This window comes from Malania oleifera, chromosome 9, assembly GCF_029873635.1.
Source record: "Malania oleifera isolate guangnan ecotype guangnan chromosome 9, ASM2987363v1, whole genome shotgun sequence".
Taxonomy (NCBI): Eukaryota; Viridiplantae; Streptophyta; class Magnoliopsida; order Santalales; family Ximeniaceae; genus Malania; species Malania oleifera.
In genome coordinates, this window is record NC_080425.1 from 38671271 (window position 1) to 38743359 (window position 72089).

General features: G+C 35.0%; 1 protein-coding gene across 4 annotated transcripts; it reads left to right on the forward strand.

The window, feature by feature from the left end:
* Positions 1–23836: 23836 nt before the first annotated feature.
* LOC131164353 (potassium channel AKT2/3) lies at positions 23837–57661 on the forward strand. Of its 4 annotated transcripts, none has more exons than XM_058121480.1 (12): positions 23837–24128; positions 24231–24512; positions 25883–26101; positions 34433–34591; positions 34683–34740; positions 34948–35265; positions 35385–35624; positions 36091–36408; positions 36822–37016; positions 38168–38243; positions 38348–38887; positions 39941–40191. In XM_058121480.1, exons 2-12 carry the CDS (start codon positions 24238–24240, stop codon positions 40069–40071), a joined length of 2529 nt encoding a protein of 842 aa, XP_057977463.1. In that variant the 5' UTR covers positions 23837–24128; positions 24231–24237; the 3' UTR covers positions 40072–40191. The 4 variants fall into 4 exon arrangements, with proteins under 4 accessions (XP_057977463.1, XP_057977464.1, XP_057977461.1 ...); XM_058121478.1 differs by adding an exon at positions 57308–57661 and having other exon boundaries at positions 23934–24512; positions 39941–40073; XM_058121479.1 differs by adding an exon at positions 56432–56518 and having other exon boundaries at positions 23934–24512; positions 39941–40073.
* The last annotated feature ends 14428 nt before the right edge of the window (positions 57662–72089 follow it).

The following is a 72089-nucleotide window of genomic DNA, read 5'->3' on the forward strand; positions in this document are numbered from 1 at the left end:
TGTGAAGAATATAAAAAACACACAGTAACTAAAACAAACTAAAGAATCATAATCATTGCCTATTTTAGAATATTGTCAAATAAATGAGTTTGTAAGTAATTCGAAGTTACATAAGTATTGTTGCAATGAAATCTAAAAATTTATTATTTTTATTTCAATTAGATATGGATGCAAAATTGAAAACTGATTTCCATTTGATAGAGATGCCTCTTTTGTTTTGAAGGAAGACAATGTGAAATGAGCTTAACAAGAGTAAAGAAGGGGGAAAATTCAAAAGCAAATGAATCATGTAGCATGTAATTAAGGGAAAATAAGAAAAAATATATATTTTCAAAGGCAAATTGTACCATGTTGGTAGCATAAAAAATTAATTTTAAAAATATTATGTAAATAATGGCAAAAAGGAAAAAACAAAATTCAACCACATCACATGTAGGAAGCTAGCAAGTCTTTAAGGGTGTTGGCTTTGGTGCAATCCCAAAAGGAGGGGTGAATTGGGTTTAAAAACTTTTTTAGCTAATTTAAATGTTTCGCCGATTCACCACATATCATATCTCATTTTCACGTGTGTAAGTAAATTAATAAAATAATAAAAGCAGACATACACATAAAACATATCTCATTTAAAATAGAGGTGAGCATGCAAATAATTATAATGACAAATAAAAGCATACACATGCGAAAATTAAAGTGCAGTAATTTAAATGAGATAAGGAGAGAGAGACACACGATATTTGTTATCGAGATTCGGCCAAACCAACCTACATCCCCATCTTGGGCTTACTCCCCAAGGAATACACCATACATATTCACTTAAACAGACGGAGCAGAAACCGTCTACATTTTCTCTTTACGGAGCGAGGAAAACCCCAACTCAATTTCTAGGCTGAATCGAACCAATCTCACTTACGGGGCTGAGACTCTCCAGTTCAATTTTGGGTTGAACTGAACCGGTCTCACTTACGGGGTTGAGACTCCCCAGTTCAATTAACGAGATGAACCCAACCATACAATAAAATATTTTTGTACATATAATAATGCATCTAAAATACAAGCAAAAATGTACACAATAAACCTCTAAAATGTATGCACTTTCTTATGATATGATTTGAGTTCAGTAGAGTAAAGGGTGCGTTTCTAAATCATCAATGCACAAATATATGTATGAAAATATGAGTACTATGTTCTCCTATAACTATTTTTGCAAATAAAGAACATTTGGAGAATCTAGGAATTTAAACTCTATAAAATATTTGTATTGTAAATAATTTCTCCCAAAATATTTATCAAATAAATAACCAAGAGAAATGCAAGCAATACTCTCAAAAGTTGATTTTCAAAATATAAATATATAACAAGTGGGAGTATATGCATGTAAATACAAATAAAATGCCCAAAATAAAATACTCTCTTTAAAAATGATTTTGAGATAAAACAAGTGAAAGAGAGTTTGAGAGATTTGTTTAAAATATTTTGTCCCAAAAGAATGATTTAAATAATAAAAAACATTTTGAGAGAACTTTGATTAACAATGAATTAGAGAGAAGATTTGAGTTAATCAAAGTTGCTAATTTAGAGTTATAAGGGGGTATTTATAGATTTTCTGAAAATTTTGACCGCTGGGGACACGCTCGGTATTTTGCAAAAGATTAATTAAATTTTAATGATGTTTTAACACTTTAAAAAAATTCAAATTCGAGAGCTTCGGTAGACCACTTTTGTGGTTCGATCGATCGTGGAGCCAAGTTCGCTCGACCAGGGAATTTTCGAACTATAGGTTCGGTTGACTAGACTTGAGGCGATTTCCAAAACTCCGAGGTTCAGTCAACCAGATCATTTTGAACTACGAGGTTCGGTCGACCGGGAGGTTGGCATTTCCCACATGGAGGTTCGGTCGACTGGGAGGTTGACATTTCCCACGTGGGGGTTCAATCAACTAGGGCGTTGTCCATATAATTTTGGTCGGTCAACCGGGAGGTTAACTTGTTGACAGAAGGAGGTTCGATCGACCAGGTCTTGCTTGTATATATCTGGTCGGTCAATCGAGAGGTCAACCTATTGACCCGGTGGGAGTTCGGTCGACCGAGGAACTCAATGTAACTGAGTTCCATCCTTGGGCATTTCGATCCTATTCCACCTATAATGTTGTCCCTATATATATATATGATGATTAATTTTAAGTCAATAAGGAACATTTTCATGCATAATAGTGTCCTATAGTCAATTTAAGGTCTTTGAGAACCGACTGAAAAAATACGGTGTCGGTCAACCTTTGTAAACTTCGTTTAGCCTCGATTTTGACCTTAAAGCTATTCCAAAAACTTTGTATTATTTTAGTCTTTTTAGAAAAAGGTTTTTGGGGAAATGTGTTGGTCCCTAGGGTCTATCTATGGTCATTCTGAGCATTCAAATACATCATGCAGATGCATGCATTATTACAGACCAGAGATATAGAAAAATTAAATGCAATTGCATAAAATAAACGTCTTTTTCGTCTTTTTGCTCTTCTGACTTCATGGAAAGCATTTGATCGTATAATCTTTAAGTCCTACAAACTTCCATCGCTATTTCCTTATGTGTGTGTTAAATTAATGAACGTTTTCACATGCTAAATACACACATAAGAAACATGTGCTTTGTCAGCATCAAAATGGGGATCAGACTCAAAAATTCAACAATCTCCCCCTTTTTGATGATGACAAACGCACCAGAGCAAAATGGGTATAGCCTGAAAAGGCTCCCCCTGAGAATGAGCATAATATAAAATTCAAACAATGAAGCTCAAGCATATTCACAAAAGAATACATTACAAATGATTATGCATTTAAATTTTTGTGTTAAAGCACTTGTTCAGAAATTTTACCCTTATATTTCTGTCATTATTATTTTACTCAAAAACATTCTCCCCCTTTTGGCATCAACAAAAAAGGCTAAGTTAAGTAGAAAAGTTTGATCATTTAAAGCAAACTTAGCAAAGAGAATTCCCCCCTTTTAAAATAATTTTTATTTTTCTTATAAAAAACTCTCTTTTTGGTATAAGATGTGGGTATAGGAAATCATGCTTATATTTTCCAAAAAAATATGGTAATAAAGCACACAACAGTATAATTGGTCAATAAGAGATTTAAAAGGCACATGACAAACAAGATCAGACCAAGATTATCCATAAACCATGGCAATTTAAACATGTTATAAGACCTGTGAAAGATTTGAGTTCAATACACACGACATATGATAGCAAATGTAGGTTTGAGTATAAAAGCGGTCTAACTAGTTTATATACATTTCATATATAATCCATAAACCAGTTATACAGCACCCTTAAAAAAATTATAAGCAATACAATTTCATGATATAAAATTTCAACACATAATAGTACAAGTCATGAAGCATTTAATCACACAAGCAAGACGTAAAATATATTCTATATAAGTTCAATTCTTGCTTTCATAAATGTATATATATATATATATATATATGTATAAAAATATATCCCCTTAAAATTTTGGATAAATACTCGGGGCTTATGCTTGTAGAAAATGAAACTGTAATTCAAACTCAAGCAAGCATTATTTTTCTAATTTATCATTTAAGCACAAATCACAAAGTACTAGGAAAATACAACCATACAGATCCAAGGATATTAAATAAATTTAAGAATAGGGATCATATGGAAAAACCTAAGACACTTATGGCTAGGTAGTATATTTTAAATCAAAATTTTCAATAAGATCATTTCATTTAAGCACACGCCACAATGAATTCAAAACCTAAATCTAAGCTAGAAATGTTGTAAGCATAACAAGATAGAAAAATAATGTTTAGGTGCTCCCCCTATCAATTTGAATATATACTTAGATTTTGTTAACTACATTTTATTCTAAGTAGATTTTAATGGATATATATTAAAGAAATTTGTATTTAACCAGTACAAAGTCCTTAAACACACATGCGTTAAAAAATCAAACACTAAGTCATGCATGGTGCTCATGTGTACCCGGAACAATCCATATCAAAGATATTCAGTAGAGACATGATATAATGTTCAAGGTGCCTAGAAGACCTTCGAACTCAAAAAGTAGAAACAATGAGTATATGAGTCCATAGGCCAAGTGAGTTATGATCATTTTTCTTATGGATGGGGCTTATGCTCCTCGGTATAGTCTCAAGCATACAAAAGTGCATTAAAGTTCAAGGATGGATTTCATTTAAGCACACTTAACACATGTTCATCCTTATAAATATTACTTAGCATGCAAGAGATTATAGACATTAAATTCATTTTTCTTAAAAGTGGGGCTTAAACTCCCCCTATATATTTGCATGCATACATACTTGCATTAAGTTTAGGATGATAGTCATTTAAGAGCATTCCTAAAAAATTCATCCTTTCAAAAGATTTTTAGCATGCAGCAAATATAGGCATTTAGCACATACTAGCATAACATATTGCATTTCATCTTAATACACGATAGCCAATCAAGGCTATACTCCAAAGGTAATGCAATACGAATTCAAAAGGATGACACAACTCAAAATACTCAATGAGTGTGTGCAGTATAAATGCTCCCCCTCAGTCATGCAAAAATTCCTAGTCACATGGACTTTGAATATTATAACATGATGATTGACCATTTGGGTCCTTCGTGATGTTCATATCCCAAGGTTAGGACTAGATGGTGTCCATGCACTAAGTTTCTCCTAGGTCCATAAAATGTATACATGTTTTCAGTTCAGCACAAAACAATAGGATTTAACATGTACTAATCTATTTAATTTTCAGCAACCTAGTAAATGACATAAAGATTGTATACGTTTTTCTGTTAAGCACATCCCATTTATAATTCAACATGCACCAGCTAACTAATTAATTATTTTGCATGCATTAAAACAATAACCAAAAAGTTCACCTAGCATGCATTTTATCATCATTTATTCTAGTATATGGCTTCATTTTTATTTTATTTTTTTAGAAAATTTCTACCAAAATTTCAGCAGCATTTGGTCTATAATTTGAATATTTTCCATTTTTCCATGTACCAAAAACCTGATAGATTCAAGTAAGCAATATAAAATAATCTGCATCAAGAAGATACCATTTAGTTAAAGGCATGCGAGAACCTATATCTACTACCAGCATGCAATTCATATCACTGCATCTGCCGTATAGGAGGCATTCAATACAGGCATGCATTTCAATAGACAATCAAAATAAACTATCCTTTAGATAATATATTCATTTTGCAAGAAATGGATAGTGGCATTTAGCAGTTCAAAATTTAAAAAAAATATCCATCCATCCAAAAATATATTCATTTAGGACAAATGGATATTTGCATTTCAGCTCAACAACAAATCATCTGGAAAAAAAAAGATATAAGCACAATACAATAAAAATGCATATTGGATGAATTTTGAAAAACATGGCTGCTCCCCCTCAATTATGTAGCCAATTGAAGATGATTAAATTGTTAAGCTTCAAAAAGAGTTTAGGGTTATAAAATATAGAATATAAATTTAGAAGATGATTAAATTGTTAAGCTTCAAAAAGAGTTTAGGGTTATAAAATGTATAGAATATAAATTTCCTATACCCCTAAATTTGTGTGATAGACAAATCATGCCATATTCAAGATTTTTAAATTAAGAATACATAACATCAAATTTCTTATAACAATTAAAACATTTTGTCCATTTGAATGAGATTTATTTAAACATGCTTATGAGGTTTAATTCAAAAACTGATAATGATATAAGCATGCACTAGCCCAAATTATCATATATTAACCAATCATAGTTATATGTATATATATTAAGCTTATATTGGATAAGATCATTAAAAGTCACATGTTGGCTAGATTTTCTTAGGGTTCTTAGTATAACAATAGTGTATATTAAGGTTTAGAATTTTAAGCATTATACACTATTTAGGCATTTAAAGTATTCTAACCCTATGTATAACAATTTATAAAATCTTATGAGTATATGAAATTTCCTTCAAGTATTTCTCATAAGATGAAATGCTAGCAATATCCATTATATCATGATTCATAAAAATTTAACACAACACAAGTCATACAAATCATGACATAGAATTTTCAATAAAGTTGAAGGAGAAAGATATACCTTTACAATTTACTCCTCCATAATAGTTCATGCTCAGAGTGGTGTCTTTTTCTCTCTCAATTTTTCAAAATCCTTATGATTCCCAAAATCCTTAGCACATAGAAAGATATAAACTTGCAAAAGCATTAAGTGACTAAGGCACATAAAAAGTATGCATGACACATAGATGATATGCATTAAAATGCACGTCATGCAAATTTAATTCATTTTCAATTTTTGGGCAATTATGCATTTTTAAAATCATTTTTCAATGGGATATGATAACTTTGAAAAATACTTTCCAAATCCACCAATCATTTGATTTTATAAAAATATTTTCAAATTTAACACCGTAAAAACTATGCAATAAAACAATGGAGGATTTGCAAAGGAATGACCATCAAAACAAGGATACACCGAAAAATGAGCCGCTGCAATCTTTATACAAATAGTGGTTAAGTTTATTGCAACCAGGCTTTGATACCAATTGTTAGCTTTGGGGCAATCCCAAGAGCAAGGGTGAATTGGATTTTAAAACTTTTCGGCTAATTTAAATGTTTCACCGATTCGCCACATATCATATCCCATTTTCACATGTGTAAATAAATTAATAAAACAATAAAAGTAGACATACACATGAAACATATCTCATTTAAAATAAAGATGAGCATGCAAATAATTATAATGAAAAATGAAAGCACACATACGGAAATTAAGTGCAGCAATTTAAATAAGATAGGGAGAGAGAGACGCACCATATTTGTTATCGAGGTTTTGCCAAACCAGTCTACATCCCCGCCTTGGGCATACCCCCCAAGGATTACACAATACCTGCTAACTTAAACGGGCGAAGCAGAAGTCATTTACATCCTCTCCTTATGGGGCGAGGAAAACCCTAGTTCAATTTCCGGGCTGAACCAAATCGGTCTCACTTATGGGGCTGAGACTCTCCAGTTCAATTTCGGGCTGAACCGAACTGGTCTCACTTACGGAGCTGAGACTCCCTAGTTCAATTAATGGGATGAACCCAACCATACAATAAAACATTTTTGTACATATAATAATGCTTCTAAAATACAAGTAGAAATGTACACAATAAAGCTCTAAAATGTATACACTTTCTTATGATATGATTTGAGCTCAGTAGAGTAAAGGGTGCGTTTCTAAATAATCAATGCACAAATATATGTATGAAAATATGAGAATTATGTTTTCATATAACTATTTTTGCAAATAAAGAATATTTGGAGCATCTAGGAATTTAAACTCAATAAAATATTTGTGTTGTAAATAATTTCTATCAAAATATTTATCAAATAAATAACCGGGAGAAATGCAAGCAATACTCTCAAAAATTGATTTTTAAAAGATAAATATATCACAAGTGAGCATATATGCATGTAAATACAAATAAAATGCCCAAAATAAAATACTCTCTTTAAAAATGATTTTGAGATAAAACAAGTGAAAGAGAGTTGGAGAAATTTGTTCAAAATATTTTGTCCCAAAAGAATAATTTAAACAATTAAAAACATTTTGGGGGAACTTTAATTAACAATGGATTAGAGAGAAGATTTGGGTTAATCAAAGTTGCTAATCTGGAGTTATGAGGGGGTATTTATAGATTTTCTGAAAATTTTGACCGTTGGGGACACGCTCGGTATTTTGGAAAAGATTAATTAAATTTTAATGACATTTTAACGCTTTAAAAAAATTCAAACCTAAGAGCTTCGGTCGACCACTTTTGTGGTTCGGTCAACTGTGGAGCCAAGTTTGGTCAACCAAGGAATTTTTGAACTATAGGTTCGATCGAATAGACTTGAGGCGATTCCAATTCTTCGAGGTTCGGTCGACCAGATCATTTTGAACTACGAGGTTCGGTCGACCGGGAGATTGCCATTTCCCACGTGGGGGTTCGGTCGACCAGGGCGTTGCCCATATAATTCTAGTCGGTCGACCGGGAGGTCAACTTGTTGACCGGAGGAGGTTCGGTCAACTAGGTCTTGCCTGTATATATCTGGTCAGTCGACCGAACATGCCATGCTTGGGAATTTCAATCCTATTCCACTTATAATGTTGTCCCTATATATATGATGATTAATTTTAAATCAATAGGGAACCTTTTCATGCATAATAGTGTCCTATGACCAGTTTAGTCTTTCAAGTTTTGAATGCATTTATTTTATGGTAAACAAAAATTTTCAACATGTTAGAAATTGGGAAATTACTAAAAGGATAATAAGAATTAAAAAGGTCAAGCTCAACAATTTTTTATTTTTTTGGATATGCTAACATTTTCAAATAAAGTTTTGGTCCATTGCAAATAGAAGCTCCAAATACAATTTTAAGGCTTTGAAAAATTTGTGAAATTTTCAAAAAAAAAATTTTAAAGAATTCAAGAATCCATCTTCAACCAAGGAGTTTAACCATAAAGCATCAATTAGACAATATGGCAAAAATTAAGTTTGGGTTCAACTTAAATAAGGAATCCTAATAAAATAACTATTGTACTCAAGAATGAAAAGTCTTATGAAATTTTCACAAAAGTTTGAACTTGGAAACATTAAAATGATGAAATTAGATTTGAACTTTAAGGAAAAGTTGAATATGCCTCCAACCATGGGCTTATGCAAGCAAATGAGTAATGGAGAGGACTTGGCTACCTACTACCTATGGCAGTCGTACATCATCAAGCATGAAGACGACCTAGATAGGAACTGTTAGACAGCCAGAGAGGTAGTCACAAAGATAAGAAAGGTAGATCGACCATGAATCCTATAGCTGAGGGACAACCATTCAGAATATGATCCTTATGGATTTCCTTGTTCCTCCTCTCTCTCTCTCTCTCTCTCTCTCTCTCTCTCTCTCTCCCTTAAAATTTTTTAAATAGCTCCAAAGTTTGTTTATTTGAACATAGACCCCATACATAAGTTAAGTGAGTGCAAGTACAAAACTTCTTAATGTTTTTTTAGCCTAGCTAGTTATAAATACAAGCTACATAGGTTTTTCGTCAATGGAGTGGGGGGTATGCCACACTCACTTCTACATAGAGCCACCCGCATTTAAAAAACATCAAAGAAAATTTTCAAATCAAAATTTACTTAATTTAATATTAAATATTTGATAACAAATATTATTGTTGTTCTACGATAAGTGATGATGTATAAATTTAAATTTTATAACTTGGATGGGTTTCTAGATCAAAGTTAAGTTCATATCTTGGTTGACAAACTACAAAATAAAACATACTGATGTTAGGTTTTGATGATTGACAAAGTGATTGATGATGAATGTGTTTACCTTTCACAGACTCTATCAAAGACTCATAAACGAACTCTATCACAGACTCATAAATAGAATATTCCATAGACTCTCTTACAAACTCTGACATATACTCACAAGTAGACTCTTTCATAGACTTACACGCTCTATCATAGAATCTTTTGCAAGATATACTATAATTTTATCATCTAGTTCAATGTGCATTCTTGGTCGATTTTATAAGTAATATGCTTGAATTATTTCCTATTTCATTTACTGATATTGTAGTCATATTGCTAGTCCTCCATGTTAAAGCTTTAATTTTAAAAAGGAGTTTCTTTATTTAGTTATATTGTACAATTCTCACTGCATGTGTAATGATCCTCCAACTCGATCAGGCATTAACTACAAAACCTAGAAAAAGCAAGCCAGAACTCAACCAATCCTCTATACATGGTTATATTATACTGAAAAAGAAGGTGAAAAACACAAAGAGATTAGAGTTGCACACACTTGACTTTCATGCTGCTATGTGTTCAATCTGGTTGTATTGTTGGTGTAGTTTTTTGAACTCATTTTTTTATTGTACCTAATAGGTTAAGTCCTTACGAAGGCTTTCGAGACTCGTAGATATTGAATAGTCATACTACATGTGTGAGTTAGAAAAAAATCTCGAACATTTCTTATTATGTTGTTATTATTTTGAATTTGATGACATCGTCTTGTGGCATATGCAGTTAGGGCATATGGGTGAGCATGAAATGAAAGAAGTTCACAAAAGGAAAATCTTGAAGGGTATGAAAACATGCAAGATGAACTTTTGCAAGTGTTGTGTCCTTGGGAAGCAAAACATGGTGCAGTTTAAAATAGATTTACATGATACAGAAGGTATTTTTGATTACATACATTGATGTTTGGGGGCCAGTGAGAGTAGCATCGCAAGGAGTTAGTATGTCTCTCTAGTTGAGAGAGCTCGGTGTCTCAAGTTAAATGTAGAGCTAGCAAAAAACTTATGGGCTAAGGTAGTTAGTATGTATTGTTTCTTAGTAAACCGATCACCACAGACATCACTAGAGGGGAAAGTGGCAGAGGAGGTATGGACGGGAAATGTGGTAGACTACTCCAATTTGAAGGTATTCGGTTGTCTAGCCTATGTACATGTATCTATTAAGGAGAGATTGAAGCTTGATGCAAAGTCTAGATGCTGCATTTTTTGTGGGGTATTAGAAAGGTGTGAAGGGGTACAAGTTGTGGGATCCAATGACAAACAAGGTGGTGATCAGTAAAGATACAGTTTTCGATGAGAAAGTTATGGTGAAGCATACTTAAGAAGATGATGAAGAGAAATAGGAGTCAGAAAACTAGAGCAGAGATGAGCATGTTGTGCAGGAGGAGTTAGAAACTTAGGACAATAATCTTGGTCCCCTGATTGCAGGGAGTTCTAGCTTAGGAAACCAAAAAGTTGATAGTGTTCCTATATGGAGATTCAAACATGCTATCAAACCACCGCTCAAGTATGGATTTGATGATCTCGTATCTTATGCTTTCATTACCATTTGCAAGGATTTGGCTACTTTTCAAGAGGCAGTGCACGACCAGGAGAAAAGTAAGTGGATGGGTGCTATGATTGAGGAAATGAAATCACTGCATAAGAGTCAGACTTGGGATTTGGTGGAACTTCCAGATGGGAAGAGGGCAATAGGATGCAAATGGGTATATAGGAAGTAGGAAGCAATTTTAGAAAGGAAGGAAAGAAATTGAAGGCGTGGTTAGTGGAAAAAGGGTACTCATAGAAGAAGGGAGTAGATTATGAGAAATCTTCTCACCTGTGGTCTGATACACTTCCATCAGGGTAGTATTGGGATTAGTGACTCATTATGACTTACATTTGGAAAAAATGGATGTGAAGACAACATTTCTCCATTGTGACTTAGAGGAGCAGATCTATATGGTATAGCTAAAGGGATTCAATCAACCCAGGCAAGAGCATTTAGTTTGCAAGCTGAAAAAGTCTCTTTATGGACTGAAACAGTCTTTGAGGCAATGGTACAAACGGTTTGATTCCTATATGATTCAAATAGCACCACAAAAAAATAAGGTTATGAGTGACGGTTTTGAACCGTCACCATAATCAAAAAACTGTTAGTAATACTATCAATGAATGTTTGATAAGTATTAGTGACAATTTGAAATTAGTTGCCATATATGCAGTTACTACTACTTATTAGTGATGAATTTATAAACCGTCACTAATAATATCATATTAGTAACAGTAAACCGTCACTCATAATCAAAAAACTGTTAGTAATACTATCAGTGAATGTTTGATAAGTATTAGTGACGATTTGAAATTAGTTGCCATATATGCAGTTACTACTACTTATTAGTGATGAATATATAAACAGTCACTAATAATATCATATTAGTAACAGTACCCTATCCAGGGATCACGAGAACACCCCGTACATGAACCATAGCCTAGTCCGTATAAGTGACGGAATCCCTAACTATGTTATCCTTTACCCTAGGGTCTCATTACAATCAAAGATGTAAACTTGCATGGGAATTAAAGACAAGGCATTTAAAGTGCATGTATTTAAATGAAAGAAGAGTAAAGAAAGGATGTAAAAATGGCTTTAATTACAACTCAATATCCTGTCACTAGCGATCAAGAATACAATCAAAGGTCCAGTTATCTACGCGGTAGCACGAGGAACTCGAAGGTTGTCATATGCCTTCGAAGACTCCAAGCATAAAACCAGTACAGGGAATTGAAATCAAAGCATTAAATCCTACTCCAAATGGCACTCAAAGGCTCTCTAGGTTTGTCACTAACCAAAGAGTGACCAAAAGGGAAACCTAAACACATATACGAAACTAGCTTTTATACCCCAAAAGGGTTTACAATGGTTTGAATTCAAAATAGGAAACTTTGGCAGAAAATATCACAAAGCAGTTCACTGAAATCGCGTCTATCAACCAGGTCACACCCATGTCTTCCCCTGGTTGTGCCCTAGTCAAGCCTCGTGGGAATTTTGGGATTCAAACTTCAGACATTTTTGACCTAGTCGCGCCTGTAAATCTTCATGGTTGCACTGATGGTCGAGACTTGCATGATCTTAATTTTAGTAAATCTCAGGATCTCGACCTAGTTGCCCCTCAAAGTCTCCTAGTCTAGCTGTTGGTTGAGACTTTTGGTATCTTTGGCTCAATTAGTCTCAGGTTCTCGATGTAGTCACCCCTTAGGGTTACTTGGTCAAGCTGATGATCAAACATTGCAGCAATTCACTTTCAGTTTGAACCTTGGAGTCTTCTTTTTGTGAACTGGTCACACCCTGTGTTCGCTGGTCGCTCCACATGGTCGAACCAAGTCTTGTTCCCTTTGAAGAATTGAGGCTTTGGGGGTTTGATTGAGCATTTGATTTAATCTTTGTGCTTCCTAATTACTCCTTTGGATTTTTATATTGCTCAACTCCTTGATTTTAACCTGTTTTTCCTGAAACATAAACAAACCTTGCATAGCACCAAACTATAGTAAGAAAAGGGTAATTACAAGATAAATGAGATACAAACAAAGGTAAATGAGGGGCCCTAAAACAGTACATTTTAGGAACACATCAAACAACAAGCATCCATTAAGAAAATCCAACAGCCTGATCTAAGCCTTAGATCTCGTGAAAATCCACTAGGTAACTCTAATCCCGAGACTTCCCATAATGAGTTAACTAATGATGATAGTGATTGTCTTATTGCTTTGAGAAAAAATGTGAGATCATGCACAAAACACCCAATATACACTTTTGTGTCATATCAGGGTTTGTCATCGAATTTTAGATCTTTCGTTGCCAGCTGTGACAAAATCCAGGTTCCTAATAACATATAAGAGGCTCTCGGTACACCTAAATAGAAGGTACTGTTTGGGAAAAAATCAGTGCACTAGAAAAGATCAAATAGAACATGGAAGATCACAAAATTATCAACTGGAAAACGTCCAGTAGGATGCAAATGGATATTCACTGTGAAATACAATGAAGATTGAAGTTGAGTCAGGGTGCGCTTTGATCATACAGGGAGGACGGGAAGGAGGGAGGAGGGTTCAATCATGCAAGGAGCTAGGAGAGGGGCGGGGGGGGGGGGGGAATTTGAAATTTTGGTGTGAAGAGAAAATAAGGGTTCTGGATAAGGGAACTAGTGACCAATTTTAAAAATCGTCACTTAAAAATCATCACTAATAGTAGACTAATTAGTGACGGATCAAAATCGTCACTAATAGTCCACCATTAGTGACAAAAATAGTCGTCACACATACCAAAAACATCGTCGATAATATTTTCCTGCAATAGTTTTAGCAAGAAATCTACAATTAATGAGCCATTAGTGACGAAAATAAAATTTGTCATTAATAGTCAAAGTATTTGTGACTGTTTTTAAAACTATTACTAATAATTCTTTTTTAGTGGCGAAACTGAAATCGTCACTAATACTTTTGTCAATAAAAATCCCTTTTCCCACTCAAAAAATCGTTGCTAATATTTTTCCCACGATAGTTTGAGTGGAAAAAGTGATTTTAAGTGACGAAAGTATTAGTGACGATTTTAGTTTCGTGACTAAAAAAGCATTATTAGTGACGATTTTAAAAATCGTCACTAATATTTTGACTATTAGTGACGAATTTTATTTTCGTCACTAATGGCTCATTATTAGTGATGATTTTAGCTCCGTCTATGGTATTAAATAATGGTTATTACGTAGCATAACAACTGTTACGTAACGAAAAAACAAGTGGTCGATACCGTTATAGGCCGCATTAGCAGTGAGCAGAAAATTCACATGCGTAACGGCCATTACGAAAATGTATTGGCTTGTAATGGCCATTACACTAACTTTATGGCACGTAACATTCATTACGGCATGCACGTTACGACCGATAGCCCCTTATAGTGTACCTTATCTCCTCAAATCTACTCCAATTGTGCATCTCTCTTTCTTCTGATCTCGTCATTTGAGGCCTATGAAGAACCGAAAAGCAGCTTTGAGCCTTCGAACGATTCAAACCCTTAGATCTGTCCTCTGAGTTCCCTCTTCACCCAAATCACTCTTCGAGTCTTTATGGAAGGAGTTCGTACAGCTTCAATCTACTAATCTGAAGCTTCAAAATCCCTAAAATCCCCAAAATCAACTTCGTCTCCCTTAGTCCTTCGTCATTCATATGCTTCGTCCGGCGTAAGAACTCAAAAATCAACTTCAAATCTTCGAAGCCTTCAATTCCACCGTTCAAAACCTCCATTTGAAGCCTTCAATTCCTCCAAAATTTGGAGGCTACAGGTTGCAACTATAGCAGGCAGCAGCTTTCTCGCATGCTCGCACTTGCAGCATCCGTGGGAATCAGGAGTGGGTACTAGTTATTGGTAACTGGTAGTGGGCAGTGGGTATGTGATTCTTCACTCTTCACTTAATAATTTTGTTTTTTAATTTCAATTTATAATTTATATAAATTGTAAATTTTAGTTTGTTTTAAATTTCAGTTTTTTTAATTAGTATAAAAATTGTAAATTTAAGTTTATTTAATTAGTATATAAATTGTAATTTTCAGTTGCAAATTTAGTTTGTTTTATAATTTCAATTTACACTTTATATAAATTGTAAATTTCAGTTTATTTAATTAGTATATAAATTGTAAATTTCAGTTTGTTTTATAATTTCACTATTTCAGTTTATAAATATAATTAGTGTATAAATTTAGTTTATTTATTATTTAATTAGAATATAAATTAACAATTGTAAATTAGTAATGATTGTATAAGTAGAACTTATTAATTAAAATAAAAAAGTACTTTAAATTTTTAAAATATAAAATTTATAGAGTTACTTAGACTCAGTTAAAAACTTAGAACCTAGAACTTAGAACTTAGAAACTTAGAGTACATATTTAGTAAAAAAAATATTAACTAATATTCTACATATTTATTTTTTTAATACCTTCACAAGTAATAATTTAATATTAGATCTACAATTTATAAAAAATTCTAATTTGTACACAATTAATCAAGTCTCAACTCTTAAGTGACTCAAGTTCAAGTATATTACCATTTAAATAATTAAATTGTAAGATTTACAATTCCATATTAATTTTGTTAAATTTTAAATTTTAATATAAATTATTGTATTATATATGTATAAATCAACTAAAATTATTAATAGTTAGTAACTTGAAGTTTAAATTTAATCCATCATTTATGTAATATTGTTATGTAATTAACTAATTAATTAATTATGTACCATTTTATTCTTAATTTATTGTATAAGGATGATAACTTTTTTTTTCTTTACTTGTGTAGAAGTCATCTAATCAAGCATCAATGTGCCACGTGATAGACAAGGAACTGAAGAGCTACCTAGTGAAGAAATTGGTTTGCATTTTACTACTCCAATGGAAGGTAGTAGACATGTTGTCTTATGTAAATTATGTGGAAAGACAATTAAAAGAGGAATTACACAATTGAAACAACACTTGGCACATAAAAAAGGTCAGGTGTCTTCATGTCCAAATGTAATCATGCAGGTGAGAGAAGAAATGATGAAACATCTACAACAATATGCAAAGAAGATGAAAGACAAACAAAAAAGGCAAGATGAAGTAGAAGCTCAAATCAGAGGAGATTTTGAAAATTTAAGCGACGAAGAAGATTCAAATGATGAAATAATGAGATTTGCTCGACAAGAAAGCATACAAGCACAAGAATGGAAAGAGAGGCAAAGATTTAGGGCAAGAACCAGTGGAAGTGGTAATTATTATGAACAAGGCAATGGATCTAGTAGTGGCAATGTCGGTGGTTTTGGTAGAGCTCAGTCACAAAGTGTTCGAGAAGCTGGAGGCAATGGGTGATAATGGATTAATCCTTATCCCCCTGAAGCTAGATTAAGAGCGATGGATTCTATTCTAGAAAGAAGTAGGAGTGCCAAGCAACCAAAGATAAATACCAAAATATAAAGGGTTTAAGGAGTAAATTAGGAAAAGCAATAAAAAATTACTAATTTATAATCGAATTCTAGCGAACGCAGCTGGCTCTCCTTTTTTGCAGTTGATGCTTGATGTCGCTGCAGAGGTTGGAAAGGGGGTGAAGGGCCCATCACCCTATGAGGTCTCTGAAATATATTTAGAGTACGAGTATCAGGAAATAAAAACTTATATATCTTATTTTGCTGGCATTTTGAATGAGAGAGGTGTAACCATTATGTGTGATGGTTGGTCAGGACCCACAACAAAACACATAATAAACATTTTAGTTTACTCCAATTGAGGCATTGTTTTCTACAAGTTAGTTTATGCCTCTAATGTGCCAAGTCGAATAGCTGAATATTATTTCAGGTAATTTTCTAACTTTAATTTACTTGAGTCCTTTGATGACTTGCATATTTTTAATTAAATATTAGTAATTGTTAAATCTATAATTTCATTTCAAATTAATGGACGAGGTGGTTAAGGAAATTAGAAAGGAAAATGTTGATAATGAAGTTACAATGAATACGGGAAGGAAATTATTAATGCAAAAGAGACCCAATCTCTACTAGACAGCATGTGCAGCTCATTGCATAAACCTAATTCTTGAAAACATTAGTAAAAAAAGTAATGTGAAAAAGGTCTTAGAAAATACTAAAATAATAAATTCTTTTATTTATAACCACACGTGGACAGTGAATTTCATGAAAAAATTCACAAATAATAGAGAATTGCTTCGTTCTGCCATAACTCGATTTACCATTGTTAGGCATAAACAAGCATTAAAAAAATGTTCACATCTGATGCTGGGAAAAAATCAAGGTTTGGAATGGCAAAATCTGGCCCAGCATATGATGCAAAGAAGATTATCTTAGGGAAAGAGTTTTGGCAAAAGACCTCTAATATAATTAAAGTACAGGAACCCTTAGTAAAAGTTCTTAAATTGGTTGATGGTGATAGAAAACCAACTATGAGTTTCATATATGAGGCAATTGATAGGGCAAAGTTGGCAATTCAGAAAGATTGTTGATTCTATAAAGATTTTTGAAAAATTATTGATCATCGGTAGAGTTTTCAATAGCATCAAGACTTACATGCAATTGGTAAGTGTAAATAAAATACAATTTCTTATTATTTCAATTTTTAAATCATGTGTAGTTGCATTAAAAGTTACAATAGTAATACATTATTATTGAATATTGATTAATATATTTGTAAATTTAATTTTAGGAAACTTTTTGAACCCTGAATTTCTGTATGGTGCCCCACCCTCTTCTGAGGTTGCTAGAGAAGTAATGGATGGAGTTAAAAAAGTGATAACCAAGCCGGTGCCCAATATAGACACTCAAATTTGGGCTATTAATCAAGTAAGTATTGGTTCTGTTGAATAATGAATTATTTTAGTATTTTGTCATACTTTCTATAATATATATCTAATTAATTAATTACATTTCACAATCTTCGCTTTTTTAGTTGTTGCTATATCGAGATAGGCAGGAGACATTTGGAACTCCACTAGCTCAAAGGGTAGTGAAACAAACAAATCCTAGTAAATGTGGTAAATAATGGATGAATGAATCTATTTAATTAGTCATTTTTATGTCCAAATTTGGCTTTTCAAACATACACTATATTAACATGTGTTTTTCTTTAATTATTTATGTAGCCGAATGGTGGATTCATTATGGCATGTGTGCTCCTGAGCTACAAAAAATAGCACTCAGAGTTCTTAGTCAAATCACGTCAGCTTCAAATTGTGAGCATAATTGGAGCACCTTTAGCCTCATCCATACAAAAACAAGAAATAGACTAAAGTACACGAGATTACAAAAACTTGTTTTCATGCATTACAACATGAGGTTAAAGTTGAGAATTACAATGAGAAAAAGCCAACAGGACATTGAGGAAAGCCTTTAACCCCATTAATTTAGACTATATTTTCGAAGAAGATGACCCTTTGAGTCCATGGTTACAGGAAAGAGAGGCATCATTACTCGACGATTAGGACAACCCAATTTGGTTAGATGAAGAGGTCGGTGGTACTGCACAAGGAGATGATCAGCCACCAATAAATTTGCATGATTCAAGTTCAAGCCCTGAACGTACACAAAGTGATGATATTCTTGATTTGAGCCTACCAAGTGATGATGATGGTGGTAGTGGACCTAGTGGTGCTAGGACTGGAGCTAGGGGTGATGGTGGTGGCGGTGTAGAATATGGTTATGGGTATGATACAAGAACATCATTTGTAGGGGAAACATATCCTCAAAGTCGTTATGGACTACTTGATATACTCACAAATTAAGACTTGGGTAGTCCTCCAGGTTACCAATCTTCACAATCCAAGAGAAGGAGTAGCCAACAATGAGATTGTGATTCTACTAAAGATTCATATGGCGTGGTTCATCGTTTTGGCGACTTTGGTTTAGATAATTCATCATCACAATCATATGGATCTCATCCAGCATATCCATTATCTCATAGTGAGTCCTCTTCTACACACTACCCAGAGCCAACCCCAGCCCCAATTTATGGACCATTATTCAGGATATGGTCAAAGAGGAGATTATGCACCTCCTATATCCATTGGATTTTCACCACCAATATATTTTGAGGAGCAACAACGAAATGACGCAAACTTGGGTTTATTTAACTATGTATATCCACAAGGATGGGGAGATAATTTTCAATCCCAATCTCGAGATACAAATGCAAATTATAAACATCGCACTAAAATTAATATAAAAATGATAATGCCTATTAAAAAACATTTGTAGGTTGAATGAAGGCCTTTAAAATTCATTAAAAATAATGTATTAATGGATTTCAAGCTTATTTTTTTTATTTTGGCATGGTTGTGCATGCGTGAAAAAAATTCACAACCATTACGCCAGCTTCCTGTTACGTAACACCCACGTCTCCTGCGTCCCACAACACCCACAACTGTTATGCGACGCTACCTGCAACCGCGATTTCAAACCATCACTCTGTCACTAATAATTTTGTCACTAAAAATCTCTTTTTTTTGTAGTGTTAGTTCAACTAAAGAAGACATATTGTAACCTATTATTTTGATATGGTGGAATATTTTAGAAGACTTTGATCCTGTGGTTTTTTCCCTACAAGTTGAAGGATTTTTCACATAATCTTCATGTTTACTATAATGACCCAGAAATTAAAACTATAAATAATTGGGAAATATAATAAATAAAAAGGATAATAAGGGAAAAAGGAAAGACTTTAGAGGAAGGAATAGCAGGCCTCGTCAATGAATGTTTTGTCTTTGTCGATGAGTGTCCTTCCAAAGATCGTCAATGAATTTTGTTCCTTGTTGATGAAGGAATCCCAAGAGAATAAATTTTAAACTCTGAATTTCGTCGACGAAAGTATCTTCTTATCGACGAAGTATCTTCTCATCGACGAAGTATCTTCAGTGACTTATCGACGAACCCACGTGTCTCGTCAACGAATCCACGTGGCAGCAGCGTCTATAAAAAGGACCAAGGTTGCTTCCACACGAAGAAAATGATTTTTCTTCATTTCTCTCTCTAGAAATTTGGTTTCTCTCCCTTCTCTCTTCAATTTTGGGTTGGTTTTAACCTGATTTGACAATTCGGGAACACCGCGAGGTTCGTAGGATCATTCTCTGCAAGGTTGTAGGAGCTGATCGTTGGTTTGAGAGGTTTGGGAAACATCCCAAAATCAGGATAAGTGGGTTATTTTGGGAATTCCTTAAGGAATATTGTTATTTGGAGCTTAGGGAGTATTAATAAGTATGTTTCCTAAGATTTGAGTCAGTTGAGAAAATGTGAAAATAGTAGTTTATTTGGGAATATTTGACTAAACTAGGGTTTTGATTCAGGATCCTTGTGAACATCGTGGGTATTGGTTCGGGAATCCTACAAGCGTAGTTTAGAAGTCAGGTAAGGGGAAATTGTATATTAAATCAGATTTCATGAAATTAAAAGTAATAAGTTATGTTATATTTATGTATATGTTTTGGTATGGATTATTAAAATTGCCAACCATATAAATTGTGTTTTCTAAGCCGAGGATTGCTTATATAGTTATGTATATGTGAAAATAAACTAATGAAATGAAAGATATTTTCTGGGAAATTATGTAAGAAATGCAAAGTATGTTCAATATATAAATGTTGAATGTGGGTTGACTTATTTTACAAGAAATGTGTATGAATTTTACTGCTAAAGTGTGTGTGGCATGAGTATATGTAAGTTTCGTGCAAATATATTTTAAATGTATGAGATGTAGGCTAAGAAAGGAAAGCATTAAGAATAAAATATGAAATGATATATGTTGTTTGTGTATGTTAATGTAATCATGTAAAGGTAAGACAACTGAAAAAAGCCATGTTAGCAAATTCTAACACATTTCTATGCGGATTAACTGATGACAGCTAAAAGGAGCTGTAGACTAACTGATGATGGCTAAAAACCAGTTGTAGTACGAATGAAAGAAAGAAAAATGCAATGAAATGGCAATACAGTGATAATGGAATGAAATGTAAAATGTGAATGATATAAATGGAAAGAGTCACTTAAAGTGAAATGCAATGAAATGTATAAGTTATGAACACGAACAGATGTGAATGATTAATTAATGACAAAAAGAATAATGTATTATGATATTAGAAGTATCTATGTACATAGAACATATTACGATTGGGCAGGGCGTACTCTTCGTCTGAGGGCTTGCTGAGAAAGGCGAGTGCGCTAGTAACTTCAGATGTGGTAGTAGCTGCATAATGTACTAGGATAGAGGGAACCTATTTGTATGGGCGGGTAGATTTTCCTATCCTTAAGGCCTTCGCTGGTAAACCTTTGTTTGAACGGTGTGAGTACGAGATTAATCTAATACTTGAGAGCTTACTAAGTAAGGTGAATGCCTTGGTATGCTTCAGTAGCGACCCTAGGGTTGCCTAGGTGTCAGAGAAGAGGGGTGCTACTTGTATAGGCGGGTAATCATCTCTATCCTTAGGTAATCTCGTGGATTAAATCTCTACATATGATTGATAAGGTTCAGAGAATGGTTTCAGTGTTTATGATAATGTTTTGCAAATGTTATTAAAATGATATTTATAAACCTTATGTTAGAAACACGCTGTTTTTAATATATTGTTTCTTCCCTTACTGAGATGTGTCTCACCTGAATATGATTATTTCTTTTTCAGGACATCCTCAAGGTCAGGCTTTGAGAGCTCGAGGGTTTTTAGCATTTTTGAGAATTATAAAGAGAAAGGGTACATTTTTTATAATATTTTGGGGATTTAAATATTATATGTTTTATATTTTTATGTTTTAAGTCTGCTGAGGAAGGAATGATTGTGAATACTTAAATGTTTTGGAGATATGTGTATATATGGAACTGCAAGTGATGGATGATTTATTATGGATTATAGTAGAAAATAGTAAACTTTGGTATTATTTATATGGAGATTATGTTTATGTTTTCCGCTGCGTATATATTGATTTATGGATTATCAGGGTTTTATCAGGTATAGCGCACCGGACCCGGGTTTAAGGGTTCGGGGCATTACATTTACATTGTGCTTGTGTGGCTAATTTGTGTTATTGATTGTTAATTACTTCTGATTTCATATTATTCTACTTACTTCATGCTTGGTTTATAGAATGAAATGGGGTGGGAAAGGAATTAAATGAAAATTTGAATGAAGAGCATGACCAAATCAAGTGATAAATTTGATTCTATTTCTATATAACAAACATACGATTAGTGTTAACTAGTTTGGATTAGTGGAATTAATGCATATATTTAGTTACTTTGTACGTTTTGGCTATCACCCTCATAATTCCTTCACAAAAAGATTAAAATTCGTTGAAGATTGCAAGAGGATTTAGCTTTGACTAGGTATAGACATGTATTCGTACCATCTTTGTGCATCTCATAGGATATAGTAATAGTTATTTGACTACAACAATCACATAGGCATGTGACAACTAAGGAGAATCACTTATCAAGAAATCACCTTAAGAACTACAATGAGAGGTCACCTAGGCAAGACACATGACAAGTTTGGTTGGACACGTAACATGTAGCCAAACCATCTAGGGAATAACAAGGAAGATCGTCCAATCATCTAGGAGGTTCTGTAATCACTACGAAAGGTGAACAATTTCTTGCCAAGCCTGAAGGAGCTACAAGTGGCCTCTTAGGCGACAAAAGTCGCCTAGTTATCAAGCAAAGGTCGCCCATTTATTAGGTGACAAGGCAAATAATCATGGGGCATGACATGCAAGAGTCATCTATAATAATTGGACTACTAATGCTTAGAAATGGTTCCAATATATGATTATACCTTTGATGTTTTGAAATTTATGACTTATAACTTTAGCTATATTTTGAAAATAATTTGGAATAAATTGTAACTCCAAATTTTGACTTGGAAGAGAATAAATACGTGATTAGTTTCTATTGTAAATGATCTCCAATAATTCAAACAAAATTCAACATATCAATACAATAGCCCTAGTGCTAGGACATGGCCCATCACCTTTAATTTCTCTCTCTCTTTCATTACCTCACTCTCATCTCCCTTTAATATGTTGCTCCTCTATTTTTCATCTCTTATGGTATGAGTCTTTTTACCTCCTGCATTTTATTTTTCTTATTTTATGCTTTCTACGATCTAGATGATTCTTTTCCACTCCTTATTTCACAAGACTCCCCTTATGAAATAGGATAACTACTATTATACCACCAATAGGGACCGCCACTACTTCAAAAGATTCTTTATTTTTATTTTTATCAAACAATATGCAATTGATAACCTGATATTTTTCATTTTTAATTCCTTCTCATTCCATTCAAAATTTTGAGCATGCATAATGCCTCAATCCATCATAAAAGACTCATAAATATCACCTAAGTTGGAACACCCATAAAGATTGATTCAAACTAATTATATTGAAAATTGAGTGCATAAACACTGGGTTTAAATCAAGAGGATAAGCTTCGGTTACATAAACTTTCATTTTATATATATATATATATATATATATATATATATATATATAGATATATAATATTATTGAGAATTATATTTGTGAAGTTTGTCACACATTAGCAAAAGTGAGTATTTGATAAATAGTTATATACATGGTATAATCCAAGATTCAATAGATTTAAATTTTTAAATCAAGTTGGTACTCACTTATGTGTATCAAATACACCTTTGAATGATTCCTCCGATGAATAAATTATTTTTTAGAAAAAGAAAATTAAAGATCGTGTGACACCTTATACCAGACTTTGGAATTATTCGACAGAGGGGGTGGTGAGGGACCGAGGCCTGGGCCTGGTGGCCTGCTGCCTCTGGCATTTAGCAGGCAGATGCATCCAAATGCATGCACTCACACATACACATGAAGATCTTATCATCAGTGAGTGAGGAAACATGTATGTCAATCAATGGATCCGATGTGTTTCCATTAGCCCACTTGCTGCACCGCCAAGTTAGCCATGCCACTCTCACACATTTATCATTCCTCATTTCACTTCATGCTCACCACTCCCTCCGTCCCCCATGACCCACGCATATATACACCCACCCATACAGCTAGTCCTCTCTCTTTCTTAACTAGTTTCCAGTTTCCCATCCCCATCGCGCGCATACTCCTCATAATCACATATACACTTCTCATTTCCTACCTATTTCCTCTCTCTCTCTCTCACTCTCTCTCTCTCTCTCTGATCTCTCTCTCCCCTGTGCTGCCAGTTAGCTAGTACGTACTATAAATATATGTAGTAGAACATCCAAATCATTAGAAGCTCTGCTAGCTAGCTAGCCTTGGTGATGGAGAAGTAATATATATGTTTGTTTGCAGATTGAAGATGGAAATGATTATACTTCCTCCACACGATCTTACTCATTATCATCCACCTGCAAATAACAAGGAAAGCCAGAGGGGTTGCCGAGAAAACCAGAACGGGCGGTCGTCGGAAGCAGCATACCGCCACGAGGAGAAAGTCGATGATGACTGGAACGACTCTCTCAATTTGCGGAACATCTCTAAGGTCGTTCTGCCGCCTTTGGGAGTGTCCAGTTATAATCACAATCAGCTTCAGGGAAAAGGCAGAATTATCCTGCCCATGGATTCAAGATACAGGTTAGTTACTTTATTATTATTATTATTATTATTATTATTATTATTATTATTATTACATTGTCTAATTCATTCAACAAAATATTCAATTTGAAACTCCCCCACCAGAAAAGAAAAATTACTGGACTAGGTAATAGGTATAATTCCTTGAGTAGGTCTTTCTTTTTCTTTTTTTCTTTTTTTTTTTTTTTCTTTTCGTTTTTGTTTTCACGGACGAGTTAATTGTTAGTTGATGGATGGGAGGCGTTACTGGTACACAAAAAGACATGCATGACCTGCCTGCATGCTCCAAATACTGTTTCTTCGAGCTCATAAACTCCTTTGTTATTAAGTGCTCTTTTCTTTAATTTGCATTTACTCTCTCTCTCTCTCTCTCTCTCTCTCTCTCTCCATTTTTACCTAACTCGTCGTCATCGGCTAGAGAGTAACCATCATAAACACCTAACTAGCTGGGAAAGTGGAGGAAGGGCTTGGAAAATTCACAGATCGCCATATTTACTCTCAGACATTAAATCAATGGGACACACTTGCTCTGGAAATTCAACTTGAAATTTGAAAAAAAAAAATTATATGTTCAAATTTGTAGTTCAAACAAATTCAAATTTCAGATCTCAAATTTAAATGTATTCCTAAAGAAAGAGCAAGTTTACATCATGAGCTCTCCCTTTTCTTTCCTCTCTCTTTGTTTCTAATCAAAATAAATATGTATGAACACATATGATTGGTTTTCCTGCAGCATACAGTTCTGATGACAATGCTCAGGTATATATTAATTATTATTTTTAAACTTGTTTAAATAATCTCTATGTTGGGGAAGTGCATAATGGTGGGTACAGGCACATGGTGAAAGGGTTTCCAAAAAATAAAAAAGACAGGAAGGGGCGGGCAAAAGTGGGGCAGTGATTTCCCATGATGGAGCTACTAGCGAGCAGAGCGAGCGCCAGGGCCTAGAAGAAAGAGAAGATACCACACATGGGAGGGTCCCCTGTCCCTCAATTATATGTGGCTTGGAGTAGATTGACTGTGTTTGGGGAGTATAAATTTATTTTAGATCTGTAGATTTGCCACCAATCTCCAGGGCTTGGAGTTCATTGACTCTGTCTGGGGAGTATAAATTTATTTAAAGTACTAGGTTTGGAGCGGGTGAATTTAAACAAAATTTATAACAATTTCATATTGCATCTTCTTTGTGATCCCGCCACATAAAATTTTATAATTTTATAAATTTGACGTATAATTTTTCATTTCATTTCAATCTTAGTTCATTCTATTTTAGTGTATAAAAGAGTGAATCAGAACCATTTGACGAAAGGATTCAATTCAATATCTGGAAGATGGTTTATTTTTGAGGATGGGTAAATGCATGCATGTAGGTGTTGGGAGGCATTCATGGTGCTTCTGGTGGCTTACTCAGCGTGGGTGTATCCCTTTGAGGTTGCATTTCTGAAGTCCACTCCGAAGAGGAAGCTATACATTGCCGACAACATTGTGAATTTGTTTTTCGCCATTGATATCATCTTGACATTCTTTGTCGCCTACATTGATCGAACAACTCAGCTACTTGTTCGTGATTCCAGAAAGATTGCTCTCAGGTCAGGCCACTGGATCACATGCTTTTTCTGTAGCACAACTTGTTATATATTACTAATTTGAATCATCTCCTCAACATGGCTGTAAAACATAGGAATTGAAATTATATACACGAACTGAGTAGATCGTGAAAATTAGAGAAGAAAACTAGATCACTAGTAAAATTCAAATTAAAGTTAAGAAAAGAAAAAGTTTTAAATTGAGAAAACATTTAGTTTGCGGTTGAAAGCAAGACTACCTGGCCTTAGACTCAGTGTTGTGTGCACTATGATAATATCTTACTGAATTATGTCCAAATTCAATCCTGTAGAATAATTTCAATAGCCAACAGTGTAATTTGAGATTTTGAGCCTTGAATTAAAATTTTAGAAGAGAGGGAAAGAGAGAGAGAACTTACCTCCTAAACTTAGGAATTTTCATTTGAAGAAGAAAAGAAAAAATTTAAATTCAATATCCAAAACTTATGCTCTAAAATATACCCTCGCGCAAATCATTTGAGATGCCATAGGTGAATCAAAAAATTATTATGCAAATTTGCTTCGATAACCAAATGAGACTCTATTAGCTAGTATTCCAGAAAATACATACGACATTCAACATTTATTTTTTATTGTATTAAATGAAATTTTACTTTATAAATCTACTGAGTCCCACTTTTCAAGTGAGAGACCAAGAAAAATTAATAAATTTTACGTTTTATTGTGTACGAAAAATAAATGAAATACTGAAAAATATTTTTTTAAATGCTAATAATATTTTTTATTAAAAATTTATCAATATAATTTTGATATGAAAAAGTAATTATCAAAAGGTTATGTGAAAGATTCAGTATTTTGTGTTCTTTGTTGGTGAACATTTCATACTTAGTTTCAATAATGTAACTTTTCCAAATTTCTGCGTTGTCATTGTCACAAGGATGTGACACTTTCTACACATTTGTCTTCTTTGCATTCAACATGAGTACTGCATTCCATTACTAGGGCATTTGGCACAAATTTTATTTTAATAAATAAAATAAATATAAACAATTTGTCATTTTGGAGGGCCACTCATTTTATTCTGGGCAGTAATGGGAGATGAAAAAAACAAGAGTCAAAGGGCACTTAAACATTAACTGGGGACCTTTTTCAAACTTTTCCATTTACTCAAATTTAGTTAAGGTAATTTATTTCCTCTATTCAAGAAAATTAAATAGCCTCAAACTATCACGTAAAGGATAGAAGTGATCAAGCTAACACCATTTTGATTTTACCACTTTAAGAATGTGTAAATTTTACTTTACCTTAATTATCTTCTACATTCAATCAGGGATTTACCCATATCCAAATTGGTATAATCAAGTTGTACCTTACCTTCCATGGGAGGAAAGGTTTTTCTGTTGCAACAGGATTGCTTTTCTTGATTCAAAGTTTTTGTAAGTATAAACATGCTTGCATAACGACTATACAAACAACGTTAAATGCAAAAGCTTTATAATTTTTCCCAACTTCTGCTTACACTTATCTGATCCAAATATGAGGAGTACTCTAAAAGTCCAGTTTCAAATTGTTGGAGTACCTCATATTTCTGATTCTATAGCAGACTCTCCACCATCAAATGGTGTACAGACTTCAGAACCATTCTTTTGATCTATCAACCATGAGGGAAAATCAAGATGCTCTCCTTGTCAACTATAACACTACTCTTGTCCTAAACCATGTCCATATCCTAGACAACTTTCTCGAGAAGAGCTACTAAAGCTCCTTTCTAGAGTCTTGGGTGACCAAATATGAGCAACTGCATCAAATTCCTAAGCCATCCTTTATGATCTAGTCTACAAAACTATGAAGAAAGTGTTAGGTATTCCATATCCCACCGCCAATCTAGAAGCACACCAGATTTGACTACTATGATCATTGTTGATCTGTAGAAATTTCAAGATTAGGTGGTTGTATAATTTCAAGATTAGGTGGCTGTATTTGTTGATGGGAGAAGAAAATTATCTCCTCCCCTTATCTTATAAATATGGGATTGCATTTGTTGTGAAAAGTATTGGTTGGATCAACAAGGATCAAGCAGTGAGATATCCACCCAGAGAGAAAAATAGAGAGAAATTAGTTTCATATGTTTCTTCCTTTTTGTGAGAGAAATTACTTCTTGTAATTGGTGATCTCAATTGATTAGTGGATTGTTGCATTGCAACTGTGGATGCAGGCAATATTGGCCGAACCACGTTAAAAATTTGGTGTCTCTTGTATGTGTTTATTTTGGCTGGAGCTTTAAATCCCCTTACAAACTGGTATCAGAGCGTTATTGAGGGGTTTCCAACAAGTTTTTCCTGAGAAAGAAAGAGTTTGTAGCTCTCGAGCAGTTTTTTTGAGTTGCTCCAAATGTCAAATTGGTGATACCATCACATAGCTCATGTCGAGACAATCACAGCGGCCAAAACGGTGTCAAAAATCGACTTCAAACGAAGTTGCACAAGCCGCCACAGAAACACAATTTAGTGCTCTATTTTCTTTAAATTTGCAAAACCTGCCAATTGAATTTGACGTGAAGAAGAAGAGTGCCACATCAATGTGGCCCCCACTTGCAACATCATCAACTCAGCCCCACTTGCCACATCATCAGTGGGCCTCACTGCCACGTCATTAGTGAGTCCCACTGCCACATCATCAGCAAGTCCCACCTCAGCCACGTTAGCAAACAGTGTCAGAATATTTCGTTATGTTGAACCAGACCGGTTTAGATCTATTTTTGGGCCGTACCAAGCCAATTTTAAGCCGATTTTTGCAAGGTTGGATTGGTTTCCAACAAAATCAAACTGAGAATTAAGATGTACTCCCAAAAGGGGGGTGAATTGGGTTTTTAAAAATTTCTTTATAAATCTTTTTATTAAGTCTTTCCCAACTATTTTATAGTCAGCAATCACACAAGTATAATTGATTTGCAATGACCAACACTCAATCCAAGATTTAGTATTTATTAATGAATGATGATAGAGATCAAAACTTCAATATTTAGAATTCAGCTTTTCAATATATCAATCCAATCAATAAGGTAAGCTTGATTTCACAATAAAATAGAAATTTCAGCAAGCTTCCAAAATTTAGATTTCGATATCAAATAAGTTACTTGAGTTTAAGTATGTTAATGAACTTTGATATTTATCAACGTACTCCATTTAATTAAGGTTTCTACAATCAACGTACTTCCTTTAATTAAGGTTTCCGCAATTCCCAATAACTACTTAATTTCCAGCAATTAAGTAAAAATCCACGCAATTTATATATACAGAAAATTAAAGAGAGTAGGGAAGAGAGAGAGACACCAGATTTTCACAAGGTTCAGCCCAAGGCCCACGTCCTTACCCCGAGGAACTGCTGTGCGGATTCCAACTTTCTTTATTAGGCCAAAGTTACAAACTCTGGAGTTCCCTCTCTAATGAGAATCCCCTCTCTCTAGGCAACGATCCAATAACCTGAATCGTCAAAACAACAATAAAAGACGAACAATTGTTGTGTACAAAAAGCACTCTCAGCAAGAGCAGATTAGTACAAGTGAATATCACAATATACTTCAATCAAAATCAATATAGAAAGATGAAGCTCAAGAATTTATCACTGGAGTTCTTTCTTAGATTGAAAAACTCAATAGAAACGCAAAGAACTGTAAGCTTTAACCAACAAATTCTCAATAGGCACTTCAACAAAAGTTTTAGTAAGATAGCTTTTTGAAAAGTAGATAATATTACGCTTGAATGCAGATTGTAGGTATTGGTTTCTTTAATCCTTTGATTTAACATGTATTTATAGATGGAAATAGTTTAATTTCCGTTTTCCCCAAATTACTTGGAGTGTTTCTCAAGTTTTCATAAAGTTTGGGGGCCAAGCAATCTATTTTAAAAACATTCCCTCGCTATTTTATTTTGAATTTTACGAAGATCAATCACCTGATCTATCAGGGTCAGTCGCCTAAACTTATTCTATTTCAGAAAAAATTCAAATTCACAATGGGGTCAATCGTCTGATCTCAGAGGCTCAGTCGACTGGGCTTATTCTATTTGCTTAGTTAATTTAGCATACAAATGTCAGATGACTGATCTATTTTGGTCAGTCGCCCGAACTAGCAAATTTCCACAATCTTTGATTTTCAAGACTTTGACCCTTCAATTTTTGGAAAAAAAATTCAATGTAACTTAATTAAAAAACATTTTCTAGGGTTTTCAAAAATTGGTCTCTAAGTTAATAAAAGATTCCTAAAAGCTTCATTTATATTGAAATGTTTGAAATACTTACATGAGACTTCTTAAAAACTATAACTCTTTTAATTACTAAGTCTTCATGTATAGCTTCCATTCTTCACATTAAGCTTGACTTTAAACTTCATCTTTAACTTCATAAGATCTTGTGTCATTAAGTTCAAGCTTTTAACAGATTTTTGTCAAGCGCTTTGATATTGGTCACTTGAGTAACTTGATCTTGATACTTGAGTTACCTGATGAAACATCATCACTTACCCAAATATGTTAAATTTCCTTGATTTGTTATCATCAAAATAAGATTCGTAAACTTTGTGAGACCAACAATCTCTCCCTTTTTGATGATAACAAATATTGAGCAAAAGTGAGCAAACCCTACTAAGGCTTCCCCTTACAATAAGCATACTCTTAACAATATTCGAAAAATGGAATATCAGATGTTATCAAAATCATTTTAAGTTCATATTTCAAGATCATTATATCAAACATGTATAAGTGTTCATGAATATCAGCAATGTACATATCTCAGTTTGAATCTCATAATCATACTTTGTCAATTTCAAATGTAATACTCAGTTATATATTTCTCAGTTGAATTCAAAACCAATTCAATGTCATCATTTCATAGTCTTATCTCAGCTTTTTCTTTTCATCATTTTTTAGAGTTATATCTCAATTTTGCTCTCAAAACTTTCTTTCTCCCCCTTTTGACATCAATCAAATAGAGAAGAGTAACAAAGAAAAGTCAAATGAAGACACAGAATAGCACAAAAAATAGTTTAGATGCTTGCTCTCTAAAGCTAATTTGTTGAATTCTTTCTGGGGCAAGGAACTATACACAGCTGCCTATGTTGTTAACTTATCTCTAACTGTTGCCTTGAATACAGATGTTCCTAACAAAGTGTGGTATGGAAAAGATGTTTCCTATGATCATTTGCGTGTGTTTGGGTACAAGGCTTTTGTACATGTGCCCAAAGATGAAAGGTCTAAGCTAGATGTCAAGACCAAACAATGCATTTTCATCGGCTATAGGTAGGATGAGTTTGGCTATAGACTATATGATCCTATTTCTAAAAATCTTGTTAGAAGTCGTGACATTGTCTTTATGGAAGACCAAATCATTGAAGACATTGAAAAAGCTAAAAAATTAGAAACTTGAAGTTATGATATTTTGATTGATTTGAATCCAGGTCTTGTTCCACAGTCAACAGGTGTAGAAGGCATCAATAACCATAATGATGCGCCAGTTGATGTTCAAGATGATCAGGCTGACGGTGATCATGAAAATGTTAAGGGCATGGATATCTCGCCAGAGGCTTATGATGTTCAACAGGAGGTTCCTACTGAAGAGCTCGCAGTTCCATTGGAGCGAGGTTTGAGAAACTATTAACCCTCCACACGATATTCATCGGAAGAGTACGTGCTCCTCACTGATGGGGCAGAACCTGCATGCTACACAAAGACAGTTGAGAGTGAATAGAAATTAGAGTGGGTTGAAGCTATGGACGATGAAATGAAATCCTTATAGGACAACCATACATTTGAGCTTATGAAATTACCTTAGGGTAGAAAAGCTTTGAAGAATCGGTGAGTTTATAGGGTAAAGCACGAAAGGGACACTTCACATCCACAATACAAAGCTAAACTTGTTGTCAAAGGCTTTGGTCAAAAGAAAGGTGTAGATTTTGAGGAGATTTTCTCTTTTGTCGTAAAAATGTCTTCAATCAGAGTAGTTTTGGGTTTGGCAGCCAACCTTGATTTGGAGGTTAAGCAGATTGATATGAGGACAACTTTCCTTCATGGTGATTTGATGGAGGAGATATATATGGAGAAATGAGAGGGTTTTATTGTTAAAGGCAAAGAGGGTTCTATGTCTGCAAATTGAATAAGAGTTTGTATGGCTTGAAATAGACTCCTAGCTAGGTAGTGATACAAAAAGTTTGAGCAGTTTATGGCTCAACAAAGTAATATGAAGACTACTTCAGATCACTGTTTGTTTGTGCAGACGTTCTCAGAAGATGACTTTGTCATCTTGCTACTCTATTTCGACGATATGCTTATTGTTGGACACAAATCTTCAAGGATCAATCAGTTAAAAATGGAGCTGAACAATGCATTTGCTATGAAAGACTTGGGTCTTACGAGACAGATTCTTGGAATTTCTATTGTTCGTGATAGGAAGACTAAGCGGTTACGGATATCTCAAGAGAAGTACATTGCAAAGGTACTTCAGCAATTCTACATGGATAAAGCTAAAGTGGTTAGTACACCTCTTGCTACTCACTTTAAACTTAGTAAGGAACAAGCTCCCTTAAGTGATGCTGACAATGAGTATATGCAAAATGTTCCCTACACATCAGTAGTTGGTAGTCTTATGTCTGCCATGGTGTGCACCAAGTCTGGCATTGCATACGTTGGTAGAGTGAGCCATTTTATGTCCAATCCAGGAAAGGAGCATTGGAATGTAGTACAATGGATATTAAGATATCTATGTGGTACTTCGAAGTTAAGTTTGGTTTTTGGCACTAGCAAGCTCGTGCTTAAAGGCTATACTAACTCAAATATGGCTGGTGATATTGATACAAGAAAGTCTACTTCAGGTTACATAATTACCTTTGTAGCAAGAGCTGTGTCTTGGCAATTTAGGTTGCAGAAGTATGTTACCTTATCTACATCAAAGGTAGAGTTTATTGCTGTGACAGAGGCATGCAAAGAGATGTTGTGGATGAAAATGTTCATAAGCGAACTTGGTTTAAAGGAGAAAAGGTATGTTTTTTTTTTGCGATAGTTAGAATGGTATACACCTCAGCAAGAATTCTACTTTTCACGGACAATCGAAGCACATTGATATACGGTATCATTGAATACGGAATGTTCCGGACTCAAAGTTGTTAGAGCTTGAGAAGATTCATACTAATGACAATGGTTTAGAAAGGATGACAAAAGTAATACCTTACAATAAGTTTGAACTTTGCAGGGAACTAGTTAAAATGAGTTCCTGCTAGAAGTCCACTCGTTTGAATGACTTATTGCATTCCCCTCCAGTGGGTATGGAGGGGGAGAATTGTTAGGTATTCCATATCCCACTGCCAATCTAGAAGTACACCAGATTTGACTGCTACAGCCATTGTTGATCTGTAGAAATTTCAAGATTAGGTGGTTGTATAATTTCAAGATTAGGTGGTGTATTTATTGATGGGAGAAGAAAATTATCTTCTCTCCTTGTCTTATAAATATGGGACTGCATTTGTTGTAAAAAGTATTGGTTTGATCAACAAGGATCAACTAGTGAGATATCCACTCGGAGAGAAAAATAGAAAGAAATTAGTTTTATCTGTTTCTTCCTTTTTGTGAGAGAAATTACTTCTTGTAATTGTTGTTATCAATTGATTAGTGGATTGTTACATTGCAACCGTGGACGTAAGCAATATTGGTTGAATCACGTTAAAAAATTGGTGTCTCTTGTGTGTGTTTATTTTAACTGGAGCTTTAAATCCCTTTACAGAATGGAGATGTTCAAATCTCCTTCTCGAAGGATCAAGAGTCTCCATCAAGCTTGTCTTCTCAACATATCTTTCCTACATGATGATTCAACCTCAGCAAGTGTCATAAACACTTCAATCAAAAACTAAAACTATCTTCATAACGTTAAAACAAAAGTGATTCAAGACAAGCCAAAAGTTTCTTGTCTCAGCTATCTTTGTCCATTGCATACTCCATAGGGCTTTGGAGCTCTCTATTTGTATTGGGGTTGTTCTATCGGTATAAGCCATAGCTTTGCTTCTTCTTTTTTTAAAATAAATTTTTTTTTTGTAGCCCCACTTTTTTTTTTTTTATTAAACATGCCGTTGAATTTTGAATTTGGATTTCAAACTTGGTTCAGTACAAGTGCACATATTTAACATGCACTTGGTTTCAGATTGTAAAAGCAGACCAGAAAAGTGAATTCAAATCCATTACTTTCAGGCCCGAAATTCCCTTTACATTTCATTTAACTCCAAATTCGCAAGCTTTTCATCAATCCAGACAACGGGTTTGGACCAAGGCATGAATTTAAGAATATGATTATAAAGATGTTTTGTGGACGTAATAGGTATCTGTCAACATGGTTTGTAATGGACATAGCATCAACAATCCCATTTGACGCATTGGCATACTTGCTCACTGGAAAACACAAAGTTGGCCTCTCTTACTGCCTCCTGGGTCTGCTTAGATTTTGGCGTCTCCGAAGAGTAAAACAACTCTTCACTAGGTTTGGTTCGGTTCCATTCTGTTCTGATCTAAACGTTCTATATAAATTCTGGGTTGAATTTTCACTTAATTTCTGCCCTTCCCTTTTGCAGGCTTGAAAAGGATATCAGGTTTAGTTACTTCTGGGTTCGATGTGCCAGGCTTCTTTCTGTAAGTGTCAAAATGCTTGTGAACCTGCTATGAGTTACTTGCACTTGAATAGAAAATATAAAACAAATTACCTTCCTGCGAAATCCACCAAAATAAAGCAGAGGAAGCAGCAAGAAGGCTACTTGTTTTTGTTCTTATGTTTTGTTTTGTTTTTTTTTTTTTTTTTTGGGGGGGGGGGGTGCTGGTGGGGTGGGGTTGTTGTTGTAGGTGACCCTGTTTCTAGTGCATTGTGCTGGGTGCCTCTACTACATGCTCGCGGACCGATACCCACACAAAGGAAAGACATGGATTGGAGCTGTGATTCCAAACTTCCAAGAAACAAGCCTCTGGATCCGATACATTTCAGCAATCTACTGGTCCATCACAACCATGACTACCGTGGGTTATGGAGACCTGCATGCTGTGAACACAATGGAAATGATCTTTATCATCTTCTACATGCTGTTTAACCTTGGCCTTACAGCATACATCATTGGTAACATGACAAACTTGGTAGTAGAAGGGACTCGTAGAACCATGGAATTTGTAAGCTTTTATCTTTTTTATTTATTTTTTTCTTTCTTTCTGTTCTAACCTTTGACTTGAGAACTTAATTTCATTCACCATGATAGTGAACTATATAGAATTATTGGCTTATTTTCCAGAGAAACAGCATCGAAGCAGCATCAAATTTTTTGAGTCGAAATCGCCTGCCTCCACGGCTGAAAGAGCAGATATTGGCTTATATGTGCTTGAGATTTAAGGCAGAGAGCTTGAATCAGCAACAATTGATTGAGCAGCTGCCAAAATCAATCTGTAAAAGTATTTGCCAGCATTTATTTCTGCCCACCGTGGAGAAGGTCTATCTTTTCAAGGGTGTCTCCAAGGAAATTCTCTTGCCTCTGGTACATGCCATCTCTTGATCCTTGTTAAAAATGCAATTAAATTTAGTTTAAGGTCATAATGCACTTATAAAAATCTCAAATTATAAATTTTGTTAAGCTATCCAAATCCTTTGAAAACCCAGACTTCAGAACTCCAAGTGAACATGTGATAGAGCACATTTATCAGCGGTACGTTCAAAATGACCGGGCACTTTTCTTCACTTAAAGTTTTGTATGTGCTCTATCCATGAAGGGGTGGCTTCCCTTTTGCAAGCCACATAAACAGGATATTTGAGGCTTTTATAGAGATCTTATATTTCAATTCAGCCTTGTTCTTTTTTCTTTCTTTTTTTAATTTTATTTTTCACTTTTCTTTTTTTAGAAAAAAGTCAGTTAACTCAAATTCGCCTGATGAGCTCAAGATCAAAACAAAAACATAACATGGAAAAAAGTATAAATGCAATAGTAATATAATCATAGTTCTCAGGTCGCAAAAATGAAGGCTGAGTACATACCACCCAGGGAAGACGTCATAATGCAGAATGAAGCGCCTGACGATGTCTATATAATTGTATCAGGAGAAGTTGAATGTATTGATGGCAAGATGGAGAAAGAATGGGTTATTGGGACATTACAATCAGGGGACATGTTTGGTGAAACCGGTGCACTTTGTTGCAAGCCCCAAAGCTTCACATTCAGAACCAAAACATTATCACAGCTTCTTAGGCTCAAAACCAGTGTTCTTTTAGAAGCAATGCAGATCAAGCAAGAAGAGAATCTGACCCTGCTTAAGAACTTTCTTCAAGTAAGTCGAAAGTGTGTTCGTTTTCTCATTTTATCAATAAAATTGGTTTATTTTTTTGGGAAGAGTAAACCATAAAATATTTTTCTTCCTCGCTTAAGGAAAGCACTCTCTTACATGGTTGAATGAATTTTCAGTCAAGAAGAACTATTCATCAAATTTTTTAAAGCGTGGACACTCGTTCGCACGCATTTTTGCATGCTTGAACTTTCTCAAATGCACACGTGAAAATAAAGAATAAAATAAAATAAAACAAACACACACACAAGGATGGACATCCCCGGCATTGTTGAAAGAAATCTTTAGAAGTTCATTGAGTAACTAGAAACTCTCATCCTCCAAAGAAGCCTGCTACATGCATTTTTTCGTGAAATTTACACCTTAATACCAAATGTTTGTAATACAATGCATTGCAGCATCTTAAAAATTTTAAGGAGCTGAGTATTGGAGTTGGAGACTTGCTGTTTGAGAGAGGGGAAGAAGATGGTGATCCAAACATGGCTTTCAACTTGCTGTCCATTGCTAACACAAACAATGCTGCTTTTCTTGATGAGCTTCTCAAGGCGAAATTAGATCCTGACATTGTAGACTCCAGAGGGAGAACTCCATTGGTATGTATGCACATAATTTCGAAAGTTCAAACCAATGTGGGAAAATGAGCTCCTAAAGCCACCGGGTATGATTCATATCATTTTTCAGATTGAATCAAGAAATATCTATAAGCTAAAAAGTTTTTCATGGAAGAATCAGATTTAAACACTTAATGTACATAATTTCTCATTACATTTAAATTCTCAACACTTAACCTTTTTTTCTCATAAGTACCCAGGGAGGGGAATAACGATGTTTGAGCCCAGCGTGAACGCAGAGTCAGATGAGCCCTTACCACTGTGCCATCCATTTTCAAAAACTATTTCAAGAGCATAGATTTACATATCCATTCATGCATGGCTTTGTCCATCTGCAAATTGTAGTCATTTATAGATGAAATTCCCCAAGGCACCAAGGATTATGGAGAATATATATAATCTTAAAAACATCTTTTTCAAAATCAAATGGAGCACACAGAAAGTGTTTCATTCAGACTATGAAAAGTCAAGCCAAATATTTGTTAGTTCACCAGGTATAGTTGAACAAGGATGCATTCAAACCTTGTTCATGATTTGACTCGGCTGACCTTGGCCAAGATAAGATTGCCCAATATGCCAACTCAAGAAATATCCAGCTGTGGCAATGCGTGTATACCTCCATTAACTATCCCAACATGAGTTCCTTGTCACACTAAAGCTAATAAGTAACAGGTCCTGTTTTTTTAGTCTTTGAGAGGGCATACATTGCTGTTTGTGTGAATTATTAAATCAATCTGTCACGTGCTAATGGAGCCAGACAAGCACACTATTGGTCAAGCTTCTCTTACTAAGCAATGGATTCCGAATCTGGAGCTTAAGCTTGGCTGGTTAAGGCCATTGAACAAGTTTGATGAGCTTCCTAACTAGTAAGCTGTTGCAGTTAAGAGTAGCCCAACTGACTTTTTCTGGCTGCGCAGCTTCAACTCTCTATGCAGTACTATGAAAGAATAAAATGACAAAAAGTACTATGGAAGCAAAACTTTAGAATTTAGGACCCAAATGCTTCTACAATGAAACAAAAGGAAAAAGAAAAATAAAAGATGCATTATTATTAGTATTACCACCAACACCGCTAATGCTAACAGTTGTACTGAGCTTCTGCTGTTGTGATTTGCTTCTTCTTGATGCATCAGCACATAGCAGCGTCGAAGGGCCATGAAGAGTGTGTCTTGGTACTCATTAAACACGGGTGCAACGTACACTTACAAGGTGCCAATGTTATGCTTTAATATCATTCTAAGAAATTAATTACAATCACTTTTTTAATGTACCTCTGCAATCTCATCTTATTATCGTCATACTATTTGGGTCAGACATTGATGGTAACACTGCATTGTGGGATGCCATTGCAACAAAGCATCATTCAATATTTTGGATTTTGTACCGCTGCGCTGTCATTTCAGATCCATATGCAACGGGCGATCTCTTATGCACTGCTGCAAAGAGAAATGACATCACGGTGATGAAGGAACTGCTGAAACATGGGATAAATGTTGATGCAAAGAATCGAAATGGTTCAACAGCCATCCAGGTTGCAATGGCAGAAAAGCATAGAGACATTGTCAATCTGCTAGTAATGAACGGTGCAGACATCAATAGCACAAATACGTACATGTTTCCATCATCAGTATTGAACGAGATGCTGCAAAAACGAGAGATTGGACACCGGATAACAGTGCCAGAGAGGAGTGAAGGAGAACACGACTGCAACTGGGGAAAGCAACAGGGAAAGTATTATCCTAGAGTGAGCATTTATAGAGGCCATCCTCTGGTGAGAAGGAATACTTCCTGCTTGGAAGTTGGAAGGTTGATAAGGTTGCCCAATTCTTTGGAGGAGCTGAAGAACCTTGCAGGTATATTATTTCAAATCTAACGCCTTGAACTGTTCAAGTAGCTAGTCTATAGACAACGCAACAATTATATGATACCCCTTTGCCCAAGAAAATTTGCCAACAAAAAGGTCATAATAATAAGAAAAGTTATTTCTTTTAACAGGTGGAGATGCGTTTTGAAAGGCATACATAATTTGGAAGTTAAAACACTCAATATGTTGTTTTACTGTCATAAATTGATGTAATTTGATTCCTCAAAATATTGTTTGTACTTTTTTCCAACTTGGAGGAATTATTGAGCATGTTCAGTTTCCAAAACAATTTCCGTTTTCTATTTTCAGTTTTCCAAATTATGATAAAATTGCCACCTTCATTTTGAGTTTCCCAACATTTGCATTAGAAAACTTGGGAAGCATCTTTTATTGTTTTCCAACTTTGATATACAAATGTTTGAAAACTAGGAAACAAGATGACAATTTTGCAATTATTTTGAAAATGAAAAATTAAACTTGTTTTCCATAATTAAACAGGCCCATAATTTTCCGTTCAGGTGTTTATAAGTTGTGGATCTCTTTAATGCATGATGAATTTTATTTGAACATCAACCATACTTTTTTTTCTTTGTTGGATTTAGAAATTTAAGTATGCCTTCAATTGAACTGACATTAATGTTGAGATCTTGTCAGGCACTCAGGAAAATGACACTTGAGATACTTTGGGAACCATAAGATCGAATAGTATTAGATGGCCATGTTTCCCCTTCACCATTCAGCCATTATTTTGTTTCCTCCTAACTTTTAATGGGCACTCAATTGGTATCATATCATGCTTTTGGCATACATTGATGCGTAAGATAATTCCAACTGTTAACAATTTACTCCAAGTTAGATTTAGATTGCCCAAGTCAGATATAATGTTAAAACTGACAGAGGCCAAAAAAAAAATAGCACTCGCACCATGACATTTGTTGCAAAATTCAATTTTAATACTGATGCATCATTTCACATGTTACTCTGATAGATGATCATCAAGATTTCAGAATTTATTGACTTAAAATATTGTTATTGCTAATAGGTGAAAGGTTTGGATTTGACGCAAGAAGGGCAATGGTAACAAATGAAGAAGGAGCAGAAATTGACACCATTGAAGTTATTAGGGATAATGACAAGCTTTTCATAGTTGAAGATCAAGAACCCCATATGTAAATGTAAGTTGTATAATCTTTCTTCACTTGAGATTAACAAATGATTCTCAGGTTTCAAGTCACAGCTATCATCCGTTTTAGGAAAGCTCTTTCAGAATAGAAATTGATTTATTAGAGATAATGGCAAGGTTTCATAGTTTTTTTCTTTTAGTAAAAGAGGGCGGCACCTCCTTTTTTTATTAGAAAACTCATCACTTATGACGGAGGAATACTGTGGTTCCAGTAAAACAAGTTACAAATAGATAACAACGAAACAACTCTAAACAATCCTTGATAAAATCAAAAAACTTTAAACAAACCTAACCCAGCAAACAAAAACCGAGAGTTTGAACTAATGACAAAAGGAAATTAGACCCAATCTATCCATCCGAATGACACCTTTTAGAAAATGTGGTAAAAAATGTTGTTCTTCGTAGATGACATTGTTTCCCAATTCTCCTTCTCTAGCGAGAAAATTAGTCACACTATTGTCTTTCCTATATTGATGGATCACCATAAAGTTCACTCCTTCCTGTTCTACCATGAGATCCTCCTAAAAATCTCAAAGATACTACAAGGTATATTTGCCTTTCCGAAACCAATCAATAACAATTCGCGAGTCACATTCAATAATCATATTATAATAATGAAATCGTTTGCATAAGAGGATTCCTTCAAGAATTGCTTTTAATTCTGCATTATTGTTCGTACCATTGCCAAAAAAGCTTGAAAAAATCACTTTCACCATGTCATGGCAGTCCTAAATAATTCCTCCACCTCCTGAAATACCCGAATTGCCCCTACAACTCCCATCACAATTAAGTTTATCCATCTTACTGGAGGTTTAACCCATGAAATAATTTTTCCAGGCCTAACGCGAACTCCCTAATACTTAATTTGAAACTCCTTCAAAATCGGAATGTCCAACATCTTCAATTTTTGCAAAGAATTAGTGCTTTTAGCTAAAGAACTAACCCAGTATCAAATACTTTTTCATACCTAATCTGCACTTTGATATATTCCTTCCATTCTCGCTTTGCATCTTCAATGCCAAAGGCACCACATAATCAAACACGGAATCAGTCTGATTAAAATACCTTTTTTAGACGATTTTCGAGCATAGTGGAACTAGTTTTCCATTCTATTTTTCCAAGGAAGGAACCATTGTAAAGGAATCCCCAACACGACACTAGTCTGATGTCAAACCTCTGAAGCCACCTGACCTAAGGAAATAACATGATCAGTGTTTTCCTGACTTCTCTACATGCAGCAATCACATGTTGAAGTCATTGATATTCTTTTGGCCTAAATTTTATTATCTATTGCGAAGCCTCTGAACCAGGATTTCCATAAACACATTGATATTCTTTTGGGCAATGAAGAATGCCAAAACCAACCATTCCACACAAAATTGTCACTTCTGCTCCTCATTGCCTCTCATGCCTTTTTTGTAGAGAAATTACCTTTAGGGGCAGGCTTCCAAATGAATGTACCCTGACCACTCTTACTAGTTGACACATTATGCAAAATTTCCATTATTCAATTAGTCCTAACCAATTCCAGTAGTAAATTAGAGTTTCAATTATTATTCAGCCAATAATCCTTAATATTTTCTTGTTTGAAATATCCTCAGTGCGCACCAATAATAAGCTTCATGCAAGCCACCTATCGAACTAAAAAGAAGAGTTCCCACCTCTCACCAAAATTTTAACATTATCTATAACTTCCAGAATTGTAGCCATCATTGATCTCCAGAATTGAGAGTTATTTGGTCTCCACTTCCTTAATAACAAATGATCATTTTTACAATATTTACCCCTGAAGAAATCTAACCATAGATTGTTAGAAGTGAACAGTCTAAAAGAAAATTTTATGAAAAGAGATTTCTGAACTTCTTTAAGATCTCTCAAGCCCATACCCCCTTCTGAGATAGGTTTACAAATTTTTCCCCAAGAGTGTCAATGAATCCTCCTTTTACCTTCCACCTCTCCCCATAAAAAATTAGCAAGAAGAGAGTTGATTTGAGACAAAGTGACCTGCGAAACGTTAATAACAGACATCAAATGTTTGGGCATGCTAAACAACACATGTCTTAATAAAATCAATCTTCCACCTTGTGAGAGCAACTTAAATTTCCACCCTATAATTTTCTTTTTAATCTTCTCCACAAGAGGCTCCAAGATCCTAGAAGACAATTTTCTGAAACCAAAGACGCACCCAAATACATAAGTGGAAATTTACCTTCCATGAAACCCATGATTCTCAATAAACCACATTTCCGAGCAAAAGTAATATGTTTCGAAAGAAATAACGCTGACTTTGACTCACTGATTTTTTGACCTGATCACCTTTCATATATCTCCAGAGCATAAACCAAATTTCTAATAGACCTTTTCCCCCCATTTTTAAAAATAAGAATATCATCTGCATATAGCAAGTGCGAAACCAAAGGGGCCCCAATCGGATGATTAAATTGTCCAATACGACCCATCCAATAGTTTTTCCTAAGCAACATTTTCAAAACATCCTCCATTATTATGAATAAATAAAAAGAAAGTAGATCCCCTTGCCTCAAGCCTCTAGTAGATTGAAAAAACTCTTTAAAGGTTCCATTCATCATAACAAAAAGTCGACCTAACGATAAATCCAATAAAGGGATTTCCTCTTGTTTTATCTTCGAATCAATATATATGGCAAGAGGCCAAATATGAAAAGATGGGTTTTTTTTTTTTTTTTTTGCTCTAACTATTGTCAGCAAGGACATACCTCGATTGTTTGTAGGGTGGGAAAGAAGCGAAGGGATGATGGAAAATATAAAGGAAAAAAGATATGGAAACCAAAGACTAACAATGGTGTAATGGAAACCTATACCCATGAGGATAAAAGGGCAAAGAAGGTGGAGCAGGAAGCAGGATCCAGTATTGTGTTGATGATGAAGAAAACCAAAGATAGGTGTCCTATAGTATCAAAAATTCCTGTGGCTCAAGAAAAAGGGGAGCATGTAATGCAAAACTTTGATGTACAGGAGAGAGGCTTGGAAAATAATGTGAATGAAGGTTCAACAGAGAGTGTTGACGAGAAGTGTGAGGAAGTCGAGTGTGATGATGATGATCAAGTTGCATATAGTGAAACTATGTATCAAGAGAAAGTGGATCATGCGGACAATATTAAACTAACTGAAGGTGGGAACCAAGGTTTGCATCTAGGGGAATTGGCTCTGGGTTATTTGTCCGAGAAGGAGGAAGGTGACATTTCAGTGTTGAAGGGAAAAGAAAAAATGTATGAGTCTGACTGGATAGGGATGGACTTCGGAAAACACCAAAACCATAGAGGAAAAATCCATGAGGAAATCTCAAAGGGTTCACATATGAACGCATAAATTAAATTTATGACTGATACAATTTTTTTTTTTTTTTTTTTTTTAATGTTAGAGGGTTGGGCAAATCTAGAGGCAGGTTAAAGAAGCTGATTAATAAGTTTAATGTTGGTTTATTTTCTATTTCATAACCTTTCGTGCCTGAGGAGAGGGTGGTAATGCTGGGTAATTTTTTGAGTTATCACCATTTTATATCTAATGAAAATCAAGGCGGAAAATTGTGGCTGTTTTGGAAGGATATGAATGCATTTGAGGTGATTTCAATCATGACTTAGATGATTTTCGGGTGGTTCTTCAAGGATGGCCAAAGGGTCTTGGTGAGTTTTTTCTATGCCAAATGTTCTTATGTTGAAATAAGAGAGTTGTGGTGGCAACTGGAGGAGTGCTAAATATCGAATTTTCCTTGGTTGGTCCTGGGGGATTTTAATGTTATTCGAACCAATGTTGAAAGAATTGGTGAAAATCCAAGATCACTTTTACCTATGATGGAGTTTAATGACTATTTACATCATTATGGTCTTTTTTATTTAGCAAACACAAACTCATGCATGTCTTGGTGCAATGGCCATGAAGGGGTGGCTCATAGCTGGGCTAAGCTTGATCGAGTGTTTATTAATAATGCTTTTTCCAACCACTATGATTCGGCTCAATTCAAATATTTGGATGTATTCTTATAAAACACCATAGGACTATGATCTGAGAATATTTAGGTCGATCAGAAATTCTCAGATCATAGTCCTATGGTGTTTTATACGAATACATCCTTCTCTTTGTATGGCCCTACTCCATTTCGGTTCCTTAATATGTGGAGCACGCATGACTTGTTTTTTGTCATGTGTTAAATATGTCTGGATCAGGAATGACTCGGCTTCAGGTCTTTTGAAACTTGTTATTCGCCTTAAGAGAACGAAAGTTGCTTTACGTGCATGGAATAAAAATATCTTTGGGAGAGTTGGAGAAGACATACAAGCTCTCGAGGAAAGGATGAAATCTCTAGAAAATCAGCTGCAGTCAAGTTTTTTTGAGTAGGTCGAAGTCGATTACTTGACTACTAAGTTGGTGTTGCAGGTGTGGAGAATAGGGAAGCATCTTACCTTGGAAAAATTGCGAAAAAAAAATGGTTAATTGAAGGGGATAAGAATTCTAAATTCTTCCACTCAGTTATCAACCAGAGGCGGAATAAGGACCGTATAGACCGTATCGTTTTGAACGACGGGAGAATTTTGGATGGTGCGGAATTAATCCATAAGGAAGCTACTTTTTTTTTTTTCATAATTTTCTTTCAGAGTCTTCAGTGGTTGAACCTTGTGATCTCTCCGAGTTAATTCAAAGGCAAATTTCATATGTGAATAATAATTTTCTCTGTGCCGAACTGATGGAAGAAGAAGTTAAAAGAGCGGTATTCTCTATTCCCAAGGAAAACAATGTGGGACCAGATGGATTTGGATCTGAATTTCATATATATTGCTGGGACATTGTAAAAAAAGATGTCTTAGATGCGGCAAAAGCCTTTTTTCAGAGCACTCCCCTTTCCAGGTTCTTTTTCTCTTCGTTTATTGTATTAATTCCAAAGGTGGATAATCCTTCTAGTTTTGATAAATTCTAGCCTATTAGTTTATGGTCAATGACTTATAAATTTTTTTTCAAGATTATTATTTTTAGACTAACCGAGGTCTAGAAGCCCATATGTAAACACAAGTTATATAATATTTCCCCAACTGAGAATAACAAGTGATTCTCAAATCTCAAGTCACAGCTGCCATTCATTGTCTCATTTTCTATTTAATGATAGAAAATGTAATTAAACTGCCCCTTCCTTTCCCCCCACTTGCTCACACTGCCCACTGATTTTCTTCTTTCCCTGTTGGATTTTCTCAGAGGAATTAAATGAGTAGAAAACATGAGTCTTGGACTGAGCTGGTAGTGGGCCCAAGTTTGCTCCAGCTCAACTATTTGTCTGGGCCCTGAACAAGCCCTTTTCTAAGTTTTGTCATATTATGGGTCCATCAAAGTTCTAATAACCACAACTTTTTATAGTTTGAAAAAAAAAAAATTTGTAGCATGGGATTGATGCTTATGTATATATAAATGAGCTTATATACGGTACATTAATTTTTTATTTTTTTTTTTAATTTTTATTTCAGCCTAAAGTTACTACAGAATACCTATTCTATAACCAATCACTCAAATAGTAGCAACAGTAGCAATAACAGCAACGGCAATATCAATATCGATGCAGGTGGTTTATACAAATATATCATTCTCTTTGTATGACCCTACTCCATTTCGGTTCCTTAATATGTGGAGCTCGCATGACTTGTTTTTTGTCGTGTGTTAAAGATTTCTGGATCAGGAATGACTTGGTTTCAGGTCTTTTGAAACTCGTTATTCGCCTTAAGAGAACGAAAGTTGCTTTACGTGCATGGAATAAAAATATCTTTGGAAGAGTTGGAGAAAACATACAAGCTCTCGAGACAAGGATGGAATCTCTAGAAAATTAGCTACAATCAAGTTTTTCTAAGGAGGTCGAAGCCAATTACTTGACTACTAAGTTGGTGTTGCAGGTGTGGGAGAATAGGGAAGCATCTCACCTAGGAAAAATTGTGAAAAAAAAAATGGTTAATTGAGGGGGATAAGAATTCTAAATTCTTCCACTCAGTTATCAACTAGAGGTGGAATAAGAACCGTATAGACCGTATGGTTCTGAACGACGGGAGAATTTTGGATGGTGCAGAAATAATACATAAGGAAGCTACTGTTTTTTTTTTTTTTTTTTCATAATTTTCTTTCAGAGTCTTCAGTGGTTGAACCTTATGATCTCTCCGAGTTAATTCAAAGGCAAATTTCATATGTGAATAATAATTTTCTCTGCACCAAACTGACGGAAGAAGAAGTTAAAAGAGCGGTATTCTCTATTCCCAAGGAAAGCAATCCGAGACCAGATGGATTTGGATCTAAATTTCATATATCTTGCTGGAATATTGTAAAAAAAAGATGTCTTAGATGCAGCAAAATCCTTTTTTTAGGGCACTCCCCTTTCCAGGTTCTTTTTCTTTTCGTTTATTGTATTAATTCCAAAAGTGGATAATCCTTCTTGTTTTGATAAATTCCGGTCTATTAGTTTATGCTCAGTGGCTTACAAATTTTATTCCAAAATTATTATTTTTAGACTAACTGAGGTCAAGAAGCCCATTTGTAAACACAATATATAATATTTCTTCAACTAAGAATAACAAGTGATTCTCAAATCTCAAGTCACAGCTGCCATTCATAGTCTCATTTTCTATTCAATGATAGAATTATATAGTATTTTTGCTAACTAATTTTTCAACATCAGCAACCCTACTTCTACTCATTTCCTAGTATCATTGGATCTGTTGTTTATTGAGTACTACTCTTAAAGACAACAATAAATTGCTACCATTTAAGCACATGTTTTGAATCTCGATTAAAATGATAATAAATAGATAATTGGTTAATTCAGATAAATTTATTATAAAGATTAGGGCTATTTAGTTGTGTAAAACAGTTTTCAAATTTTCAAATTTTAGTTTTCCAAAGAATAACAAAATAGTTTGCTAATTTGTAAATCAACATTCGTATTAAAAAAAAAAATGACCAACAATATAAGATTTTTACATTATTTGCTTGTGAAAATAGTTTTATTTTTCATTTCTAACTTTTCAAATTATTGCAAAAATGCTACCTTGTTTTTTGAATTTTCTAATTTTATATAGAAAGCATGTAAAACATCCTTTTATATTTATTTTTTTAGATTTATCTGTATTTGAATGAAAATCTAAAACTAGAAAATGAAAATTATTTTTCACAACTAACGGACCCTTAATATATCTTCCATTGTTTTCTTACCTTTTTTAATTTTCATTTTTCATCTTGGACTTGATAAACCATCCTATGCTACTTAATCTTCTTTACTCAATGGTGAATTGTTTCAATAACATCATTAAAGACTAATGTCAGCTAAGACTGAATGAATATCAATTTGAGTTTGAAGGATCCAATAGGACAAAGATGTCATATGGCAATAGTTCTAGAAATTGTTGAACACCATAGCAAGTTAGCAGTCATTTACTTGTCCATGTATAACACAAAAAAATAGAGTAATTTTAGCAAAAATGTATCTCCTAAAACATCTAGTATTAGTACACATCAAGCAACAAATGGTAATCTAATTAGTTACTATTCTCAAGAAACCATAGTCGCCATCGCGAGAGATGATGACGACGGCGTCAGAGATCTGCTGGTTGTGAAAGGGAGAGACAGATTCGCCGTTCCCGTCGCGACGAGAGACGATGACAACGGCGTCAGAGCTCTACTGGTTGTGAAAGGGAGAATTAGGATGTACTGGGTGGAGTGAGGACTTCGGCGAGGAGAGTTCTTGTGAAACCCTATCGCCGGCGTGACGAGAGACGACGAGAGCGAGAGCGAAGACTTAGGCGAGGGGAGTCACTGGTTGCATTGCCGTTGCGGCTGTCCGTCGCTCTAGTCGGCGCTGGGAGGCTATGTTTTGGCAACCAGTGGTGGCGTTAGGACTGGTCTCGTCCAAGAAGGAGGTCTGTCTTCTCCAGCGCCGCATCCATCGCGTCAAAGAACTCGTCTCAAGTGTGCCATCTAGCAGTGGCAACATTGCTCATCTGGAAGCAGCAGCGTTTTCACCTCCGGCATTGGCAACGATCGGCTCCAGCGTTGCTATGAGGAGGGTAGGGGAAAAGACGAAGCGGTGGCAACGTTGCTCATCGGGGAGCAGCAACAATTTTGCCTCCGGTGTTGGCAGTGATCAGCTCTGTCTTTGCTACGAGGAGGGTTGGGGAAAAGACGAAGTGGTGACAGCGAATCTACGTGAGCGACATACGGTGATGGCAGACATAGGTCTATAGGACTGCAGGTTTGGTTTTTTATTTTTTTATTTATTAATTTTATTTGATTTTTGGTGGTCAATATGGAAAACAAGTAATTTTTTTAGATATGACTGAGCCATCTTTGGTAGCTATTACTGGAGGGTTGAGGGGAGGTGTCGATGCTAGTATACGGGAGACAGGGAGTGGTTCGGGGGATGTTAAGGTTGAAAAGGGGGAAGGTTTCACGGGGGGGAAATCATTTGTGGAAGCCTTGAAGAGGCCAATTCCATCTTCAAAATTCAAAATCCCATTGAGGAAATCGGAACTAATTAATGAGGAATTAGGTTTTGTTTTCTCGGATGTGGAGATGGAAAAGGCTGCGAAGGATCTGAAGTTTGCATTGGTGCTTAAATTTCTTTCTGCAAGGCCGTCTATCGATGTCCTTCAAAGGCATATTTTCAGATCCTAGCGCCTCTCTGAAGTTCCTATGATAAGTTTGATGGATAACTACCATGTTCTATTGCATTTGGTAAACGAAAAGGACTACATTCATGCATGGGCACGAGAAGGAAGATGGGTGGCAGGGTGCCAATTTCGGCTTTTTAACTGGTCCTTGAATTTTGATGTCAACAAGGAGCCATTAATCGCACCTCAGTGGATTTTCTTACCAGGTCTGCCTTTATAGTTATATAAGGACTATTTACAGAGTTTGGCCACTAGATTTGGTAGATTCTTGGGAACGGATAATGCCACAATATATAGAAAACAAGCCACGGGTGCAAGATTATGTGTTGAAGTGGATTTGCAGAAGGATCCTATAGAGGGTTTTCCGTTGGTGGTAGGACAAAAATAGAATTGACAAAGGGTAATATATGAGAAGAGGGGTTTCTATTGTAACAAATGTTGTAGGCAAGGTCACATTGAAGTAGTATGCCGGTTTGGAGTTAAGCCTAAGGATAAAAGGAAGGTAGGTATAAGGAAGGAGGTAGATGGGATGGTTTGGAAAGAAGTGGGTAGAAAAGAGAATATGATAGTTGAAGAGGAAGGTCCTGTTTTGAAGAGTCAGGAACAACAGGTGGAGGAGAAGAAGGATGGAAACGTGAATGGTCAGTTGAAGGTGATTGAGAAAAATAAAGAAATTTTGAATGAGATTAATAATGTGGGTATTAAAACAGTGGAGGAAGTTAATTTGGTAAAGAAGAATAGTGGAGAGAAAGTCGATTGTTGTAAAGACCAGAAGTCATGGGTGGTAAGGGTGTAGGTAGAACTGGGAGATTGTTCTAGGTCTTCTTAGGAAATTGGAGTTGTTTATGAAGGGGGGGAGGGGAAAGTTGAAAAGGATAAGGATGGAGAGTTGATTTTAGTGGAGGAGGTGGATAAGAGAGAGGGGGAAGTGGAGGGTGGAGTGTGGAGGGATAATTATGATGTGTTATCTGAGGGAGATTTTGAGGTTTGCATTGATACTCAAAAAGAATATTATTCTGATCTAGGTAATGTGACAGTGGGTGAATCAGAAGGAAGAAATAAAGATGATGAACAAGTGAGAAAGTCTAAGAGATCTAGGGCAGTACCTCAAAAGTTGAACCTATTATTGACAAAATTATGTTTTAGAATATAAGAGGGTTGGGCACGTCGAAGAGAAGATTGAAACAAATTGTGAAGGATCATAAAGTTCCGATTTGGCAGTCTCAAAACCTTTTCAAGATATATAAAAGATACGAAGGTGGGTGATGTATTTGCAATTTACTAACTTTTACTCTAATGTAGAAGAAGGTGGGAAGATTTGGTTGTTTTGGAAAGATGATGTTCAAGTGGATTAGGTGGGTACCTTAAATCAATGTGTGACAGTTTTGTTAACAAAGGATAAAGGCTCCCTGCTTCTTACTTTTGTATATGCTAAATGTTATCATATTGAGAGAAGAGATTTATGGGAACAACTTCAGGGGAAGACGAGTGTTGATGTGGCTTGGGTTGTTATGGGAGATTTTAATGTAATTCGGTCAAATGAGGAAAGGGTGGGAGGTAGACCTCACTTGGGTTCGTCTATGGCTGAATTCAATGGTTGTATAAATAGTTGTGGGTTATTGGACCTCAAATTCGAAGGAAGTCAATTTTCATGGTGTAACAGCCAACAAGGTTTGAGAAGAAGTTGGGTGAAACTGGACAGGGTGCTGATTAATAATGTTTTTTCTATAAAATACAGTGAAGCTAAAACTTCTTTGTTGAAAAGAAATACTTCAGATCATTCTCCTATCTTATTACAGCTGTGTGCGAGTATGGAGAGGTATGGGCCAGCGCCTTTTAGGTTTCAGAACATGTGGACGTCACATAGGGATTTTTTGGAAATGGTTGAATCATCTTGGAGAGAACACATTGTGGTGGATTCGAGATTATGTAAATTGGCGGGTAAAATAAAAAGGCTAAAACAAAGGCTTAGGGTGTGGAATAAATAGACTTCCGATCGTGTTGGTAGTTTTATTCGAGAGTTGGAGCAAATGGTGGAAAAATATGAGAATTTACTGCAGAAAGAATACTTAGAATCAATTAAAGAAGATTTCCTTATTTCTAAAGCTGAATTGGAGGTTTGGTATAGAAGGGAAGAGGCTAGATGGGCGCAACAAGCAAAGATGAAATGATTGATAGATGGGGATCAGAATTCAAAGTTTTTCCATGCTATGATAACGCAAAAAAGGTGAAATTCTTGTGTAAATTCAATAACGCTTCCTGATGGTTCAGTGTTGGAAAATATGCAGATGGTCCATGATGAGGCTGTGAAGTATTTTGAGCAATTCTTGGGGCAAAATAGTTCAGTGCAAAGGTCAAACCTGGAAGATATCATCCATTCGGTAGTTTTTGAGGAGTCTATAGGTCAACTGAGGGAAGAACCGACTGAGAAGGAGGTTTATGAAGTTGTTTCGTCTATTTTTGTGAATAGTAGCCCGGGACCAAATGGGTTGGGTCTTCTTTCTATATTACCTATTGGAAGATTATTAAAAATGATGTGATGGATGCGGTAAAAGAATTCTTCAGAGGTGATATGTTGCCTCGGTATTTTTGTTCCTCTTATATAATGCTTATTCCTAAGGTAAAGGATCCTCAGTCTTTTGATAAATTTCAGCCGATAAGCCTTTGTAACGTAATCTATAAAATTTTCTCCGAAATCCTTGTTGGTAAGCTTTCGTTGGTGATGGGTGATTTAATATCTTTAGAACAAGGTGCTTTTGTGAAAGGGAGGAGTATTTTTGAAAATATAATGCTTACTCAAAAGATGACAAAATTATTACATAGGCGGATGAGAGGAGGTAATATAATACTAAAGCTTGATATAAGCAAAGCATATGATCAAGTGGAGTGGTAGGTGGTAGATTAGATTTTTCGGGCTCTTGGTTTTTTAGATTGGTTTTGTAAGTTGATTCGAATTGTATTTCCACTCCATGGTTTTCTGTCATGATGCATGGCACTTATAGAGGTTTCTTCAAGTCAAAAGGGAGCTTGAGGCAAGGGGATCTGTTGTCACCGTATATTTTCATCATCATGGAAGAAATTCTTTCTAAATTAATTCAAAAAAAGTTGTATGAGAAGCAGATTTTACCATTTGCACGCCTGTGTGGTGCACCTATTATATCGCATTTAATGTATGCAGATGATATTGTCATTTTTGCTAATGCTGGTAAAAAATATGTTAGTCAATTAATGGAGGTGATTAAGGAATATGAAAGCTGGACTGGACAAAGGATGAATAAAGATAAATCAGCTATTTTTTTCTCAAACAAGTTGGGTGTTCAGAGGAAAGGAAAAATTCTTCATAAGACTGGTTTTATTGAGAGTAAATTTCCTTTTACGTATTTGGGTGTGCCGATAGTGGATGGTAAATTGAAAGGCTATCATTTTGACCCTTTAATCCAAAAAATCAGTACGAGAATTGAGGGCTGAAAAAGTAGACTATTGTCTCAAGGAGGTCATCTTGTTTTGTTGAGACATGATCTTTCAAGTATGTCATTGCATCTATTAGATGTTCTAAATGTACCGAAACTGGTGATTAAAAAGATATAAGGTACGTTTGCTTCTTTTTTCTAGGGATTTAAGGATGGAAAAGAAAAAATGAAATGGAGGGCTTGGAAGAAATTGTGTGTTCCTATGAAGGAGGGGGGCATAGGAGTAAGGGACATTTCGGAAGTGCAACGGTCTTTGTTCATGAAGTTTGGTTGGCATTTATTAACGCAAAATTCTTTATGGGTTAGATTTTTTAAAGCTAAATATGTGAAAGGAGGACATATCGCTCTTTACAGATCACATGGATCGGATTCTTCCTTTTGGAGGAAAGTTCTGCAGGGTATGCCTGAACTATTAAGTAAATTTAAGTGGAAGGTTAAAGAAGGAGATGTAAAATTGTGGTATGATAAGTTTCTAGATTCGGGACCTTTGTTTGCAGATTGTCCAAATGGTACACAATCTCATATCAAATTAAAAAATTTGGTTATCAATAATGCATAGGATGTGGAAAATTTGTAGAGGACTCTGGGGTTTAGTAAAGCGAATGAAGTGATAGAAAAGGTGGGAAATTTTAGAAATTCTTCGGACATTCTGTTATGGCTCCCAGAAAAGGATGATTGCTTTAATACAAAATCCGCATGGGATGTTATCGGTATTAGCTCCAAAATTTGATTGGGCTAAGTGGTTTTGGAACAAATGGTTACCAAAAAAAATTTCTATTTGTATGTGGAAGGCAGATTTTGAGTGCCTAAGTGTTGATGAAATGGTGAGAAGGGCTGGGGTTTCACTTGTTTTGGTGTGTAATTGTTGTGAGATGAGGCATTCAGAAGATTTGGAGCATGTGTTAAATAAGGGAGACCTTGATTCTGAGGTTTGGAGGAAGGTTTCAGTGGAGGTAGGTGTTCCTTTCCTTAGGCAACAAAGTTGGAAAGAAAGAGTCCAAATGTGGTTTAATAGGGCTTCCAGGTTCTCTCAACTGGGTTCTTTGATGGGTTTGATTCCTTGTTTAGTAGTTTGGAGGTTGTGAAGAAGGAGATGTGTGGCTAGAATGGGAGGAAAATAAGAGAGTAGTACTGATGTATGGCTCTTCATTAAGTATCAGGTAGGGGTTTTGAGTAGGAACATGACAAAAATGGTTCAGTTAAAGGATGCTGATTTTCAGGTATTGCAGAATCTGGAAGTGCAAATTGTGAATAAAAGAATAAAAACTATGCAAAGTGTGAGACAGCTAAAACCGAGGTAAGGGAGGTTGAAACTAAATTTGGATTGGAGCAGCCTGGGGAACCCAGAGCCGGCGGGTGGTGGTGGCATCCTTAGAGACCATACAGGTTCTTTTGTGATTGGTTTTTCAAAATATTTTGGTTCTTGTTCAAATAATGAAGCTGAATTGAGAGTTGTGTTAGAAGGAATAAAGATTTGCAAACATTTGGGCCATACTTGTATCGATATTGAATGTGATTCGAATATTGTAGTTAATTGGATAAAAGCCAAGAAGTGCTCCTTGTGGTATTTGTGGGATTTTAGGGAGCAGCTTATTAGTTTATTGGAGAGAGTAGATTTTTCGATAAATCATTGGTATAGAGAAGGGGACAAAGTCGCAAATGCCTTGGCTCAACAAGGTGCTATGAGGAGGAATAGTTTGTTTACAAATAGTAGTCAACTCCCTAGAGTTAGCAATGGTTTGTATAAATTGGAGAAGATGGGTACGGCTTATATGAGGTATGTTTAGCTGATTTCCTTTTGGTTTTAGCTTATGCTTTATGTTGTTTATCTTTTGTTTTGTTTTGTTGCGTGAGGTTTGTTTTGTAGGTCCTCTTTTGTTTTGTTTTGTTTTGTTTTGTTTGGACTTGTAACCCATTTTTTGGCTGGATGTTGGTGTTGTTCTTTGGGAGGTTTTTAACGTTTGTCTTTTGTTATCTCCCATTGATTATCTTGTAACCACGGTATTCCTCCCCCAAAAGTGAGGGGTTATCAAAAAATAAATGGAGGTGCCACCCTTCTTAAAAAAAAAAGGGAAAATGTAAGCTCCAAGTGTTCTTTTGTTTTCACAGTATTCCTCCATTATAAGTGGGGGTTATTAATAAATTTGGGACGAGACCATTATGTGGATGGCTTTCGACTCTTTCTATAAAAAAAATACTCACATTGAAGAGTATAAAAGAGTGCATTAAACTATTAAAAGTTTTGGCTACCAACCTAGAGGAAGAAAGAACAAAGCTTCATTTTTTGTATCTCTTTCCTGGAGTTCTCTCTCTTTAGTTCAGCAGCAAGACTCTGTGGAGGCTCGGTGTGCGTTTTGGGCATTGGGAAGGGCCTTTCTCTCTTCATATTTTTCCAAGTTACATTTAATTCACAAAATATCTACTCCTTAGAATAGAATGGTCATAACATGAGAGTATGATATCACCAAGAATAGATAAGGTAACTATTCCAAATTTTATTATGGAAATATATTTTTCTAAACTATTTCAAATTAGACAAGAAAACTCAAGTTTTTTGTAGGAATAACTTTTTTCTAAATCATTAATTCCAATATTTCTATTTTATTTTCATTTTATCCCATTCCTTTCTTAGGAATTGAGATTTTATCATAGTCATACTAATTAAAAAAGAATAGCAGGGCTCTATTTGGAACTTTGAAAAATATTAGGAAAATAAAAGGAAGATTCAAAGGAATCCACTATTCCACATTAGTTATCAAGAAAAGTAAGAAAAAAAATACAAAATCAAAAGAAGACAAATTTGAGTTTACACATTATTAATATTTAATTTTTAAAAAAAATTTCATCATATTGAAATATATTTTGACTTTTACAGTATGGGACATGAAAAAAAATTTTCTTTTTATTTTCTTTTTCTTCACTTCCCCTATTGAGTTGTGACTTATATTCAAATGGTATACATGATTTTTAAAACCTACAGACGTCTGACCATTCGTCTTCCTTCTTCTAAAACATCTTCTCTTCTCTTTCTTCTCAATTCTTTCTCTCCCAACCTTCACACAACAATTATCCATCATACCCTACTCCATACATATCTAGGGTTTCAACTTTTCAAGATGGTTCATACCAAAATTGTGGGAAAGAATGACAAAGCTTCCTCATCTTCTTCAAAGCCTACAAGTAACGATGACATAGAAAAATCGCTGGTCTCTTCACACGCGAAATCATTGTATCAGAATCACATATCTGCAATTGAACCAATGTTCTATAAGATTTTAGATGTTACTTTCTTTGAAGAAAATTTTCCTGAAATTTTAGAAATGTTCAAAGTTATAAGATGGGACAAGTTCATCCTTCACCAAGCAAAAGGGTATTACCCAAACCAGATTAAGATTTTTTATTCTAACTTGGTTAAGAAGGAAGATGGAATTACTTCTGAAATTTATGGTCAAGGGATTACACTTACCTCACACTCATTACGGAAAATTATTCATATCAAGCATGGAAATTTTGAGTGTACACCAGTTAAGAAGCATTGGACCATGGAACAAGGATTTTCACCACAAGAATTTCTACCTCTTGTGATGAGTGATGCACCTGTGTATTTTGGACATCCTCCACTATACAAGCATCTTAATCTTCAGGCACAAATTCTGCATAAGATCATTGCATACAACATAATTCTGAGGTCTGGATCCTTTGATCATGTGTCATATTTTGATTGTTTTGTTATGTGGTGCTTACTAAAAGGGAAGAAACTAGACTTATCCAGTATTATACTGAAATGGATGGTGATGAAGCTTGAATCTCTTAGAATTGGGCTTCCATATGGCGGTATTCTTTCCTTAGTCTTTGCCCATTTTCAAGTCCTCTCTCCAGCTTCAAAAATAGTAAAAAGAACTCATTATCATGTTTTCTCATCTACTACATTGAAACGAATAGGTTACAAAAGGTATACCGAGGGTTGGATGTTCCAGAACAATGGACTGGCAAGACCTACACATGAAGAAAGGAGTCCAGCTCCTAAAGAAGTTGATATGCCACCTTGGTTTATTCCATTTTATCATAATTATACTAGCTTTAGTTCCGAAATGCGAGAAAACTTTACTTCTCTTCAAGATAAACTCTCCACCATTGATGACAAGTATACCTCATTAAACAATCGTATTGCTAAGATATAGCATCGTGTCATTAAACATGATTCTGACTCAGATAATGAGGATAGTAAAAATTCTGCTGAGGAAGAAGCTAAAGATGAAGAAGGAGAAGAAGCAAAAGAAGAAAATGCAGGAGATGATGAAGAAGCCACTGAAGAGAAAGAAGAAGAAGCGGACTCACAGCAATCCAAAGGAAAAGGAATTGCTGAAGACAATGACACTAACTCTAACATATAGACTTTTGTTGGTGTTTTTGCTATTTTGTATGTTACACATTCTGAATGTATTTTGTTTTTGTTGTAAAAAGGGGGAATATGTGTAAGTAAAGACTATGAGTCTTTATATGTATTTGTTTCTAGCTCTGAAACACTGAACTTTTGCAATGCTTTGTTATCAGTTTGATGTATTATAAGATCTGATGTTAATGACAACTCTAAAAACTTTGCAACTTCTGACTTTATGAATCACAAGAAATTGTTGAGTATGCTGATTGGCAGGGGGAGTATTATGAGTTATCACTTGAGCATAATCTTTACTCAATTGATGTTAATACATTAAAATTGGTTTCACATATACTCAAATTGATATTTGCCCTTGTTCATTATATACACAAATTATATTTTTTTGATTGATGTCAAAGGGGGAGAAGAAGTGTTTATAAAAAATTTTGCTTGAACTTGAAATGAGCATGAATGATATTGATGAAGCATGAATGATATTAATGAAATTATTATTGATTCTAATGAAATTTTTTTAAGATGAAGCTTATTAAAAGGGGGAGTCTTTTTAAGGCTCACTCAAAATTTTTTCTTCTTATTTGTCATCATCAAAAAGGTGGAGATTGTTAGCCTTACAAGATTTAATACTCCATCTTGATACTAACAAACAAGTAGGATTTAACATGCTTCTGTTGAGTGTTGTTTTTTCTCAGGAATTCATATTGAAAGTACTCATGTAGCATGGATCAAAGTCTGAAGATCATAAGAGAATGATGATTAAAGAAGATCAACATAAGAGCTCAAAGTCTGAATTAATGAAGAAATATCAAGAGGATTTAAAGAGATGAAATATCAGATTATTCTGAGAGATCAGAGACTAGCAACAAAGAAAGTTCAGAGCAAAGAAGAATTTTTAAGCACTTAGGACAAAGTCTTTATAAGTACTTTAAGTTTATTCAAGTATGAAGTTTTCATTTTGAAGCTCATTAGGCAAATCAACTTAGAGACCTTAAGATAATATCTTTGAACATGTTTTCAAAGTTAAAACAAATTTATATTCCAAATAATAATGAGAGAGAAATCAAAAAGTGACTATAAAATAAAATCATTCAGTTGACAGACAACTGTCTATTTATAGACAAACGACTGGCTAAATTAAAGGCTTAAAATTGAAACACAAAAGCCTGACAGACGACTATCAAGGCTCTGACAAACGACTGTCAGTGAAAAATGAGAAGACTGTATAAGTTTCACCAGACAACTCTCCACCTTCTATGTTATTGAAAAGCTTAAATTTACACATGGACAAACGACTGTCCCCTTATGGACAGACGACTGTCATCTCATATTCTAGTGACAAACGACTGCCACTCAAGGGACAGACGACTTCCACCTTTCTGCCTATGATTTTTACCGTTATATTAAAAGGACAGACAATTGTTAGGACTTCACAGTCATCTGCCTCGCGGCATTTTTCTGTTTTCCAACAGATATAATTTTTGAAATTCAAATATTTGGAAACTCAAATAAGTTTAAAATATGGAAACAAGTCTAAGTATCCTTTGGGGAAAAGGCAAGAAGGTTTTATACATCTATAAACACCCCTTAGACACATTGATTTCATTACCAAGATCATTAAGAACTCACAATCTACTGTCATACTCTCTCTCATTATGAATTTCTGAAAGTGCTTCATATTGCTCTCATCCTTGCTCGAAATTAAGAGAAGTTCTTGCTGAATCTCATTGTGTTTGATCATTGAGTTGCTGATTCTTTCATTGAAAGATACCCACGGTGATAGGTTTCTAAGAGCTTCATTATGAAATTCATATTCTGAATTTACTAAAGTGCATAAATGTTTTAAATTTGTATTAATCAGCTCTTTAAGGAGCAAGTTCTTGTACGTATTGTTTTTCTATCTTTGTAACAAGGCTTGTAGACGGTTTGAGTATTGAATCGTTGGACCAAACAAGGGGAGATTGTTTGGAGAAGGCGGGCTCTAGCCTTACCCAAGGAGTGCTTGTAATTGTTTTTGTTTGGGCTGATAAAGGAATGGTAATAGTGAATCCTTTGGCGATTTGCCCAAGGGTGAGGACATAGGCTGTGTTGAAGCCGAACCTCGTAAAATTCCTTGTGTTCTTCTTTCTCTACTCTACTATTTATTTTTCAAGGATATAATTTGTGTAGTTGCTTTAAATTTCAATTCTGAATGTTTGGTTGTTAAACAGACCAGAAGGTAATTTGTTTTGGATAAATCAGCATTGACTGCGGAAACCGAAAGGGACTACGATGGTTGATTATCCTTGACCTATTAATCTGAAAGTTTATTTAAAAACTAAACATCGGGAAGAAGAATAATTGTAATACAGGGCTTATACTGAGTGCAGCAAATTTTCACATATATTGTTACATAAATTGAGTGATTGATCTTACTGTGTTGATTGTGATTGTTTTTAAGATTTACAACTTGAAAGAACTAATTCTAAAGGGACTATTTTTTTTTTTTTTTTTAAATCCAATTCACCCCCCCCCCCTTTTGGGAAGCTATTCCTAATTTCAAGTATAAGTAACAAAATCTAAGCACTTATTCAAATTGATAGGGGGAGCATCTAAAATTAAATTTCTACCTTGTTGTGCTCACCAACATTTTAGCTTTGTTCTGTTCTTTGTGGCATATGCTTAAATGTGACGATTTTATTGAAAATCTTGTTTAAAACATGTAGCTTGGCCACAAGAGTTTTCAAAATTTTTCCACATGATCTTTCATTTAAATTGCCCATCTTCAAGATCCATATAGTTGTTTATCTGAGTATTTATTGAAATGATTTGTGCATAAATGTCAAACCAGAAAAAACATTGCTTGCTTAATCTTTAAATTAAAGTTTCTTTCTCAGCAAGCATTGCCATTGCCCCTAGCATTTATTGAAAATCATAAGGGGATATATCTATATTTTTATGGCAAGAAATGGTTTTACGAGAAACATATTTTGTTTTCTTGCTTAGGTGCTTAAATGCTATATCTTTAAGACTGTTTTTTTTTATATGCCTAGATATTATATGATAAAGGGGGAGATATTTTTTTGGTCTTAAACGCTAATAAGGGGAAATTTTTTTCAAAAAGAGGGGAGTTCTCTTAAGCTAAGTTTTTTTTTTTTTAATGACCAAATTTCTTTTACTTAGCTTAACCCTTTTAGCTGGTGTAAAAGGGGGAGAATTTTTATAAGCAAAATGGTTGACCAAAAGGGGGATTACATCTAAGCTGCATGCATGTATATATTTGTGTCTTACTGCTAAAACTGAATGCATAGAATGTGAAATGTCTTCTTTAGTTAACATGCTCGTGTAATATTGTTTAAATTTAAGTTATGCATATTCTTAGGGGGAGCCTTTTCAGGCTAAACCTTATTTTGCTCTGATGCATTTGTTATGATCAAAAAGGGGGAAATTATTGGCTTTTTGAATTCGATCACTATTTTAATGCTGAGATAGCATCTGTACCTTATGTGTGCATTTAGTGTGTCAATGGGTCTACATTTCAACACGGACATAAGATACAGGAAAATGGAAGTCTAATGGACTTAAAGATCATGCATTTTAGGTGAATTCCATGTAGAGAGCAAAGAAGAAAGAAGACATTTGTTCATTTCAATTGTAATTGCATTTGGCTTTATATTTTGGTCTGTAATAATGCATTGCATGCATGATGTGAATGGAAAGCTCAACCTGACCCTAAAATGACCTTAGGACACTAACACTCAACAAAAATCCTTTTCATAAAAGCTGAAATTGAACAAAGGATTTTAAAATAACTTAAGGGTCAAATTTAGGGCTTAAATTAAGGAAATAACTGAGCTCAGTTGACCGACCAACTCCACTATTAATAAGCTCAGTCGACCGAATATGCTGTTGGCTGAAAGTCAAAAGTTTAACTAAGGCTCGTTCAACCGAACACGATTTGAGCATACTTTCCACAGTCACCTGAACTATAAAACTTGACTTTTCCACTTTCCTCGGCCGACCGTCCATTTAAGTCAAAATTACCTCAGTCAACCGAATGTGTCCACTCGGCAATCCAATTTTTGGCTCAACCGACCGAACCCACGAAGGGTTCACAAATCGCCCATGCTCCACCGACCGGCGTCTTGCCTCGGTCAATCGAACCTCTTCGGTCAAACCATTTTTTAGCATTGAAACGGGTTCTAAAAAATTGATTAATCTTTTTTAATAATACCCAGCATATCCTTAACGATTAGATTTTCACCCAACTCTATATACCTTTTCATAGTTCATAATTAGGAAGATGATTAGCTAGAAAAACCTCTAAAATTTTTATATCTTATTTTTACTCTTTCTAGCTATTTTTTCATCCTATCTTTGCTAATTATTCAAAAAGTCATTTTCAAGAGAGTATTTTTTATCTTGGGCATTTTATTTTTACAATTCATATTGCGTATACTCTCATATCTCTTTCATTTTTCAAAACATTATTTTGAGAGTACTTCCTAAGTTTTCTCCATATATTTTCATTGATAAACATCTTTGGAGAAAAAAATAATAATTCTTGCTTGTGAATCTTGCACATCCATTGCAAGATTCAAAAGCTCACTTGCTTGTGCTTGCAAAAATATTTTTTAGCCAAAAACCCTAGATTCTCCAGCATTTTATTTAAAAAAATATTTTTGGAGGGATTTCTTATTTGGGTTAAAATCTTTGAGCACTTATCATAAACATCTTTATACAAAGATTATTTTATGAAAAAATCACAATACTCACATTGAGCTTATTTTCATATCATACGTGAGTGCATAATGTGCTTATTGGTGTACACATCAACTTGTGTTAGAAGCAATTTAGTTGTACACAAATATTTTATTGGTTGTATTCCCAACATGTTGGTCGGAAGAAGGAGACTTGCCCTGTGAAGAGTTCCGGATTGCTTAGACCCGGTTAAGAAAGCACCTGACTAGTTCGGACTCGGTTAAGAGAACTAGGTGCACCATCCTGTAAGGTGTTGTAAAAGTTAGGGTCAGCCCTGTGAATTTGACCTAGGGTATTCCCTTGTCCAGTAAGGAGAGGGAGGTTGTAATCGGTGCCGCTCCACCCGTAAGTAGACATTAGTGGTGGAGAATCCTCTTGGTTATTAGCTTAAGGTGGGAACGTAGGCAGTATTGGTCGAACCCTGATAACATATATTGTGCATACTTTTAATTTCCTCACTAAATTTACTGCACATGTATGTTATTATTTATTGCTTTGAATGATTGATATACTGAGATTGTTTTGATTGTCTATGTATCTGCTTAGTAGAATATTTGTGATAATTAGGATTATTTAGAAAGAACCTAGGTTGCGGTATACTGCTTGGGGATTTGAACTTTACCTAGGCATAATTTTTAGATTTCTAATTTACCCTCCCCCCTCTTGGGAATACACTAATTCCAACAAATTCATTAACATCTAGTGCAAAGTATAAAGCATTCATGGCAGTGGCATTTACTTGAACTTTTTTCACATCATCATCAGTAAATTCATCTTCATCTATAGGAACGCTTTTTCCTTCTACAGTTTTCATAGAAACATAAACTCCTTTGGAGACAACCCTCAACACCTTCCAATCAAGATTTTGAAGAAAAATGTGCATTCTTTGTTTCCAAAAGGTGTAGTTAACAACACAAAAAATTGGAGGACATGTGGACGATTGTCCCTCACCATAAGGAGGAGCTACCTCTCCACGGTTCACAATACGAACTGCAAAAATGAATGATAAAAATATTTGAGTACAATAATGCTTCTTGAAAGCTAGTGTGTACAAATGAAACTATATATACACTCTTATATGATAGGATTTATGTTCAATAGAGTTTTTAGGGTTTTTCTCTCAAATGTATATATATATATATATATATATATATATATATATATATATATGAAAAAAAATAAGAGAAGAAGGAAAAAATTATCTTTGATGTTGAACATGAAGTATGCAATAAAAGCTTTCAAAGATCTTAAAACCCCTAAGTGATATCTCCAAAAATATTTTATAAAAGATAAATGTAGGAGATTCTAGGGTTTAGCTCAAAATATTTTTTTGTAATAAAAGACAAGATGAGCTTTTGAATCTTGCACTTGAATGCTCCAAGATTCATAAGCTATAGAAATTTCTCCAAGAATATTTATCAAGAAAATAAGTTGTGGGAGAAACACTAGATCAACTCTCTAAAAAAAATTTTGAAATCAAGAGTATAAGAGAGTGAGTATGCTTGATGTTTTTTAGAGAATGAGTGAAAGTAGGCCCAAAATATTTTAGAGAGTATGTAAGATAATCAAAAGTCATTAAATGAGCTTTGAGTAGGCTACTTATAGAGTTTTTGAAAATGTGGTCGTTAAGTGACCGTTTGGGATTATTTTAATATTAAATTTGAATTTTTTGCTGTTTGGGAACTTGAAGATGGCTCAACCCGAGAGGTCCAGTCGACTGGGACTTGCTCTGGTCAACTAGGCCAAGGTGATATTCAAATCCCCGAGGTTTGATCAAACAGAGCTCAAGATCTAGTCTGCCGGATCATCAGGCCGGTCGATTGGGGCTTTCATGTGTATTTTGGGCCGATCGGCTAGGCCTTTGTAATTTGGCAGTGTGTATGGTATGGTCAACTAGGCCTTTGTAAATTTTAAGTTCTTGGCCAAAAGGCAAAGTTGGTCAACTGGGCCTTCTTGGCCGATCGACTAGGCTTTGTAAAAATTGTGATTTTAGCCCTATTTTGACATTTAAAACTTTTCAAACCTTTTGTGCATGAGTATGGCAATTTATGAAAAGTTTTTCTAGAAAATTTTTAGTTCCTTATGGTTAGTCTATGGTCCATATTGAGCATTCATCATATCATGCAAGATAAACATATTACAATACAAATCTAAAATAATACAATTGAAAATTGATGTGTCTTCATCCTTCTGCTCTTTAATCTTCATGGAATGGACCAAGCCATATGCGCTTTAAGTTCCTCATGGCCTCTATAATGTAATCTCTAAATCACAGTAGGCTGCCAAACTCAATAAAGTTATGATAGAGGACATTTTTACAACTAGTGAGTCAAAATCAATCCCATTTTTCTAACTAAAACCCTTAATGACCAATCTGGTTTTGTATCGTGGACTTGAATAATTCTCATCTTGCTTCAACTTGTAAACCCACTGGTTTTTCAAAGCTTCCTTACCCTTAGGCAGTTTCACTAGCTCAAATGCATGGTTGTCATGCAAAGATTTAAGTTCATCCTTTATAGCATCAACCCATTTATCCTTGTAGTCACTTTCCATAGCCTCTTCGTAACACTCTGGTTCTCCTTGATCAGTTAAAAGAACATACTAGTCAGAAAAATACCTCAAAGAAGATTGTCGGTCTCTAGTAGACCTTTGAAGTGAAACTGCTAGTGGATTCATAGGTGCCTAGGGTTGATCATCCACGACATCATCCATGGGAGCATTAAGTTCACCTATAACATGTTGGTCATCATCAACATCTTCTTGGTAAAGGGGTTAAAGGAATCAAATCCATACCGGTCAAGTTATCACTGCTCCATGGAACTATCTTCTCTATCTTATCAATGTCTTTAATGGTCTAATCCTCAATAAAAACTACATCTCTGCTTCTGACAAGATTCTTTTCAATTGGATCATATAATCTATACCCAAATTCATCTTGAACATAACCAAGAAAGACACACTAATGAGTCTTGGCATCTAAATTTGACCTCTTATCCTTTAGAACATAGAAAAGTTATGCCTTACAATCGAACACACACAAGTGATCATAATAGACGTCCTTGCCAGACCAAACTTTATCTAGAAGATCACTTTGCAAATGAACACTAAGAGGCAAATTAATCACATGTGCCACAGTGTATAAGGCTTCAACCCAAAATTACCTAGGCAACTTTGCATATAAAAGCAAACATCTTACTCTCCAAATCAATGTCCTGTTCATTCTTTCATCTAGTCCATTCAATTGTGGTGTCTTAGGAGGTGTCTTTGATGTCTGATTCCCTGCAGTCGACAGTACTCATCAAATGGTCCACAATATTCACAGCCATTATCAGAACAAATGCAATTCAATTTCTTCCTTGTTTGCCTCTCAACTAAGGCTTGAAACTGTTTAAACACATCATGTTGACTTTTTAAGTCTGATCCCTATTTTGATTATGACAAACCACAGTATCTCATTTGTGTACTAAGTGTTTGAACAGGTGTATATCTCTGTAAACACAAATGATGGATAACATATGGAATTCATAAAAGGATGTAAACGATCTAATCTCGGCGCATTTCATGGGATTGCAAAGGAGCAAAGCATGAAGACTTTGTTTTATTTTTTGGTTGTAATAGTAACTTAGGGTTGTATATGCATGCATGCTCATGTGATTTAAATTGAAGCTTAAATACCTTCGATGGACCATAGGACCTCCAAGTAACATAATAAAACTTTTTCATAAAATGCCTAACTTATACAAAGGTTTTTAAATGGTTTTGAAGTTAAAAGAAGGCAAAAAAAATTAATTTTTACAAAGGGGTTAGTCAACCGACCACTCATCCAAAGCTATGTTTTCAACCAAATCATTCTTATCTTGAGTAGTGTTCAACATCAAAGTTGTGGGATTATCTCTTATCTTTTTGTTGATACCAAGAACGTTGAAATTGGAGTTACATAGGAAAAGTTATGGCCAAAACACTAAAAGGTGTCCGTAATAGAAAAACTCCCTTCATGTTTCTTCCATCTCATTGATAGGCATTTTTCTTAATACATAACTTTTTATCTTAAAAAGTATTCAACATGAAAGTTATGTTATTTTCTCTTAGATTTCTATTTATACCAATAACGTTCAATTTAGAATTATAGGGAAAAAGTTATGATTAAAACACTAAAGGGTGTTTGCGTAAAAGGCTCCCCAATAGCCGAAAAACAGCTAATTTTCAAATTAAATCATATTTCAATACCCCAGCAGCCATTAAACGGTTAGTGATGGGTTTTTTCTATAAATACATGCCAAAGACACTTGAAAAATTAAGGAGAGACATCTTAAGAACATACCTACACATTCTTTGTTTCTCCCTCATTTTCCATACCCCCTTTGTGCATTAAATTTCATATTTCTCCTATTCTTTTACTTTGAAAATTCTTTTTGAGAGAAAATATTTTGGGTTATTAAAGGAAGCTTGGAACATATATCCACTCATATATTTTTACTTCAAAGGCTTCTTTTTCTTGAGGTAATTTTGAAAAGGCTTGAGCATATATTCAAGTTTATATATATTGCTTGAAGGCCTCTACTATTTATTCCTGTTGTTTATCTAAGATCAAATTTCTCCTACTCTTCTTGAAAATATTTTTGGAGAAAAATATTTTGGAGGTTTTATTTAGAAAGGCATGAGCTTATATTCATGTTAATATACAATGCTTAATTGCCTTTTTATTTACATCATTGGTTTTCAAAGATCAAAATTTCTTCCATTCTTTTTATTTGAAAACTTATTTTTGGAAAAAATTTTGGTTATTCAAATAAGGCTTGAGCACATGTTTAATCTCATATGTGTTGCTTGAAAGCCTTATTGAGTTTAATTTTTAAGGTCAATCATTTCGAAAGAAAACCCAAATTCTCTTATTTTTATTTGAAAATATTTTTGGAGAAGAACTTCTTGGGTTATTCAAGAACTTTGAGCATATATTTAATTGATATATATTGGCTTGAAAATGTTTTGGGAAAATTTTTGAGCATGTATTTAATCATATACATATTTGCAAAGAAGGCTTGTTGATTATTTTTTAAGGTCATTTCAAACGAGAAAATTATTTTCCATGCTCTCACGTTCTTATTTGAAAAATATTGTTGAGAGGAAAAATCATACTCTATTAAGCTTTATGTTTAAATTATATGAGAGTGCATATAATATTTCAATTTGTACACATTTGTTTTTTGAGAAACATTTACTTGTACGTAAATTTTATTATCTGTTGTATTCCACTCGTGACCTAAAGAGGGAGACTAACCTTGTCAAGAGTCCTGGATAGACTTAGACCCGGTTAAGAAAGTTCTGGATTGGTTCAGACCCAGTTAGGAGAATTAGGAGTGATTACATGCTTAAACTACGTAATTAGTCATTTTAATCTAAGAATTAGGGCTTATATTTTTAATTAAATACTTAATTACTCTCAATATTTTAACAAGGTGTCTTATTTATAATCTCTGGGTTTTATTAAGCAATTTATGAATTTTTGGCATTTTTTTTATCGCAGAAAAATTATCGGGAGCTAAAACCAACATCAGTTCGTAATTCACGCATAATTTTTCCATCCAAACTATGATCGAGACAATTCGAGATTTTAGAGATGGATGAGAAGATTATCTACAACTTCCGTATTTTAAGTTTTGAGAGAAATGGGCTCCAAGAGGATCAAAATTGGCCTCGTTAGCGGAGAGAAAAATCAGAAAAAAAAAAAAAAGTGGGGGGGAAGATAATAATAATAATAATAATAATAATAATAATAATACACATGTAAATTTGATGTGACCCTGCCATGTAGGCCAGGTCCAGTTGTCTTTGACAGGCCTCTTTCGTGGGTCGTAGGGTAGGTTTCTCTCCCCCTGCCCTTATATCCCTTCTTTTCTCACACAACTTTAGTAAGCCCCCGGGGCTCTCTTCCTTGCCTTCTCTGCTTCCCTGCCTCTCCTACCCCGCAGCCCTCTCTTTTCCTTCCCTACTCCAACTCTCTCACCCTCTCTGCCCTTCCCTCTCTAGTTCTCTCTCTTCTTCCCTTATCCCAGCTCCTTCTCTTGGCCCTCTCTCCCTTTTTTTCCTACATTTTCCTCCAATTCATCTCCTCTTCCTCTCCCCTATCCTCTTCTCTTCTCTCTCTCCTTTTCCCTTCCTTGTTTTCCGTCTTGCTTTCCTTCAAAAGTCATTGCAACCACCCTGCTCTTGGCTGCTGTCCAGAAGCTGCAGTTGCCACCAGCTTGCCGTGAAGTTTCCCCTCTGCTCCGGCCGCCATTCCAGCGCTGCTCCACAGGCCGAGACCTCCTTCCTCCTTTCTGATGTGCCGAGAAGGCCAGAGCACTAGAACCCGCTGCTGTCTGTTGCTACTACTGCTCCACGGGCCGAGACTTTTACAACTCCTTCCTCCAGACCACCAGCACCACCCTGAGAAGGACTACTCCACCACCTTTTTGCCACGCACCAGCCAAGCCACACCCGAAGTCAACCTCTTGCTACAACTCAAAGCTGCCAAGCACAACTCCATCATCCACCACAGCTTCTCTCTCTCTCTCTCTCTCTCTCTCTCTCTCTCTCTCTCTCTCTCTCTCCTCTTTTCTCTTTTTCTTTATTGTTTGTTGAATATTATTATTTTTTTTTTATTGAAGTTGATTTGAATTTTTAGATGTTAAATATTGTTTAAGGTGTTTAATTATTGCTGAGGTTATTTATTTAATTATTTTCTCTTAATTAGCGGTAGATTTAATTAGTAGGTTGAGTTATTTAATCAATTAAATTAAGTCTGGTTTGGTTCTAAAAAAAAGAATAAAATACAAAAAGAAAAAAATTTATTTTTGTTTTTACAAATTAAATTAGTTGTCTTTCTTTTTTAAAATTTAATTTTTGTATTGAAGCTCGATTTAGTTTAAGGTCTGAACTAAGTTCAGTAACTTTTAAATTTCGATTGGAAAAACGTAAAATTTGATATTAAACCACATTCCATAAGGAGATGATCTAACCTTTGGGCTAAATATTACACGACAAAACTCCTATACTTGGGATAGCTTCCGAACTGCTCATTTTTCGAGTGAGTCAAGTTTTTGACGCCATTGTCGTGGAGTGCCAGCTTTAATTTCAAATTTTGTGTTTTTCCAATTATTTCTTATTTTTCATTAAATAAAAAATTAAAAAATCAAAAAATCAAAAAATCAAAAAAATAAAAAATTGAAAATTTTGAAAAAAAAAAAATTGATCATGCATGTTTGCTACTGTGTTAGTGGATTTCTTCTGCCTGCATTGATGTTTGATGCCCTGAGTTTGAGATAAAATGAATAGACTGTGTAGAATTTCACTTAACACCAGTAGGGATACACAAAGCACAGAATCTGACTATTCTCCTGTTAGTTTTAAGAGTGATTCTAAAATTGATTTGAGCAATCTGTTTGACCAATTCTTTGAGGAAGTCATGGCTGCACCTGCACCACGTACACTTTAAGATTTTCTGCAGCCCACGCACACAACTACACCATCATGCATTGTGTTGCCACAAGATGCACCAAACCTCAATATTAAGCATGGCACGTTATCTGTGATAGCCCAGTTTCAGGGAATGGATTCTGCGAGTCCATGCCAACACTTGAAAAATTTTGAGTTAGTTTGAACCACTTTCATTAATAGGGTTGGAACTGATGAATATATCAAACTTCGCTTATTTCCCTTTTATTGAAAGATAAGGCAAAAATATGGTTTAATTCTCTGCAACCTAACTCTATTAATAGTTTGGCTGAAATGCAACGTGAGTTCTTACAGAAGTTCTTTCCCTTTCAAAGAACTCAATACCTGCAACTCTGAATTTCGTCAACGAATGGGAGAGTTCGTCGACGAATTGCCTCTTAACCTCGTCGACGAGGTGACGTGGCTTGTTGATAAAGCTCTTAGTATAAATAGCCAAAACCTTAGATTTTACGCAGAAAAATTGACGAAAATCTCTCTCTCTCTCTCCTCTCTCTTCGATTTTGGCTCCGTCGTTCGCCAGATCAACGATCTAAGGCCACAACAACGCTCTTGGGGAAGTTCTCTCCAAATCTGCCAGAGTGGATCGTGGGTGGGACTGAGTTGAAATTCATCCCTGAGTTAAGATCAGGTTTTTTATGCAAAATTTGGTCTTCCCGTAGTTATAGGAAATGTTATTCATAGAAAAATAATGAAGTTTAGTTCTAGGAATTGTTGAATTTAGGGTGTTGAACGGGGAACCCTACGAGGGCAGGACCGGTATTTTAGGGGGTTTCCTTTCAGTGTCAGGTAAGGGAGTAAACTAAAGAAGTTATTTTCCATGCAAATTATATTATTATTATTTATTAGCAAATTTATTTTCACGAAGCATGTATTAAATATATGAAGAGATTGGTTATAATGCATGTTTGAGAAAATACTGTCATTATGTTGAAATGTATATATATTAATAAGATATGCCAGGAAATACGATTTTAAGAATGGAATGTACAGTTTATTCAGCAATGTGTGGTATGAATATTATTTACTTGAAAAGTATTATGTGATGGAAATTTTACAAATAAAGCATGTTTTTACAGATTATAAGATAATGCAGTACATTATAGTGTCAAATACATGATAAATGAATTATTTATTTAGAACGATATTTATGTAATGTTCGACACAAGGCCGTGATTGATAGCCGGCACCAGGTCGTGTATGATGTATGATTTCGGCACAAGGTCGTATTTATATGTATGATTTTAGCACAAGGCCGCACATGTGAAAGTAATCAACGCAAGGTTTTATGTATTTTGTTATCACAGAAAATGCTATCAATCTATTTGCACTAAACTATATATTATCATGTATTATCTATTATCAGAACCCGGATGGTAGTTTAGTTTAGTTACAGGAACACGGTACCATAGCCAATCGTCCCACAAGGGGGTGAGAGATGGATAGTCAATGTGGCTTTCAGTGTAAAGTTGTAGACATCCACCTAGTAATCCGGACCAGGGTGTGGTGGGCTCATCGTACTTAGAGATATTTTTGACTCGGCAGTGGTCGGCCAGCCATTGTCAGGTCCCGTCTTCGGGCCGCACAACCTGTCATGAGGGGTAATACATGACATCAGCAAGCTATACATCCTAGGTAAATTTTCAGTATTATCAGTTATATCAGACATTTTATGATCAATATAAACAAATAGAAACTATGAAAGTTATGTTTATTCAGATATGTTATGATGAATGTTTTCAGATATATGAAATGTACTGTATATGTATAATTGCATTCAATATTCATGTTGCCACACAACTGTATTTAGTTTATTTTCTCTTACTGAAAAGTGTCTCACCCCCCCCCCCCCCGAACATAAATAATTTTTAGGAAACCCATAAAGACCGGCGGATCGAGGCCGTTGTTGAGTCTATTGAGTTACCCCGCTAGGAGGGTAAGTTTGGACTAGGATCACAAGTTTTTTAGATGTGGGATCCTAGAGATATTTATGTATTATTTTTAGGAGATATATATAAACATAGTGTTTTGGTTTATAGTTAACTCTAGTATTATATATTTTGTAGTTATCAGAATGATGATTTATATTTACTACTGCCTAAGTTCCGCTGTGTATGACAGGTGTCCCCGTTACCCACGGGTTCGGGTTGTCTTTAATGTTAAATATGTTTTTATTTTACGATAAATTAAGCAGGTTGTTACACTATCATTCTTCGATTATTTAGCTGAGAGTGCCCAACAATGGAACACACGTCATGAATGAGCACCAATAGCAGCACAACCTCTTAGAGCGATCAGCGGTGGAGGCAGATACGAGGTTAAAAAGGAAACTAGCTTACATGCTCTTGTTGCTACGTTGTCTAAGAAACTGGAGGTTATGGAATCAAAAAAAGCGAAAGTTGAGGATTGCTCTATCTGTAAGACCTTAGACCACAGACCTCAAGACTATCAATTCCTACCAGTATGGCAAGAGAGTAGATCTAATTGGGTGCCATCGGCGAATTGGGTTAACAAAATGCAGAATCAGCCGTTCTCAAACACTTATAACCCAGGATGGAGGAATCATCCGAACATCTCGTGGAGGAATGATCAGCTCGGTCCATCATCCTCCTAGTATTAGCAAGTTCCTCAACCTTATGCACCGCTCCGCAACCAACATATCACCCAGTTGCAACTCCTTAACCATAGTATCAGCCATAACAGATTTCTTAGAACTACGCACCATTGGGATTCCAACCAACTCTAGCTCCTATTCTAGCAAAGAATAGCATAGCGCAAATGGAAAACATGCTCTAGCAGTTCATGCATCTTCAGGTTACGACCAACGGAGAATTGAGAGATACTATGAACAAGATGAGTACACAACTGAATACCCTATAAAAAGGGCAATTTCCAACACAGCCTCAGCCTAATCCCCAGATATATAGATAGCAACCAGTGCACAATGTTTCAGGGGATGCTTTTAAGTCAGCTAAGACAGTTATTACCTTGCGAAGCGGAAAAGAAGTTACTTGTCTTGAAATGTCCACTAATCAACAAACAGTCTCTCTAACACCTGAAGTGACAGATGAGACAAATGAGGGAAAAAATCAGATGAGGCCAGCACAAGTTTAACAAAGTCAGATAATAAGGAGGATTAGCCAGTCAAGGATTATCAACTTATGGTACCCTACCCTCAGCGGTTGACATCTAGTTAAAAGAAAAAGTATCACACTGAGATCTAAGAAATATTCAAACAAGTGAAGA

Coding starts and splice junctions, on each gene's coding strand:
- LOC131164353 (XM_058121481.1), top strand. CDS start 24,217: ATGTTTGTTTGCAGATTGAAGATGGAAATGATTATACTTCCTCCACAC. Junction 35,266..35,384: donor CTCGTAGAACCATGGAATTT/GTAAGCTTTTAT, acceptor CTTATTTTCCAG/AGAAACAGCATCGAAGCAGC. Junction 38,888..39,940: donor GGAGCTGAAGAACCTTGCAG/GTATATTATTTC, acceptor TATTGCTAATAG/GTGAAAGGTTTGGATTTGAC.